Source organism: Triplophysa rosa, linkage group LG17 (genome assembly GCF_024868665.1).
Source record: "Triplophysa rosa linkage group LG17, Trosa_1v2, whole genome shotgun sequence".
Lineage (NCBI taxonomy): Eukaryota > Metazoa > Chordata > Actinopteri > Cypriniformes > Nemacheilidae > Triplophysa > Triplophysa rosa.
This window is the reverse complement of record NC_079906.1, coordinates 12758-67628: the sequence shown is the minus strand read 5'-3', so window position 1 is coordinate 67628 and position 54871 is coordinate 12758. Positions and strand designations below refer to the sequence as shown.

Genomic DNA, 54871 nt, shown 5'->3' with positions numbered 1-54871 from the left:
TTGATGATAGATAGATAGATAGATAGATAGATAGATAGATAGATAGATAGATAGATAGATAGATAGATAGATAGATAGATAGATAGATAGATAGATAGATAGATAGATAGATAGATAGATCATAGATCACACATTAATTACTTTAGATGGTTTTTCACGGTCAGGGTCACAAATACAAGAGCATTAATAGTGTTTGTCAAACATATGTACAAAATGTATAACTCGCTGCTCCTGGTGGTGTGGGCTCTGGATATTTGGCCTCCACGGTCAGATCAACCGAAGACCATGATGGTATGTACGGGTTGTCCATGGATGCCATGTACGGGTTGTCCATGGATGCCCTTCCTTCGGCTTCTTCAACGAGATCAGCCCATGATGTTATGGGCTGAAAATAGTTGAAGGCATCAAAAGCTTCAGCAGACTGAAGACAACTTGTGAATTCATCCCGAGATGGTAAACGGTCGAATCCAATCTGCTGACGGTAAACTGTGGCAGCTTTTCTAGATATTATATAGATAGGCCATATATAGATATTATAAACATGTACTCAACCTAGGAAAAGTAACTGGGCGCGTTCTCTTCAGGTCTTTCATTTTATTATTCTTCATAACCATTGTGGCTCTCAAGGCAAAACTATAAACAGGTGCTGAATTATTTATCACATTATCTGAGCAGCATTATAGTATGTGTAAAAATAACACAATATCAAATATCTAGTTTTTTTTTTCAATTTAATTTAGGCTATAACGTTTACAGTTTTAGTTACATGGTATTATTGCATTTTCCCCAATACTATGTACAATGATGAGACTTAACTGAAATAAATACTGTGTTGGATTGTCAACCAGAGGCTGTCCTTTGTTTAACTGCAGTATTTAAATATGCATATTAACACACTATCATGGTTTACTGGGTTATTAACAATATTATAATGTGCATATTCTTTATATGATAATTCCGGTTAATATAACAGTTAATGTTGTGGCAAAATCGATCGCCCAATGTAGAAAGAATTCATGAAGACCAGGGAGCCAGGTTTCAAAAGTTTCAATCTTTATTTGCTCGAGCTAGCAAAGTGAGACGCACAGAGTTCATCTGATGATGTCCCACGAATACACATCTGACTCTATCTTTGATACATTGTTCTCAAGTTGTTATCACCTTCTCCCAATTAGGTTTACATGACATCATTTATTTTTGTTAGTCCATCCTCTTTTGACCTTCCACAGTTAAATGACAAGCTCCTTATATCAGCAATTAACTGTGGCGAAACCTTTCTAAAGCTTTAAAAAGAAAGGCACATACATCCATCTTTAAAATGTAGATGTATGTCACATTGTCATTTATTACTCCTAGCTTAGTGTACTTCAAAGTGTAAACATCCACTTTAGACAAGATAATATTGAACACAATCAGTGCTCGTTTTTTCGTTTGTAACTTGAACCGACTAATGTCTCAAAGTGTGTGCTGTGTGTGTTTTCAAAGTGTCTGTGTGTTTGTTTGTTTGTGTTAAGCAGATGTCTAATGGTGCTGCTTGGTGCTCAACCTATGAGGCCTATAGCCTTTGTTAAGATCAGAGCGGTACATTAACTCTATAACTACCTTAAATGTATTCTTTTATATAAGAAAACACCACCATATTAGTGACAGTGGGTTATTTACAGTATTATGATCATCAAAGTATTAAAGTTTTTCTCGATTGCTTAAACATTTCTTGAAATTATGCCTCATTTTCTCAAAACTCTAATCACAAATCCATAACTTCTCACCCGATTCCCTCAACATTCTATTTTCAGCTCAAAATGAAGCTCTCCACTCAAAACCATTCAAACTTACTAAAAGCGCAAAACCTCTAAGATTGTTATTAAAACCTCTTATTGGGATTCAAGAATAATTTGACATACAACATAAAAAAGTGCAGATGCAGCAAAATGCAACAATGAGCTTTAGGATTTTGTTTTATTACACTACTGTAAAGTAATTTTAGATGAAGTAGACGATTTTCGAAGACAAGAAAAGTTCAAAAGACAATATGAACTGGTCATGCAACACAATACAGTATATAACTGCATAAATAACATTTAGGCATTTAGCAGATGCTTTTATCTAAAGCGACTTACTGAGAAGATGAAGGAAACAAAGCGATTTGCCAATAGGAGGCAATAAATACTGTAAATATGGCATCTTCTGCACATTTGGCCCAATTTCGTAAAAGTATACTGTAAAACTTCTGGTTCCTTTCGAACACTAAGTTTCTTTCTGTGTTTTGGATCACCATTAAAATCAAATCAGAAATAGGTTGGATGTTGTGAGAGAATTATTCTGCAGATCTGGGAGCACAAAAACAAGACACAGAGAGGGATCAAGCTTTTGAACTCATTTATTTTAGAAACTACATGTCTTTATATACGGTCAGACATCTGGAAGGTTTCATATGTCCAGGAGTTCTCAGAATGACCAAATAAGGTATAGCAGGTCAGACAAAGAATGTTTAGCTTAGAAGGAATCCCCTCCTCCATATAAATAGCCAGAAGGAATCCCTTCCTCCAACTATATAGCCAGCAATGTATTCAGTGAGTTTAACAACTTCACAATTAATTATTTTGCGGGCTTGTATTCATTTATGCGGAAATTAAATCTAACATATACTATTGCAGATTTTCTTTACGGTAAGTAATATAATAATAATAATATTATTATTATTATTATTATTATTAATAATAATAATAAAAACCTTTAATTCATATAGCGCCTTTCCCAAACTCAAGGACGCTTTACATTGACGGTGGCAAGAAACATATAGACAAATTACACAGGTGCTCAGCAACTACATGTGCAATTGCAATTGCATATCACATCAACAGTGCTAGCAGTCATTGCAGAGAACATGAATCAGTACATGTGTGATAACGGTTGTATATTGCAATAGCAGTGCTAACATAAAGTACAACCATAACAGTTTAAGAAAACAGATTGATTATAATGAAGTTTAGGTTAAACAGATGGGTTTTGAGGTTAGTCTTTAATTCATGCTGTGTGGAAATTGTTCTAAGAGTTAGGGGCAGTGAGTTCCAAAGTTTAGGAGCCATTACAGAGAAAGATCTGCCTCCCCAAGATGACAAGTGAAATCTTCGTACACATAGCAATTTACCTTCAGATGATTGAAGTGATCGGGAGGGGATATAGGGAGAGGGTAGGTCTGTGAGATAAATAGGAGCAAGATCATACAGTGATTTAAAGGTAAGCAGAAGGATTTTATAGATAATACAAGAGGACACAGGTAGCCAGTGCATATTAATGGAACAGGGGTGATATGGGCAGACCGTTTAGTGTAAGATAACATGCGTGCAGCAGAGTGTTGAATGTATTGCAAACGAGAGACTGAGTGCATCGGAAGTCCAGTTAAAAGGGCATTACAGTAATCGAGGCGAGATGTGATAAATGCATGTACTAATGTTTCCACATCTTTTTGGCTGATGAAGCGACAGAGTTTGGCAATACGGCGAAGTTGAAAAAATTCAGCATTAGAAACTTGGCTGATATAAGCATCCAAGTTTAATGAAGAATCAAGAATGACATCTTAGTTTTTAACAGTGGCTGATGGAATAATTGATGTAGCTTCAAGATCGAGTTTTGAAGAATTAGTTATGTTTTGGGGGACCAACAAGTAAGATTTCTGTTTGTCAAGTTCAAACTCAGAAAATTTGAGTTTAGCCAAGTCTTTAGCTCATCAATGCATGACAACAGAGTTGAAGTTTGGTGTATAGAGTCAGGTCGGCAGGAGGTATAAATCTGAATATTGTCCGCATAGCAGTGGTACTGAAAACCATGGCAGCGGATAATTTGACCAACTGGCATTATGTAAATAATAAAGAAGAGTGGCCCAAGAACTGAGTCCTGTGGAACACCCTGTTTGAGTAAGACCGTGGGAGATTTATAGTTATGCATGGTAATTTAATATTGTCTGTCTGCCAAATAGGAGTGGAACCAAAAAAACACTACTCCTGAGATACCAATCTCTGAGAGGCGCTTGAGTAATAGCTTGTGACAAACTGTGTCGACAGCTGAGCGGAGATCAAATAGCAGGAGTAAGGAAAGATTACCCGAGTCACCAAAAAGTAGAAGGTCATTAATAACCCTTACTAAAGCGGTTTCAGTAACCTGGAAACCTGACTGGAATACATCAAACTGATCATTGTGAGCTAGAAATGACTGCGGTTGAGTTGCCACCAATAATGTTTGAGACGATAGCATAACGATAGCATAATCGGTTGGTTTTTTTTAAGAATAGGGGTAACAGCAGCACTTTTGAGTGGAACTGGAACAGTGGCAGAGATAAGAATCATGTTCACAAGATGTGAAATGGGAGCAGAAATGACAGAGGTGCAGTGTTACAGAAGGAAAGTAGGTGCAGGATCTGCCCGACAGGAAGAAGAATTTGATTTCTGTATTTCACTAATTAAGGTGGGGTTGGTCAGAGTGAAGTTAGTGTACAATTGGGTTGACTGAGCTTGCTCACAATCCGAGTCGGTCAGTTCTGCACCCAGAGTCTCACTAAAAATAGTGCAAAAAAGAGAAGAATAAGTCATCAGATTCTTGCTGTCTGGCATCATGTGTGGGTGGCTGAGCTAGCCTATTTACTATGTTAAATAGTGTTTTGGGTTTGTTATTTGCATTAATAATCATTTTGGAAATGTAGGAAGAGTGAGCTGAATTAAAGGCGGCCTCGTATAACTTAACATGTTCTGCAAATGCTTGAAAGTGCACGGTTAAGCCTGTTTTTCTGTGAAGGCGTTCGAGTTGTCTATTTTTTACTTTCATAGCACGCAGCTCATCAATAAACCATGGAGAGGAGCGGGACCCTGGAATCGACCTAGTCCTAATTGGAGCAAGCTCATCCAGAATGAGCAATAGCAGAATGATACATTTAGCACTAATCTAACGATAAGAGATACATTGATACATTTCCGGCACATTTGGTTGGACAAGTTAGTGTAAAGTCTAATGTAATAAGCTTATGATCTGAGATAGTAGTCAGGCCACTAATGGAGATGTTTAAACCAGATGTACAGACTAAGTCCAGCGTATGACCATGGGTGTGAGTTGGGAAACTAACATTCTGATAAAAATGCCGAAACCGTCTAGAACAGACTTTAATTGAGTTTCATTGGAACAGGGTGTGTCGACATGGATGTTAAAGTCACCGAGCACGATGGCCTGGGTTGATGAGACACACTAGTGTTAGTAGTTCACTGAGTTCACTGAAAAAGTCGTTCTGCTGTTTGGGTGGTCTGTCGATCAGAATAATTATGAGGGAACGTGTTGAGCCAATTTTTTAAAGCCACATATTCAAAAGTCTTAGTAGTGTGAAAACCTAGTTGAGTGAGGGTTGTGGAGTTTCGATAGAAGATCACAAGGCCACCCCCTTTGCCAGATAAGCACGGCTTAGAGAGGTAATGATATCCAGTCGGTGTAAGCAGATTAAGGTGCATGAAGTCATTAGGCGTTTGCCAAGTCTCAGTAAGAAAAAACATATCCAACTTGTTATCGACAATGAGTTCTTTTAAATAGATGCCCTTATCCGAGATGGAATGACAGTTCAGTAGAGCAAAACGGTTATGCAGAACACCTGTATTTGTGGTCAAATTGTCATTTGAGCCTGACTTTTGTATATAGACAAGCGATGGCGGTGGACGACAGTCTCGTAATCGACGTTTCGGTTTGACGAGGGCTCTATTATAAGACCAAATGCATGGAATAACAGCAGGTGTTGGCTGCCGAATATTAAAAATCCTTCAGACTGAGCAATATACATAGCGCGGACTCCGGATAATCCTGAACGAGCAGCAGTGGTCATATGTCACAGAGTCAAGACACGGGTGCCCATTAAGTGCCCTGAGTTCACACGGCAGATATCTAACTTTCATGCCGGAAGGCAATCCGAAAGTAGTGAGAGAAACCAGAGACAGCGCTGTCAAAAGGATGAGAGAGAGGGGTGAGAGGAACCAAAAATTCCCCGAGGCAACAGAGTTCATCAAGCCGAATAGTTAAGTGTCCAGCATCCAACAGTACAGTCAATTGAGCCGACGGAGAGAGTAAATCCAGTTTTGTAAAGTCCGTCGAGCCAACGGGGAGAGTAAATCCAGTTTTGTAAAGTCCGTCGAGCCAACGGGGAGAGTAATTCCAGTTTTGTAAAGTCCGTCGAGCCAACGGGGAGAGTAATTCCAGTTTTGTAAAGTCCGTCGAGCCAACGGGGAGAGTAATTCCAGTTTTGTGTGGCGCAAAACAAAATCCAGTAGTTGTCTCTGAGTTCTGCAAAAAAAAGGATACAATCATAAATTTGAGTGTGTACACATCCTACAGTTTACTGGATACAGAATAGCGAAGAAAGTTTTCTCATATAAATTTCTCTTACGTTGTACTAATTATACTGTATGTTTACATTAATTAGTAAAAAAGGCCTGTATATGATTCTAGGATGCTATTTCATAGCACGATCTCTTGTGCTCCTATTTATTTTTTTATCCTGTGATTCTGTTTGATGTCATCAGTTTTGCTACTGAATGTTTTCTGATGGATAAATGTGTGCTATTTGAGTTTACATAGTGACACTTCAGTTCATTATATTATGTGTTTGTTTTCTGAATGAGAACATGGTTAAACCTTTGCAAAATAAGGACGCTTCTGTGTGGAGTTTTGCAGAAATCACTAAAGGAACTGATGTGTGAGAAATGAGAAAAGAGTAGTATAAGCATACACTGTGTGTCAAAATGTTGATTGATTTATCACTCCCCTGTCAAAGGTCTGTCAACCAGTCACTCAAATGGTTTTTGTTGACATTTATGTTTTATGACTGTTGGGCATCCTCTGGCCCCCCTTCCTACAGTGGGCTACCTACACACCACCATACACCCTAATCAAAAACTGTGTTTTCAGCCTGGCTGATTTTCTACTATAAGCTACATGGTGTGAAAGACTGTTGTGTTTGTAAATTAGAGAGAAAGTAAATGTTTATGTGGTGCATCTTCTAAAAGTGTGTTGTTTCCTTGTTTATGGCTTTTATCTGTCAAATGAGTGTTTGAGACTTGGTGTCTGCATTCTTATCTAAGTGTGATTTTCCCCCACTCTCCCAGGCAAGTCATGTCGAGCAGACAATCAAATTAGGCTGTTTTTTATGCCCTTCAGTCTTGTTGGCAGTTATGTTTTATGACTTTTGTTTGTTTACCCCCTGTTGCTGTCTATCAATCCCCCTGCAAAAAAGGTTTTTTCATCCTTATGGCCGGACATCCTGCTGTTCTCACATCATGGTGTGAAAATCCTGACAGGGTGTGTTAATAGTTTACTTAAATACTGGGTAGTTTTTGAAATGTTAAATCAGATACTTCATTCTGTCTTAACGCAATACAGTGGCTCTATCCAGTGCTGCGACTCATAAAAAAAACTATTGCATGCTCGTCTACTGACAGGTGGCTGGCGTTGGAAGACTTGACTTTTGCAGGAGAGGAGAGCGGAACGTATTCACATAAGTTTTATACATGAAAAAGAAGAGCTTGTAAAACGCAACTTTTCACTCGCTGGTAATCGTGTCGGGAGTTTCGAGTTCGACAAGGCGATGCGTGTCGTTGTACAGCACTGATCTGGGGATGGAGAGGACCGCCACTGACCCTTGTCTGTTTCTTCCAGTGCAAGACTGGTCATGTTTTACAACTATGTTTGGAGAGACCTAAACGAGTATCGCCAGGATCCTATGTTCGTCGTTTAATGGTGCGGTGTGATCCCCGTTGTGTGGTATCGTATGTACATATCTCTTTTTTTTTTTTTTTAACGGTTAACAATTGTTGTTGTTGTATTGCTGCTTCTCTTTTTATACTTGCAACTCAACTGTATGGTGTCCTTGAATGTTCTGAAAGGCGCCTTCAAATAAAATGTATTGTTGTTGTTATTATTATTATTATTATGCTATATTTGTTCTGCGAAAACGGAAGACAACGTCGGGCCTGTTTCTCTGGGTGATAGCGTTTGTTTTGATTTGAAATTTATGTTTCATTAGAGAGACGTTTGTGTGCTTGATGACATTTTTACAGACATTAACAAAATGTTTGAATGGTGTAAGCAGCGTGATCGGCACAACTCTGTGAGTTAAATTGTTTGAGCCGGAAATGGGGGATGTTGACAAACAACATCTGACACCACCCACATGCTACAACCATTAAAAAGTTGCCGTTCAAAAAAAATCCATCACCACAACAATCGACAACTCACCATGTCCCAGGAGTCTGCAGACAAATACTACACCAACGAACACTGAACACTGTCCCATGATGTGTGAGGACGGTGCTGTGGAAACAGGAGCCGCACAGCAGCATTCTATCACCACTTGGCTGAATCAATTCTGCGCTGAGTTGGGGTATCACACCTTACATTCATCACGACTCGTAGCCAAGACATCACCGAAGCCGTAGGATGTACCGGTGGTGATGCCGTGGATGGCTGCATAAAGGCCATCATTGCTGTTGTGCTGTCACACATTAACACAAAACTCAAGGACATGTGTCAGGGGTGTGCGATCCATCATCCAAGTCAGATACGGCACTTGTGTCTATTTGAACCCTCACCCTATTTATTTGAAGGATACTTTAAAGAACTAACGAGTAAGCTGTTCAAACATAGGCCGTAGCTGGTCAATGACAGCTGCCAAGACCTCACCCCCAGAGAATTCAAGGTGTTGTGGAAACTATTCTATGTGAACTACGGGGTGAACCTTTTATTGTGGGGAAACTTAACGAAATCACAGATAAACTTGTAGATAAGCAGTGAGAGATAGTCATCAACGACGCTGTGGATTTCTGGAAAAGTGCTGCTGACAATCTCAGAGTGTAACTGTTGTGGTGGGATGGGGAACACTTGCTTTACTGGACTTGTCAAACATGTGTTTAATATGTATAACAAACGTGAATTAGTTCAGCTTTTGTACTGTGTGATATATGATAATGTTGATATGTATGTGCCATCAGACTGTCTTGTATATGATGCCAGACGTGTAAACCGTTTAAAGAATGAAATGACTGTTGTGAGAAATTCGTCGGATTCGTGGGTTAACATGACACAGGCATGTATCATTGGTGACGACCAGCCACCGTGTTAAAAACATTGTGTGAAAATGATAATGTATTTGATGTTGCACATGTCATCGCCATGTCCGCATACACTGTTGATGTATGTCTAACCCTGATATCTGAGAAAAAAAGATCAGAATGATGTCTGTGAAATTGTTGGAATTGTGGTTGACTACGTAACTGATAAAGATATTCTCGCATGTATGCGTTTTCTTGTCTATCTAGACAATCTGTGATTGTATTTATCTTTTTATTGTTGTTGTTGTGTTTTCGAAAATAAAACCTGTTTGTTTTTTAAATCGATTGCATTATTTATTTGTGCCTGATGAAATGACAACATGTCTGATCTCATGAAAATGGGATGTTAACAAAGCCAATGAAGATGTGGCGTTTCAAAATCTTTACGGATCTAGGGGTGCGCAACATGTTAAACCGTTCTTTAAATACAAAATCGGCGATATTGTAAGAATATCTAAAGTGAGAGGTCCATTCGTCAAGGGTTATGAGAAAAATTATACAGAAGAGTATTTCACAATGAATACGTGTATACCACGTGACCCCACCGGTTACAAACTTTGTGATTATGACAGGGATATTATCGATGGAAGTTTTTACGAACCAGAGTTAAAAAAAAATATCTGTGAGCAAAAACTGTTTAAAGTAGAAAAAATCTTGGACAAGAAAAAACATGGTAAGAAAACCATGGTCTTGTTAAAATGGTACGGATGGCCATCTCAATTTAATAGCTATGGGTTCCCGAAAAAGAAGTGGTCGATGTACAGCTGCTTTAAAAGAGTGGGGCGTACAGAACTACGACATTCAAGAACAAGACAGAGATGGCTGAGGGAAGATTTTATGTCGTATTACCCTGCAATGCGTCATTGTCAGTGTAACCTGACGATACTATTTCTAATTATAGAACATGTCTAGCCAACCCGATACATATGAAAGGTAAATGGGAGGTTGGCATTGTTGAAATTGAATATCCTAGAATGTGGTACGCGTTTAATGCTGAAGTGGCCTTTTTTTAAATAAATATCGGACCCCCACCGTTCAACGGGGAGAAATTCAAGAAGAATCCACACGTTGCCGACGCCGTGAGGAATATTAAATTGTCTCCGCTACGTTACCCTATAAAATTGGGGTATTATGACAATATTGACTCTCTGGTTAGAGAGATAAATGATGCCATTATACCACATTCATCTTTCGGTTACGACCGTGTGGAAAAACTGTGCGTTTCTGAATGCGAAACCTAACATCTCTTTGACTTTTTACAGGAAATTAGCCAATATTTTAGGAGCAAAACCAGGGGTTCCTTTAGTTGGAAAAACGGATGTATCTGGAGATTTTAATAACGACAAGGACGTTGTGACGTATGCTCCGCATCAATCGGACATACACGGCGGCTTCTACACGTTGTATTTATACACAGACATTATCGATTACCAATCAGTTGGTGATGCATTCGTACCGCTCTTAGGAACCCACACATATAGCAGAAGAAAATAAACGTGTGTTTATACACACATATAGTGTGTTTGCGATACAATAAAGTGCACTAAGTTTCTATTAACAAAACCACCATCACAGACATTGCTATTGAAGTAAAGGACGATCAAAACACAGACGTGGAGTTTTCTTACGGCAAAGTGAGCGTTAAACTTTACTTTAGACCTGTGAAACAAATTGTATAATAATGGCCTTACTCAACAATTATAATCATTATCCTGAACACTATGTGGCTTACTATATGAATCAGGCTGGAGGAGGTCTTCCGGGGTACGTGGGGGACTCCGTCATGTACGGCGGTGGTATGGGGGGTTGCTTTAGAATGGCCATAACCGCTTCTAAAGCTGGGGTTCAACATAGCGAAACCACATCTTAAATCAGCTGCAAAAAACATACTTAGCGATGTTGTCAGTAACACAATGTCGAGCACTTTTAACAACAACAAACATCCACAAGACGGTTCAGGGCATGTAAACATCTGCTACGACCGCCAGGTGACAAGAGAAGTGGTCATTCTCTACAGAAAGCAAGACGATCAGCTAAGAACGNCAAGACGGTTCAGGGCATGTAAACATCTGCTACGACCGCCAGGTGACAAGAGAAGTGGTCATTCTCTACAGAAAGCAAGACGATCAGCTAAGAACGTCTCAGTTGTTAAACGCAAAACATCCGCAAAGAGAACTCCTAAAACCTTATTCTAGATCATGGCGTAACTATAAATCATGTCAGAAGAGTGTATTAAGTCAGAGAATGTGTTCACAGTAACCCAGATAGCACAATCCATCTGGTTTACGTCTATTTGACGTCTGCATTTACATCTGCAAGACATCTACAGTACATCGTTTGCTCATCTGCAATACGTCTCGGAGATGTCTGCTGTCAGACATCATATAGACATCTAGAAGATGTCTGTAAGATGTTTATGATTTAGAATGGATGTACAACAGCTCTTTCTAAGATGTTTAGCAGATGTGTTTATGCAGCAGATCTCCAGATCTTTAGCAGACGTATTACAGACGTTCAGACGTCCCTGAGACGTATTGCAGATGAGCAAACTATGTATTTAAGATGTCTTGCAGATGTAAATGCAGACGTCAAATAGACGTAAACCAGATGGATTGTGCTATCTGGGTATTGAAAAAAACGCCTATATAGAGATTCCTCCCTTACACAGCGCCCCTAGAGTTCTTTATAGCGGGGAATGGAGAGGATTATATCGATCTAAATAATACGCTGTTGTTTTTGCGTCTCAAAATCACAAATCCTGACGGGTCAGACATTGCAGATGGAACACCTGTTGGGCTGATTAACTACGCAGGTGCTACCATATTTTCACAGGTCGATGTATCGCTTGGCGACAGGCTAATCTCGCAGAGTCCAAATACCCTATTGAGCGTGTAATATTAAAAAAATCATTCGCTGTCAGCTGGTTCTTGCGTCGTGACCCAGGAAAATGTACTTATAGGCACCCTCCCCAAATCTCTAGTCATAGCAGTGGTTGATAACGATGCATTTATGGGGGTTTATAATGAAAACTTGTTTGCGTTTAAAAATGATGATTTAGAATTTTGCCGTCTATGTGGACGGGCAACAACACCCCGCCAAACCGCTACAGCCTGAATACGGATCCGGTTCTGCTATACGTGAGTATTACCAATTAGCCCTGTCTTCTGGAAGACATCTGAAAAACCAAGTGCTGTCTATTGACAGATGCCTTTTTGCATGGTTAACACTCTACGCATTAAACCTAAGTCCTGATGAGGAGTGTGGGCGTCACGTTTCACTCTGGAAATATCCGACTAGAAGCACGGTTTAGACAACCGCTCCCGCGTATGATAAACCTTGTAATCTATGCTATTTATGACTCTATTCTTAAAATTTCAAATCGCAGACATATCTTGATTGATTACTATAAACATGAAAACCATGCAGCCCACAAACGTGATGGATAAGATATCATGCAACACACATTTTCTAAGTGTACTACCGTGTGACTTTTCCAGAAAGCTTGTTATGTGACATACCCGGATAAGTTTAAGGGTTAGTTTGCTGATAACCTCAACTTTCGGTTCCAAAAACAGAGATATCTTTCAGGGTATGTAAGTAACCATAGCAACTTACTCTCTGAAGATAACCTGCTCAGAGGCAGGTTATGTTGCAGGGTTAGTTCATTTTAAGGAAACGTTACTAAGCTTCAGGGGTTGTCTGCACATGTGTGCCCTTTTGATGAGCGTCAAGTGTGCGTGAAACCACAGATTACGTATAATATATTATAATTTTACAGCAATATTACAATTACATTTCCAATCTCACCCATTCAGCATTAACAACTAATTTTATTATTAACTTTATTTTATTTAAAGATTATTTCATTTTATAATGTAAGCTTGTATTGTTAAACTAACTTAAGGCTTTATGCATTTTATATTGAATACTGTATGTATACTTTCAATTATGTTTATTAAAACATCTCCAAATATCACTGGATGAATATGCACACCTTACAATTTCCAACAGTTAAAGGATGTTAATAGTGAAGTATTTTAACTGCAGAGCAATTGCATATCATTACTCTTGTCCACTTATTAGGCAATATGTGATGCATTGGGTCAAAGATATTTGTGGCCTAATTGTTAGAGAGCCAGACTTAAAACTCAAAGGTTGCAAGTTTGATTCCCAGGACGGCAGGTTTTCAAAGCTTTATTAGGTGAGCCCCAATGGGATCACCTATGGCATACTGTTCACGTATTTAAATTCTTATAACTTTAAATCCATTTACATAAAACGTAGGTTTTTCATACTGACTGTATTCCTTAAAAATGCCTTTCTGATCCTCAGCCTCCTCCTACAGTTAAGTATTGAAAGGCCTTTCTCCAAATTACAATTAGCCTTTCAGGATAAGCCGTTTCCACCTCTGTAAACATATGTAAAGCCATGGCCTTTTAGCTAACAAAGTCCAACCGAAATACATTCATTTAAAAGGGATATATTACATAACATATTGGACATGTAACTGTGGGCCTAACGTTTCATTCTCTACCTCGGTCACAGCAGACCTTCAACCTCTAATACAAATGAATTAACATGGTTAGTGTGTACTGAAGTGTTAAACAAGATTTTTTTTATTATACAACTTTATATAAATTACATAACTGTAGCAGTTTCTACAATTAAAAGAGTCTCCATTAATATCAGCAACTGTTCAAAATAAAGCTGACACCTTGCAAAGTCAGTTTTCACAAAACCAAATAAAATATATTTTTAAGGAACAAAATAGAGGTTCAATATACAGCCTACACACTTTGCAATGTAATTAAATACATGTCAATGGTTTTCTTCCAGTGTATTTTACAGGGTAAAACGTACTCTGTTACTAACGTAACCTCGGTTCCCTGAGATAAGGGGAACGAGTACTGCGTAGCAGGGAACGAGTACTGCGTAGCAGGACGCTATGGGGAAAACTCATTTTTCTGCGATGACTGAAGCTTTACAATAATGCAGTGAATACTGCACGGCCATTGGTGCGTGTAAAGTAAAACTTTGAGCCAATGGCAGCGAAGCTGCACGGACCTATGGCGATGGCGCCCGCCAAAATGGGCAGGGCTTATGGCTATATAAGCAGACACATCGCCGTAGGGTCCTCAGGTTACTTCGACTGAAGCGACGACCATATGCAGCTTGTAAGGCCGGAACGTCCAGACTGTAGAATCTGGTAAATGGGGAAGGCGAAGCCCAGCAGGCCGCCGCACAAATATCTGCTATGGAGACTCCGCTAGACCATGCCCAGGAAGAGGCAACACCTCTAGTAGAATGGCATTGAAGTCCCAAGGAAGAATATGCCAGCGCGATAGTCTATGCTTCGTGTCCGGAGACCCTCTGGTGCGGTCGCCGAAGCAGACAAAAAGCTGTTCCGACCGCCTGAAGGGGGCGGAACGCTCAATGTAGATCTTAAGCGCTCTGACTGGACAGAGCAGATTCAGCTCCGGGTCCTGCTCGGAGGAGGGGAGCACAGAAAGTGTCACTACCTGTGCTCTAAATGAAGTAGAGAGCACCTTAGGTACGTAACCATGTCTAGGTTTGAGGACTACCTTAGAGTCGTCAGGCCCAAACTCAAGACAGGAGGGGCTCACAGAGAGTGCCTGTAGATCGCCCACACGTTTTACTGATGCTAATGCTAGCAGCAGAGCGGTTTTAAGCTTTAAGGGACGGAGGTCCGCAGACTGCAGAGGCTCGAAGGAAGGACCCTTCAGAGCTCTCAACACCGTGGGCAGATCCCATATGGGAACGGTGAGGGAGCGAGGAGGGCGTAGCCGCCTGGAACCCTTCAAGAAGCGAATGACCAAGTCGTTCTTTCCCACTCCTTGGCCTGCTATGGGGGCCTGAGAAGCTGTATTTGCTGCCACATAGACCTTGAGCATGGCAGGGGAGCGGCCCTTATCCAACAGCTCTTGCAGGAAGGACAGAATTAGTGATATGTCACAGGATTCTGGGTCTGCGCTGCGGGTTGTACACCAGGCGGCGAAGACAGACCACTTGAGGGTGTAGAGTCGTCTTGTAGATGGAGCTCTAGCCTGTGAAATCGTGTTCGTGACACTCTCGGGGAGGACCGTAGGCTCCCGTCGAGAGGCCAAAGGTGCAGAGCCCACAGCTCTGGCTGGGGGTGCCAAATCGTGTTGCCTGCTTTAGAGAGGAGGTCCCGTCTCAGGGGAATAGGCCACAGGGCTGCTACGAGCAGCTGAAACAGTTCCGCAACCCAAGGCTGGTTCTTCCAGATTGGGGCTACGAACAGCACCTTGTGTGCCTGTTCTCTGATCTTCCTGATCGTCTGTGGTATGAGAGCGATCGGGGGGAAGGCATAGAGAAGCCGGTTGGGCCAGTTGTGGGCTAAGGCTTCCCCTGTCCTTTGAAAAATAAGTTGGGCAATGAATGTTGTCTTTTGAGGCAAAAAGGTCGATTTCTGCCTTGCCGAAGACTTCCCAAATTTTCTGAACCGACCTGAGGTGGAGCGTCCATTCCTCTGAAAAAATAGCATATCTGCTCCCTGGTTAAGTCTGCCTGGCACATGAGAGTTGCCCTTAGTGAGCGCAGATTGCACTGAGCCCATTCCAAGAGGCTAAGTACCAGGGAAAAAATGCGTCTTGAGGAGAGGACTCCCTGGTGATTTATGTAGGACACCACTGTCCTATCGGACTAAGACGTGGCTGTCCCGGAAGACCGGCAGGAAGTGGCGAAGAGCCAGCCATACTGCCTACATTTCTAGGCAGTTGATGTGCAGGCCCTTTTCCTGAATCGACCAGTGGCCGAAGGCCGGTGTGCCATCGCACAGAGACCACCCCAACCAGGGGTACACCCTGCTCCAACCAAAGAGGATCCCTCCATGGGGCTAGAGCTGTTACACAGACCTGATCCTCCCAAACGCCAAGCGTGTGGCGGAACTCTCGGTTTCAGCCAGTACTGCAGCGGACGCATCCGAAGAACGCTCAATTGTCTCTGATGGGGGGGGGTTCTATATCTGGATGTGGAAGTACGCGTCTTTCAGATCCAGGGAGAAGAACCAGTCCCCTGGGCATATTTGCGAGAGGATCTGTTTCAGTGTAATCATTCTGAAACGGCGTTTCATAAGGGCGCGGTTCAGATGTCTGAGATCGAGGATGGGGCGGAGACGCCATCCTTTTTGGGTACGAGGAAGTAGTGGCTGTAGAAGCCCGACTCGGTTTGATCTGGAGGAACCGGTTCTATGGCTCCTTTGTCCAGTAAGTTCCTCAACTCCGTGCGCAGAACGTGTGAATTCGCGCTCTGCACTCGGGTGGTGATCACCCCACTGAACCGTGGGGGTCTGCGAGCTAACTGGAGTGAATATCCTCGAGATATTATCCGATAACCCGGGGATGGCCTGCCAGGCCTCGGCCCGTATGGCAAGGGGTTGAATGCATTGGGGAGGTATGCCGCCTTTCGGGGGTTTGACTCCCATGGAGAGTGGAAGAGGAAGGTTGCTCTTTTTCTGGCAATGTTTGTGTTTTATATAAGTGCCCGCTATAAGAGCGGTGGGTTGTGCGGGCATTAGAACAGACCCAGTATTCACATTGTGGAACAAAAACACATTTTCGCCTGCACCCGGAACAGAGCGGGGTGTTTGGGCGCACAAAAGAGCCTTCTTTGAAGGAGGTCCAGCCGCAGCGAGACACGGTCCCTTCCTCTTCCGCACCTCGGTCTCAGGATGGTGCCTGAGGCGCAGGGTCCAGCGTGATCTTTGGCCGGGGTCCCTGATGCTGAGGGAAACATCTCCCAGAGTGAGAGCGTTGACGCGTCTCAGCTCCTGTTGCCTTCTGAGCAGCGGGGGCGTGGCCTTCACCGGCTGCTGAGTCGGAGCTGGCTTGGGGCGAGCTGACGCAGGTCTGGATCCGGGTCTCTTGGGTAGGAAGTGCTTCATGGCCTGCGAAGATTTCTGCGCTGCCGTGAAACGTTCCGCAAAACCCTCCACCGCTGGTCCGAAGAGGCTGGCAGCGGAAATCGGAGCGTCGAGGAAGGGGACCTTGTCAGCTTCCTTGATCTCTGTGAGCGTCAGCCACAGATGGCGCTCAAGTACCATGCGACTGGCCATTGATCTGCCTATCGCCTGGGCCGTGGCGTGTAGAGCGAGATGCATCGCAGCTCTTTGAAGGGTGCGATGTCGGTACCGGACTCGTCCATGCCCTGGAGGAGTTTGGCCTGGTATACCTGAAGCACTGCCATGGAAAGTAGTGCTGAAGCCGCTTGGCCAGCAGACGAGAATGCACGCCCAGCTAGGGCCGAGGTGGTTTTGCACGGCTTGGAGGGATGACCGCTTTCGCCGTCCAACCGATGGCCGAGGGCAGACACAGATGTGCGGCCACCGACTCATCCAGGGGAGGCAGCTTCTCATATCCTTTTTCCTCAACCGAGGTGAGAGCGGAGGAAGAAGAGGGTCATAGATGGGCCGAGTAGGGGGCGCGCCATGACCTGGTGAGTTCATCGTGAAACTCCGGGAAGAACGGTGAAGTCCGCGCCCCGGCAGGAACCATTCGTCCAGGCGGCTGCGAGCGGGTTCCTCCGGAGAGGACCACTTTAAGCCCAGCTCCTCCACAGCCTTAGTGAGGACCCGAAAAAGCTCGGAATCCACACCCGGCGTGGGTTAGCTGTGCTCTACGGACGGCAGGGGGGCGGGGTCGAAAACCGAGCCCGACAGCTCCTCCCCGTCTGAAGCCGCTAACGACATGCTGTCGTCTTCCTCGAATTCATTTCCGCCAAACGAGACCATGTCACCGGCGGATGTCGGTGGACGCTGGTCAGCCTGGGAAAGATGAACCGTCGAAATTTCTCTCTGTGGAGAAGGCGAGGCACACCGTGGGGACATGAGCCTGCACTTCCTCGAGCACTTAGTTCCTCTACCCCGCTGCTTTGTCTCCACAGAGCCTGAAGCGGGAGGGATCGAGGAGTGGATTCGCTCTCTGAAAAGAAAGCTATCCGCGAGAAGAGAGACTCATTCTCTCGCAATGAGGGAATTCCGTCTCTCTGAGTGCGTCTTGAGCGTGGGAAGCTCCCAAGCATGAGACGGACTCGCCGTGACCCCACACGAGTGACAGGGATGGCGCGGCATTTGCAAACAACGCCGAAGGAAATTTGCTCAGGAAATTTGTTTTTTAGAGCTTTGCCGGATGGTGGCAGGGAAAAGGAACCAGCGCTGCTGAAGGCCAGTGAAATCGCTGAGCAGAGAGGTCCAGTCCGCTGCAGTGCTTTTCCGACATCGAGGCTATCAGTCCGAGTAGCGAGGTAGAAGTTGTCGCTGAAGGAGAAGAGATCTGAGGACCTACGGCGATGTGTCTGCTTATATAGCCATAAGCCCCGCCCATTTTGGCTGGCGCCGTAGCCGTAGGTCCGTGCAGCTTTGCTGCCATTGGCTCAAAGTTTTACTTTGCATGCACCAATGGCCGTGCAGTATTCACTGCGTTATTGTAAAGCTTCAGTCATTGGAGAAAAATGAGTTTTCCTCATAGCGTCCTGCTACGCAGTACGAGTGAAGTATCGATAGGGAACTGTATTCTTCTATCTTCATTTTGTTCTTTTTTTTATCACCCCTTAGATGTGGGTGGGTTTCTTCAAATATGCATCAGTTTGATTAAACAGCTGAGATAATTAACATTTTTTGGTCAAAGACTCCACCCAGATTAGACTCAGAACAATCATTAAAAACAGATAAAATATGTAAGTTCTAGGTTCAGAGATTCTGTACTTTTACCCAAAGGTGTGTAACAGCGCCACCTGCTGTACAACAGTACAAACACCGATTGCCGTAATAACTCGTCTTTGGCAGGGAACGGTTGATTTTTAAATGACGAGATAACTCGTCAATGGCGGGGAAAGAGTTAATTGGGGCTCTATGAATTCATCACTCATTTAAACCAGTGTTTGTTTTCAGTTTCAATCAAGTGGGTAATTGAATGTCTTACACCAATATGATGTAAATGGTTTTACAATTATGAACACATTTAGAGCTAGAATAAAACATCCGATGAAGTAGACATTCATTAAAAAACAGCCTTTTTTAAATCAAGTTAAGCTCTTTATTGTATATGCAGATAAAAAATTTTCACAAGTTCATAAAATGATAAAAATCAAGATATACTGTAAATGAAAAAAATCATCAGCATAAGATAAAACCCCTCCAAAAACACTACTTACACCGTGTCTACACTGGACGCAACAGGCGCAGCGCGACACAACAAATGGCTTGTTCTCAATGGGTTTGCCGTGTTGCGTCGCATCCAGTGTGGACAAAATGTTTTATTATAATGGGTTCTTTTGTCGTGTTGCATCGCGCCTTACCGCGTCTGGTGTAGACCACATGGTGTCAAAGTTTGAAACTTAACATTTAGGTTTCTATGGTATTTGTTTATGATTGTCCAATTAAACAAAAAATAACAAAACATAGTAATAACTGATACAAAATTAAAGTGGTTAAAATCTGACATTCGATTTTAACATGTTAATCTTAGAAAAAACTAATCCAATCAAATCAAAATTTATTTATAAAGCACAATAAAAACAATAGTAGTTGACCACTGTGCTGTACAATACCATACTAAAATAAGCATAAAAAGTAAATGTATACATTTAAAAATATATATGTGACCCTGGATCACAAAACCAGTCTTAAGTAGCACGGGAACATTTTTAGTAAAAGACAAAAATACATTGTGTGGGTCAAAATTATCGATTTTTCTTTTATGCCAAAAATCATTAGGATATTAAGTAAAGATCATGTTCCATGAAGATATTTTGTAAATTTCCTACCTTAAATATATAAAAACTTTATTTTTGTGAGTGGATGGTCTGCCACAGTGCCCCTGATTAACACCTTCAAAGGCAATTTTCTCAATATTTTGATTTTTTTGCGCTCTCAGATTCCAGAGTTTTAAACGGTTGTATCTCAGCCAGATATTGTCCTATTCTAACAACTCATATATCTATAGAAAGTTTATTTATTCAGCTTTCAGATTATGTAAAAAATCTCAATTTCGAAAAATTGACCCATAAGACTGGTTTTGTTGTCCAATGAGATTTGTGCAATGAGAATAAAGGAATAAATCAAACATCAATAAATGATGGGGCCTCAAAACCTCCAGGAACAGTAATATGCCTGGTTCAAAATATATGTTTTTAACCTAGATTTAAATTCAGATTCTACAGAAATTAGTCTGAGGGAACCCGGAAGATTATTCCACAGCTTTGGCCCCTCAACTTTAACCTAGATTTCGGGACCATCAATGTTCAGAAGACCTCAGATCTAACAGATGTATTTGGATTTAAGAGTTCACAGAGATATTAAGCAGCTAATCCAGTCAAAGCTTTAAAAACTGCTAAACTAGTGAAACTGCTAACTAGTAAAATTGCTGGATAAACGTTTACAGAAGAAGAGGGGCAGTCGTGGTCTAATGGTTAGAGAGTCGGACTCGTGACCAGAAGGTTGCCGGTTCGATTCCCAGGGCCGGCGGGCAACGACTGAGGTGCCCTTGAGCAAGGCACCTTACCCCTACTTGCTCCCCGGGCGCTGCAGTGATAGCTGCCCACTGCTCCGGGTGTACGTGTGTTCACGACTTGCTGTGCGTGTGTTCACTACTCTCTGGATGGGTTAAATGCAGAGTCACATTTCGGGTATGGGTCACCATACTTGACAAATAATTGAATTATATTATATGTTATAAAAGCTTTTTGTAATTTGGATACTATCAGCAACATAGCTGGATGCATTTAAAAAAAGTAGAAGCCCAGAGCGTCAATGTGTGCTCCACTTCTTCCCGTAATGCCATAACAGTTTCCTGTCTTCACATCAAGACTCACAGGCTGACCAAGCAGCTCACCCTTGGCAAAGTAGTGTTTTCTTTCACCATTTCCTTTTGCAACCATAAATTCCAAACCTGCAGTTCTGGTATACTTATCATTTGGCCACACTGTTGCACTGAGGATTTTATCATCTTTTTCAAAGACAAATTCTGCTTGGCAATTTCCTATTTCTTTACCAAAATTTATCATCTTTCCATCTTCAAAAGTCAGTTTCATTTTCATGAAGGGATCATACTGGGGAACACAGAAAAAAGTATTATATGTATGATATAAAACACAATGTGCTTAGTAGTTGGATGACCACAAATGATGAAATAAATCTTTTAATACATTTTAATAAACATTTTAATAAAATAGAATCTTCAAAGACCTTGTCATAAGAAATGCTGATCTTCTGAATGGTGGAATTAAAGATAGTGGAGAACGCACAACCTCCCGTCCCGCCCACAATCACAGGTGGAGCTGAGGAAGTAAACAGAAAAAACACAATGGGGAATTTAAAAATATAAACACATTTTTTTTAGATAATTAACTTTTTTAATATAATTTTGTACACTGTCAAAAAATGGTCCCAAGCTGTCACTGGAATGGTACCCTTTCAAAATGTACACATTTGCAATTAAAGATGCATTAAAAGTACCTCAAATTAACATACCGGTACCAAATGTATGCATATTTGTACCTAAATGGTACACATTGGGACCTGTTTAAATTGTACTGTCCCAGTCACAGTTTAGGCCCCTTTTTTGGCCTTTTTCTAAAAGTGTACCAAATGTGCAGAAAACATTTACCTAAAGAAACAGAGACAGCATCACAGGCTTCACTCATTCCCATTTTACTGTACTGTCCTGTAACGGATCAAGTACTCCTTTCCAAACTTTAGTCTAGTCAGTGTAACGTGTTCATCAGATGTGTTGATGAAAATCCACTCTTCCTTCTCTGTTTTTTCCTCCTTGTACTCCACTCTGTACTGCACTGTTTCTCCAGTTGGGGACTTTTGCAGTATCAGGGACACTGAGTTTTCATTGATGCTCTTCACTATGGGTTTGGGCAGCTTGGACACCGGAGGCTTAAAGTGTCTGTTTGTCAGCGTACCTTGTTCATACAGATAGATGGAGGAGCCTGGACTGGAGGAATCAGAGATGGCAGAAACTACGAAGCACATTTTCTTATCATCTTTACTGGCATCTGCGAAGCTTTTGAAGAGAGATAAGTTCACTCTTATGTTTTTAATGGCCTCTGGATCTTTGAACCACTCTATAATACGTCTTGGGGTTATAGAATGCAACGTTGGTTTTCCATCAACCTCCATAAACTCATCATATTGCAGGAACTCATACAGAGATGAAAGATATGGGTCTTCATACTTTAGAGATGTTAAGGTCAAGCACACCACTACATCAATATCAGGATTGCAGAGGATGGTGGTCAGACCATTTGCGTCTACAGCTGCGATTCCCTTCAGAGATCGGGTGTAAGAGGTCACGAGGACAAGTTCAGACTTTGTATTATCTAAATACGTGTTAAGCTTGCTAGCATTAAAAGGGGACCTGGTGTGAATTTTCAGGATGTTTTCCAGAGACTGCTCCTTCTCTCCTCCTCCTCGAATAGCAGGCAAGACTCTTCTAAGTGCTTTCTGGAAAACCAGCTTGTAAATGTTGAATGAACTCTGAAATGAGGTCAGCCTCTCTTTAATGTCACTGGAAAGATTTACCTGTGTCCTGCTGAACAGGTCATTACATCTCCTCTCCACCTTTTCCAGATTTTCCATTACAGCTTCAGTGTTGAACAACAGACTTGTGCTGATTTCTGTCATCAGCCGAGCTGCTTGCGTGTTTAACATATGAAGAGGATAAAGCCAGACTTTTATTGGAACCACATTCTCTGGATTATCCTTCAGCAGTTTGGGGAGCTCCTTGTACACCTGCAGGGCTTCCATGTATGTGGTGGGATTCTGCGCAAGAAGGAAATCGCCATAAAATGTGCAGCTGATATTCTCGGCTATCTTCTTCTCACCAACTGTCAATTCTAAAGATCCTTTTCCTTCAATGGAAAATGTAGGGATCTTCTTGACCATGACATTCAGTTCTCCCTCAATCGTTTGCTTGTTTTCATCTTCTGAAAATGTCTGATCAAACACCATGAAGGCCTGAGCTCCGTACAGTACAGCTGTGACCACATGAGTTGCAGTTTTCTTTTCAAATACCTCAGGGTAGGTGATGTCGCTCAGTTGGGTCATAGTGAGCTGGTCAAATCTTGTGGTTTGAGTGTAATTCATTGTCACTCTGGACTGTTGGTTTGAGGATTTGGTGTCATGCAGATACTTGGCAGATCCCCCCACCTCCACCAGTCCACCCATGAAGCTGGCCTTCAGAGAAGCACTTATATCCATGAGACTGCTCTTACTAGAGAGAGTGTCAGAGCTACTAAACTTTAAATCCGTTCGAGGCCTTATGTGAGTGTCCAAATCTTTATACAATGATGCTTTATCCCACAGAGTAACTCCTGAAATGAGAAGTGGCTTTAATTGTAACTGTCACTGTTAATGAAGTAATGCACTTTTTAAGTTAACGTGCATGTCTGAACATGTATAACACTTTTTAGGTAAAGGATAAGATATAGCCAACCAACTGGATCCTGCTCATTACATAGCTACTTGCCCCATTAATAGATCATTTGAGATTAAATATTTATATAAAATGCTTTATTAGCTCATTTGTAACAAACACAAACTTTTTGCGAGGGAAAAACATGTCCTATCATTTTAAGGCCAGACACAGAGGTGTAGTCTACGTGATACGCAGGTATACGCCGTATGCCCACTAAAAACTATCAAGGATTTTCGTATACCCACTTAAAAAAGCATGAGGATACATAACAAAATTATTTTGTGTCAGAAAAGTGCCACACACTGACTTTTGAACCATTGGTGAAACCGGCAGATCATTCATGAAAGGCAAGCATTTAAACTACACTATTTGAGTGTTTTCGTAAGCCTGCCCCTGAAGCTACTGCCTCTTCGGGCGACGCTGCAGCAGGTGTTACAGAAAATGAGCCAGAGGAGGCTCATGCTACACTGTACGCGAGGTCCCCCTCCGTCGCGACAGCGTCCCGGGGTCTTAATCGCATTTCTCTGTTCGCCGGTGTCCACTTTTAAAACCACTGCGTATTCTTTAATAAAATGTGCATATTTGCTATCATTAATATACAGTAACTGTATGGGGATTGTTTGCATATTAAATTGTATCTAACTAGCCAACTTCACAAAAGTTAGTTTGTGTGGTGAATCAATAAATGAGGGAGAAAGGGCGAGATAACTTATACTGCAATGTTCATAATTGTTTTAGATGACAAGAGATGAGAACTCCTGGCCAGCCTTGTGAAAGTCAGTCTAGAGACACTGCCAGCAATCTATAAGTGCAACGGGTGCTTGATAAAACTGCACACATGTTCATTGTTGATTATTATAGTTTACTATCAATGTCAATAATAGACGCAACTTGCACTCATGAGTGTGACCCAAGGGCTGTTCCATAAAACAAGATTAGGAAATAAGCCAGGCTTATTGTCGGTCGATTCGGTTTCATAAAGCAAATTTAAAATAGTTTGAACTGAGTTACTATGGCAACTTATGCTGGGAAACTAGCCTGGTCCGGGGCAGGCTAACTGTCAGGCTAAGCCATAGTTGTTGCTTAACTAGAGGTCAGTTAACCAGTTGACCCACCGTAATGTGATGATATAACCACTGATTCTCTGTCATGATGCAATATTATATCGCTTTAATGAACATTATATATACAAATAGAAATAAATCAATTAAATAAATTATAGACCACAATAGTAAATGAATATACTGTCTGTAGTCATACATCTGTGTTAGATTATATCGATTTGATATAAATGTTTAAACTAATGTCAATAAAGTTTGAATTTAATCATTCCCCATTACATTGATAATAGCTATAAACAGAACAATTTCAAACAATTATACTGGCCAAAAAGATCTAGTATCTATATCCAAATAATTTACAGTGACCTACAGTTTTCAAAAATGGCAAGTTAAAATGGGATGCCTTGTGTGTGTTGTATATTGTCTGCCTGAGGAGACAAGGACTGATGATTGTAGGGAAGGGCTGACGGGGCAATAAGCTGATTTTTGTAGCTTTGATTTTTCACCTTTCCTTCAGTTTAATAAAATTATTTTATTGTAGACTAAAGCTGCTTGCTGGCAGAGAAATCATACTATAAAAACGTGTTGAAACAACAGGTCATGTGTCACTGTCTTATGACATTTTTTCTTGCATCTTTTTCCAGATGTTGGATTTTCAGTTTTAACTTTCATCTTTATTATTTATATCGCATGTCTATGTTCAGCGCATCCCTTTTGAGGAGGCAGAGCTTGTACACAGTCTTAGTCTTCTTTGCATTATTCTGTAGGAAAGGAATAATTATTTGATGGGGTGCTCTTGGCATTTTGTTGTAATGACTCAATATTCCCTTTGTCACATGTGGTCCCAGTCTAAGAGGGGATAGTCAGTGTCCTGCAGACAATAATTTTGCAAACTACACAATGTGAGCACCTCACCACACAAGTGGGCCTTCAAATATCTAATGTGCAAACAGTGATTACTGTACCTTAGTACCATTACTGTACCATCTCCGTGGACATAGACACATTATTCTGAATTTTAGATTGGTTATCTGAAACCAAATTTCAAACTCTGTTCATTGACAATAAATCAGTGCTTTAAACTATCCTATTATATTTTGTTGCGAGCATTCCAATGGCAAATCAGCGTTGCCAAGGAAACGGCGCAATCAAGCCGCCGCACCTGCTCCCCCTCAAGCTTACCGCATCTAAGCGGAAGTAGAAGGAAGGGTGAGCTTGTTCTCCGCTATAGTTGCTGATGACTAACGTGTTGATATTTCTCCCTTTTCAGAGACCAGCGGCTAACGATCGGCAGGTACTCTTCACCACTCACCAAGCGCACTTCTACTCACGCCCCCGGAGGATTCACGACAAAGATTCACCACCTGAACGGACAGAGCAAATTCCCCACGATTCTCTCACTGTTCACTCTGCAAAGCCTTGTATTAAATCACCCTCCGGGGCCTTATATAGAAGTTCTGTGCCTGTCTCGTTTCTCTGCCCGTCACAATATATATAGTTATGTATGCACATTATACCATTGCTGAAATCAGATGTAGTACAAGTAAAAAATATAATGTAAAAATAAGTTATGTACATTTAACATTTTTGTACAATATATTTTAATAACCCCTTTTCTTGCTAACTGTTTGAATAAATTGTAGTAAAGATTAATGATTTAGTATTATTTACTTTATTTGTATTAAAATAGACTATATGAATACATTTGAACACTTTATACTTACTGCATGCATTATGTCATTTAGGAATTTCTTGTCTGTCTTTCCCTCTGGTATCGTTATATGCAAGAGGTATTACTTTTGATAGTTTTGTACCTTTGACGTTTCAATTCTTCACACTTTTTGCAGAAGGTAGCGGTATTGCACCAATACCCTGGATGTCAACAACCGGTAAACACATAAGAAAAAGAAAAACACCAATCGCAGAAAAAGAAATCTCTTTGACTTGAAGGTATACAGCTACTTCCACTGGGCATGCGCACTTCATTACCGCATAATTTTTGTCACACTGAAAACAGTTTATTAATGTATTTTTATTATTGTAAGTGTAAGGCATGGGAATTTAGATGGCCGAGGATTCCGGTACACAATCACACCTTTGGCTTTCCAATAATCATGAGAACTGGTATCAACAGCTATTAACTTTTATTAGGGTCCAGAGTGTTAGCCCGGAGCAGAAGATAACTGCGCTGCTCCCTCACTTTTTATTTCCCCTCTCCGAGAGAGAAGAAAAACACCAAAAAAAAGGCTGTTAATGGAATACAAAATAATGAATTACAAAATAAAATACAAACACAAATATTAGAATGTTTATCTAACAAAATCTGCTTCACATAAGGTTAGGTTTAGGGTTGGGGAAGGTGTAGGCGTTAACTAATGTAATTTATTGTAATTATATGGTGAGATTTTACACCACTTCCAGCCGTAGCTGTATCTCTTCTAGCAACAACCATGCTTGACTTGTAGGGCTGCGGGGGTTCCGGCCAAGATGGCGTACTAGATAGCAGCACAGTTTAACTACTACCAAAGTCTCAGTTTTTTTCGTGTTTTTAGACTTTTCCCTAACTGTTGTTTAACAAATTAGCTGCTTCATCATCTAAGGATTGCGGGTAGAGGAAGAAAGGTTGAAGAAAAGGTCATGTTCAGTAACAGAAATGATCATGATGCTGACCTATGTATGCGTTGAAGATACCAAGCATCTCTTAGAGGATTGTAGTGCTGAGAATCTATCTACCTGTTACCCCTACTAAGCTGCACATTTAAAAAGAAAGTGCATCCTGATTATGAGGAAGACATTTCTAATGTGGATATCCTCGAGGCAATTTACAAAAGGAAAGAAGATGTAGGATAGGAAAGTTGGATCGCTACAAAAGACAGTGGAATTTACGCATCAAAGGTCTGCCAGAGAAACAGAAAGTGGATATTAGAGAGGAGGTGATTTCCTTGCTTTCCAAGATGGCTCCTGTGTTTGTTCGGGAAATGGAAGAAGCGGTTGACACGGTCCATCGAATTGGCAGAAAAGAAAGAAATCGTACGCGCTATCATGCAGTTTTCTAAGAAAATCTACAGAGACCAGATTTGGGCTCTGTCCAAAGTAGCACAAGGAAACAGGCTGTCATTTCACAGAGGACTTAAACAAAGAGGACAGAGAGGTGAGGCAAGTGCTTTGACCACGCAATTAAACAAGCTCAAGTGAAAAGTTTCGAGGTATTTTTGCTTTCATTGAAGAAAAAAACATTTTCAGGATGATGAAAATTCAGAAAAAGGCGAGTGTTGGTTTTTGAGAGACTCTTTTTGTGTTGCAATTTAATTCTTCAGATCTCATTACTGACAGTTCATTGATATTTTCTGTTTGTTTATTGTGAGATCCAGTGAAGTATGTTTTCACTTAAATCTTGGTTTTCTTTTTGTTCATTAAATGCAAGGGGTCTAAAGGACAAAGTAAAACCCAAAGGAATATTTTTGTTTTGCAAGGGGCAGAAGTCACATTTAGTTTTTCTACAAGAGACTCACTCAACTGAAGAAGATGCAGCTTTTTGGAAAATGCAGTGGGGAGAAAATAGTTTTCAGTCATGGCTCCAGTCGATCAGCAGGTATATGCCTTAACAATTGCCCTGGGAAGGTTGTGACCTTTCAGTCTGACGCTCATGGACATTGGCTTACTGCCATGGTTAACCGTGAAGGTATTTTTGTTATTTTAGTTCATATTTATGGGTATAACAGTAGTGGGCAAAACAATATTTTATTGTCTAATAAAGTTGTTGTTACACAGTTAAAATCAAAGTTTCCTTCTAATGTGGTACTAATTGGAGGTGATTTTAATTTGATACCTGAAGTGTGGCTGGACAGATCGCCTTCTAGTTCAATAAAAGTATTCAGGAGTTTTGCCTTTTAAATCCCCTTACTGATATATGGAGGGTCAAGCATAGTGCTAGTCAGTTCTCTTGGGTCAAACCTAATGGATCCTCTAAGTCACGGATAGACTTTTGGCTCATCACTGAGGACTATTCTGAGCTTGTTATTGATGTTGCAATTTCTGCTGCACCACTGACAGATCATTGACTGAGTTCACTAATTCTGACACCCGCATGAAACAGACCGTTGGAAAAGATAATTGGAAGTTTAATGCAGAACCTTTAAAGGATAAAGATTATTGTAGTCAAATAAGAAATTTGATTAGTGAGGTTAAAAATTACTTTTCTACCAACGGGATTAAATGAAAGTATTTTACATTTAAAACAAGGGAAATGTCAATTCGGTTTGGTAAACAAAAAAGCAGAGAACTAAAGCAACGGGAGTTGAGGTTAATTCAAGAAATCAATGCCTTTTGTAATACGCAATAAATGACTCAAGATGTTGAAAAGTTACTCTCTCTTCAAGCTAAATTAGATGGTATGTATCTGATGAAAACAAAATGAGCTTTTGTAAGGTCTTGTGCAAAATGGATGGAAGAAGGAGAGAAGAATACGGCTTATTTTTGTCGGTTAGAAAAGAGGAGACAGGAAAGTAATGCATTTCATACTTTTATTATTAATGATGAGGTAATCACAGACCCAAACTTAATATCCGAGAAATATATCCATTTTATAGTAATATTTACTCTTCATCATACTCTGAAAATAATGGTAAGGAATTTCTTGAAAAGGTTAAAGATTTTATCCCACAGATTGATCGTTCCGTATACGGGACAGCTGATTTACTTCAAGATTTGGCATGTGAATTCTTATCTTATCGTGACAAACCTCATATTGTTGGAAAGGTTGAAGTCTCTAGAAAACATATTTCATCAAAGTTTTATATAATAATGTATGTAGGAAGAGTAATTGTTTCTTTTTTAAAAAGAGCATGTTTCCATTTTTTATGTCCTTTCAATTGTCACAGTCCCGTATATGGGACACCCATATTTGCCTCCATATTTTTGTGGGACTTCTGATCTAATCATGACAAACTATATCGTTGGAAAGTTCTGAGACTAGAATATTTTATAAAATAAAGTATGGAGGAAGTGTAATTGATTCATAAATAACAAGAGTGTGTATCAAAAATAAGTACTGTATACTGAACGCATACATTTACTTCAAGACTTTGCATGTGATTTCTTATCTTATCATGACAAACATTATATCATTGGAAAGGTCTAAGACTCTAGAAAACACATTTGATCAGTGTTTTATAGAATAATTTATGTAGGAAGAGTAATTGATTCATAAATGATAATTAATTTTTAAATAAATTCATATAGTGTGCTCTCATTTGTGCGCCCATGGGTGTGCTGGTCTAAAAAATAGATATTTTCAGGTGCATTGTTGGAGCGTTGGTATTTTGAGGAACTGAAAATAGACTGCGCCATAGACCAACTCAAACCTGGTCTAATGTCTAAAGTCAACGAGGCAATTTTTTTTTGTTATTTGAAGGGGTCATATGATATGGCTAAAACGAATATTATGGTTTGTTTTAGATGTAATGCAATGTGTTTACACCATTTAAGGTTCAAAAACGCTGTATTTTCCACATACCGTGCATGTTTGTATCTCCTCTTTGCCCCGCCTCTCTTAAACGTGCAGATTTTTAACAAAGCTCATTGCTCTGAAAAGCGAGGTGTGCTGTGATTGGCCAGTTAACCAGTGCGTAGTGATTGGTCGAATACTGCAAGCGTGTGACTGAAATGTAACGCCTCTTACCATATTTGGAAAATCAGGTTACAAAGCAATTGTGCTGACAGGTACCGCCCACCTTACTTGAGTATACATTTGGGCGGTCTTGGACAACTCATACCACGAACTGACGTGGATTTGTGGGGGTGTGGTTACACGAGGCGTTTCAGGCAGGTCTGGGTGAGCATTCGCTTTTAGATAGAATGCATCTTTTGTTCCGACACTTTCATTTTTGCAATTTTTACGTGTCTAATACATGCATGGGCAACTTATAACACACCAAAGACACAGAAAAACACGTGTTTGCGCCATATCACCCCTTTAAAGAGCGTGTTAGTAGAAAATGCGCCTCTGGGCGGGTCCACAACGCGCTTTCACTTATTTACTTATTACACAGAGGGAACTGCAGCAGCACACAAACATGCCAAATATAAAAAATAAATGGAGTACAATGTGAAAGACTATTATTGTGTACATAAAGATAAAAATCCGCCATAGCGCGAATGCAACTGTCTCTTAAAGGTAATGAGAGATGAGACTCTGATTGGTTTACTGCACGTTACGCCCAATAAACACCCATTACTCATTAAGAGAATTGGGCGACCCGTTTAGACCATGCGCCTGGGCGGCTAGCAAAAGTGGATTCGGACACGCCCTGAGTGCACCTGCGCAAGCCCCCAAGTGGATTTTAGTAGTAGATCTGCTAAAAAAACTCACAGATATGTCAAAATTTGGTGTATCAAGACCAAACTTGACAACACTTGGTGACCCTTGAGACTTTGACTTATGAAATTTTGGGGCTGATACGTGATCCGTTTTTTGGGGCTGATCCGTGATCCGTTTTTTATGTATTTTTTTTATAAAATAAATACTTAAACCTTTTAGAGTTTTTTATTACAATAAATATGACAAAATAATTAAAGAGATATGTGATAGAGACCTGATTTTGGAGGAACTTCATTCTGCTATTAAGAAAATGCCTTGTGGTAAATCTCCTGGTCAGGATGGTTGACTACTAATTTTTTTAAGTTCTTTTGGGAGGATATAAAATATTTGTTATTTAAAGCTTTAGGCCCGGTTTCTCAGACAAGGCTTAAGACTAGTCCCAGACTAAAATGAATGTGTGACCTGTCTTAACTGAATATAACTTGCCCTGAAATATCTTAAAATATATCAGTGCCATTGTTTTGTCTTGAGATGCAAAGCAGTAATGTATACAAAACTTTAAGTGTTAAGTGTTTTGAATCTAATTCTTTACTTCCAACTATGTAACAGGGATTAATTATTTTCATTCCAAAGTCAAACAAAGACAAAATAATTATTGACATTCTGAGACCGATTACCCTACTTAATGTTGATTATGAAATTCTTACATCTGCAAAATTTCTCACAGGTTAAAATTTAGGTTGAGTCAAGTTATAAGTGAAACTCAATCTGGTTCTACTAAAGGAAGGTTAACACACAACAATATTAGACTTGTCTTAGATTTATTTGATCATGGACATTTAATTAAGGATGATGGGTTTCTTTTGTTTCATGATTTCTATAAGGCATTCGATACAGTAGAACATAAATTAATTTTACATGCATTTAAGTTTTTTGTTTTTGGCCATAAATTTGTTAAATTAATAGAGATGGCCCTCCTCACTGGACACAATTTCTCTCTTCCCTAGCTGAGCACTGGATACATCACGTAACTGTTGGATTACGTCACTTCCTGTTTGCTGAGAGCGCGTGGTTTGAGCCGGAGCTCTTTCAAACTTATTCTTAATACATCGTTTATTCGTGTTATATCTTAAGACTTGTGTTTTAAATTGTTATTCACCTAGGGTAAAACTTATCTTTAAATATATCCCTTACCAAAATCGTCCTTAAACGCACTGATAAATTACTTTTATCAGATCATTCGCTGTTAGCATTACCAGCCTGCTTACTGCTTAACACACTGTTCTCATTATCATGTCACTAATGGCTAATGTTTTAGACGTGTTTGTACCTCTGAGTGCAGATGAGGAAACGTTCACACTTCTGTCGGAATTGGAGGCTGTGGAGAAGCAGATCCAGGATTTACTTGAGAAGCAGACACGGCTGCGAGAACGTAAAACGGCGCTGGAAACATCCTGAGCTGACGCTCGCAAATCTGCTGTAAGTTTTCATCGCGATTTTAATACTCTTACCACTTCTACTCCGCGTGTTTCTCTGCACAGAGCCCAGGCTTCGAGAACACGATCAGCCCAAATGAAATTCACTCCGGCACACCCACGGCGAAAGGCGCGAGCCAGGACTGGAGCGATGACCCAACCGCCGCCACCGGTCTTCGAGATCCCGACCAGGAACCGTTTTGCCGCCCTCTGCGAGACGGAATGCAACGCTGTGAGCATCGGAGACTCAATCGTCCGGAACGTACGCGCTTCCTCCACTAAATGTAAGGTGCGCACTCATTGTTTTTTCCTGGCGCCCGTGTTCTTGATGTCTCTGCGCAGGTACCTGCGATCCTGCAGGACAACGCTAACGTCGGAGCTGTCGTGCTGCACGCGGGGATGAATGACGTTGTAAGGTCGGAGCCAAGATGTCCCGACCAGAGACTATTCTTCTCCTGAGAAACAAAGAATGGTTCTAAGCACAGTGGGGAACCTAGGCCAAAAGGGTGCCCCTTCCTGAAAGAACAACACACCTATTCCTGATCAAAAGATAATCATCTCAGGAAAAGGACAGAGAGCATCTCTCAATACAGTGAGAAACCTGAACCAAAAGGATACCTTCCTTTGAGAAACAACGGACTCCCTCCAGTACAACAAACTTCCTACTGAGCTAACACCTACATCTCAAACGATGCATACAAGTGAATCACAGATGCAGATCTCACCCTGCACCCCCAACTGTTCCTTTCCTCCCCTCTCACTCAACGCAGGACACCCAAAAGCTCTGAGGACCATACACAAGAAAAGAACACGACACATACACAAAAAACATACACATGTTTGGTAACATCCAAAAGGTCTCAGTGCAACTGGTACAATGGTCTCACTCCCATAACAACAATGTAATGACAAAGTTTTGTAAGAACTTAACAAACTTCCCTCAGTGCTGGAACATTTCTCACACATTTGGTGACTTTCACCAATCACCTACTGTATGCAGATTAAGTACAGCCCCAAGGATCACAAGACCCAATCACAGCCAAATTCCTAACTCTAAAGAATATTTCCATAATGCTTTGTTCTGGTTTGGTATTTAAGGGAAGTTGACAAAAATATCAGGGAATCTGTAGCCAGATCTCCCGCACAAATTCCTGTGTGTCGTCTCTTGCCAGGTATGCAACATTGAACTTCTCTTTGCTTTATTTCTTATGATTTTCTATTATTTGTTATTGAATTATATTGATTGCCATTGATTATTGAATTGAACCTTGAATTGGATTTTGAATTATGCTTACCTGGCTAATAAATTGTTATGTTTGAATTCATTCTGTATTGTTCTGAGTTTATAAACTTTAGTAGATCACGCTATATCCTTTGTTACCGCAAATCTACGTTCAGGTTAGTGACGGACTAGAATCCTGTATTAGGTGGAGCATTGGGCACGCCAGCTGAGATTTTAGAGCTCCGGCTAACTGCTTGGCATTAGTTTAAGTGTAATTAGACCGTAGGGGCTATCGTTTCCGTTTAGAACAGCACATAGGTTGTCTGACCAATCTAAATAGGGCAAGTCACCAAAACCTCTGGTTATTGTAATATTATTCTAACTAAGTGTACATAGGAAACTATGGCATGATTATATAAAGCTACCGTCAGAGGAAGTAAGATTGGTCTATTTATCTCTATGGAGTGGTCATGACCTCTGGTTGGAAATAATCATTACTTTAATTAAGTTGTCATAGTCTAAGGGGACTAGATCAAATAATGTTTCAGGAAGTGCTGGTTGGAGACGGCCATCTGAGCATTACTAGTCATAGAAACCTCTGGCAGTGACCAAGACTGGCGAGTTTGTGAAGTGAGATCCGCGTATAACGGCCGGCGCGAGACTCTAAGCGACATTGAGAATCGGATAAGGAGTGTAATTTAGAATAAAACAGAGGAACGTTTTTATTTTTTTACAGGGTCTTTAGTATTATTTTTATATAAAGATTAGATACAACACCTGGAATGAATGAATCCTTGCAGCAGTTGTAAAGCATACCAGGATACAGAGGTCTTCCTAGCGCTGCCATTTCAATTGGCTCTGATTCCATGACTCTAGAAAAAGAAAACATAATTAGTAATGAGCATAAGAGTAATGCTAAAAATTTGTAGTCAGCGATCTAAGAATCACACTGAAGACTTTTTTTGCCACGAGAAGCACCTTTTTTATTGTGTTCTATTGGCAGTGAGTGTATTGCACGCTGTTTATGGATGACAGGCACCTCGCGTTTTTGCCTGAGAGTTTGGAGGGCCTGAAGTTGATAAAAAATCAATGGAAACCTACATTGTCTAATCGAATGAAGAGCGGGCCTTCCGCTGTGGTGACGGAACTTTGCAGTTGCTTGAAATGTTCCGAGACTGCAAATGATGAAAGAGAATCTTGGGTAACACTTTACAATAAGGTTCTACAAGTTAATGCTTTCGCTAACATGAACTAACAATGAACAAAACTTGTACAGTATTTTTTAATCTTAGTAAATGCTGAAATTACAGTAACATTACAGGAACTATTTCACTGTAAAAATGATTCTGTGCCTTGTTAGATTTAATAAAAAGAAAGTAGTAAAATATACTGAACTAAAAAAAAACAGAAACACAATTATATTAAGCTAAAATAACGTAAAAATCAAAGGAAAAAATAATCTAATTTCTGTTAAGATTTTTATAATTTTTCTTGAGTAATTTTAAATGAACAAATTAGGGTTAGTTGGATTGAATTCAACTCTTGTCACATGCTGGTGCTGACAAACACTCGAGAGACGATGATAATCCAATAATATTTTTTATTAACAATCCAAGCTCATGAAGAAATCAGAAATCACACCACAAGCAACATATAACAAAACAATACCTGACACGGTGACTGAAATGAGTGTGAGCAGGTTGAAAAGGTCTGTTATTACTTCATTTGGAAAAGTCATGAATATTAATGTTGAGCTCTGCTCTGATTGGCTGTTTCACTGCGCTGGCTCATGCCACTAGCTCACACAACAAACAGATTGCTACTGTCAGGCGTAGGGCTGGGTATCGTTCCAAAATTTTCGATTTCGATTCCGATACCGAAACCTTGACTTCGATACAGATTCCTAAACGATACCTTTTTCGATACCAATTTTTCTTTTTGTTTAAAAAGAAAAAAGGAACAAAGTGTAACCAACGCAATACATTAGTGTTAATGGTTTTAATAAAGTTTAAACGGTTTTTAGTTGGAAATTATCAGTTTGTCGTCAGTATGTGAGGCTCACAGCTGCATAAAATCTTTAAATCACTCAGCAAGTCTGCTTTTCAGGGAGACAAGCAAGAGTGCTCCTGACTGATAATGTCCCCAGCAGTAGAAAATGTACTCTCTGAGGGAGTGGATGGTGCTGGCACATCAGACAGCATCCCAGGTTACTGGACTCATGAAGACAGCATAGATGGAATCATTTGTAGTGTTTTATGTGTCTGACTCTTCTCTGTAGTGTTACTGGCAGTCATCTCTGTCCTCCACAGCAAACAGATCTTTAAGGAAGCTTTGGCCTCCTCTGTGAACAAATAAAGAAAAAATATAAAACACTGTTGAGGTAAATGCAAACAAGTTAATTTTGTTTTGAAAATGAAATGGAAAAATAAGATGTCTTTAATTTGTCCTAATCAGTTACGGTCAGCCTTAAAGGGATAGTTCCCCCAAAATGAAAATTCTGTCATCATTTACTCACCCTCAGGTTGTTTGAAACCTATATTAATTTCTTTGATCCGATGAACACAGAGAAAGATACTTGGAAGAATGTTAGCAATTTTCTGTTCTGGGACATCATCCACTACCATAGTAGGCAAACATATTCATTTTTTTGTTCTGTTGAACAAAATTTCATATTTTTAAGATTTCAGGAAATCAAACTGTTCTGGGGCACCTTTGACTACCAATTAATTTTTCCTCCTATGGTAGTCAATGATGTCCTGTGACTGAAAATTACTAAAATTCCTCCAACTATCTTTCTCTGTGTTCATCAGAACAAAGTAATTTATACAGGTATGAAATTACATAAGGGTGAGTAAATGACACGACAGAATTTTCATTTTGGGGTGAACTGTCCCTTTAAAGCTTTTGGCACTCATTTTGCTAGCTACCTATAGTCATACATCCAAACAAAATACAACTCTACGTAGGTCCCATTAAATAGGACTAACTTTAACCGCGCACAGAAACAATAACTTAACTTATACACATGCACGGACCAATACGAGTCAGTCGATTGTGTTTGTTTTATTGTTTGCAAAACGCTACATTACCCGTAAGAGCCCCAGTCAAAGCTCCACTATTTTTAGCATTTTAGCATCGAACCCGCTAACTGTTTATAGCCATACATTCAAACAATTACGCAGGTACCAGTTCACATGACTACATCGCTGCACACAGAAACATGAACTTAATTAGTACAAATGCATGGACCAATACAAAAATATGTTTGTGTTTTGTTTGTTAAAAGTTAACCTCACCTGTCAGAATCCCACTCATAGCGCCGCTGCCTTCAGTGTGTGGTGGGCGTTGAAGGACACTCTGTGGCGGCAGGAGCCTCCAGGTGTGGCAGAGAAAGAGGATGACGGCCCGGCTCGGTCTTCTTGCAGGCACCGCTTCATTAGATTTGTCGTGTTGCTAATTTTGGCAGCAATTATCTTGCCGCAAATTTTGTATGGGCGCTATTGGTATTGAAATGTGGTATCGAACGACAAGACGTTTTGTGATACTCGATGGTATCGAGGCAACTCGGTCGGTGACTAAAAAAGTATCGCCCTCGATACCCAGCCTTAGTCAGGCGTCAAACGGATGAAGTGGATAAGATCACAGATCACTGCTTGCGGCAGGGATTCTAACGGCAATATAGTCGGAATTGCCCCCTTCTTAAATCAGTATCAAAACGCTGAGCGAAGCCTGCTTGATATTTTCTCCCAGGTTCGAAAAACTGTCCATTTCACTTTCATCACGTGACTCTCGCCGCTATGCGCTTCAAACTGCACTGTAAACAAATATAAACAAGGCTTAAGGGGCACATTAACTTGCACGATACAGATCAGACGCGTCAGACTTTATAAATGTGCAGCTCGTGCTTTTAAAAGAAGACGCTCTGCTTGCGCAGACCCGCCTGACTTTTTAACTGTATAAAGAAGACGCATGTCTGCACAGCTTGCGATGTATAAAGACGCGCATGAGTTTATAACTGAGAAGCTCGCATTGTACAGATGACACACGCCTGACTTGATAACTGTCCAGCTCGCGCTGTATAAAGACGTGTCGTACAGCTCGCGCCTAGACACGCCTCACTTCATAATGTCACAGCTTGTTTAAAGAAGACAACGATGTCAACGTCCATCGAGAGGTTTCACAGTAGACATCGCCCAACCCTACTCACAATACTGCCCTACCAGAGGTGGACGAAGTACACAACTTCCTTACTTGAGTGAAAGTACAGATACTATTGGTCAAATATTACTCCACTACAAGTAAAAGTTGTAAAGACAGATTCTTACTTAAGTAAAAGTACAGAAGTACGTGCTTTTAAAAGTACTCAAGTATTAAAAGTAAATTTCCTTTATGTCAGTTGTGCATTGTTTTATTGTCGTATACCTTATGCCTCTGAAGCAACCTACTGAATACACTGAGTAGCTCACAGTATCAGTTGTATTAAAGGAGTAGTTCACTTCAAAATTTGCCCCCATTGACTTTCCATAGTAGTTTTTATTCCTACTATGGAAAGTCAATGGGGGCAAATTTTGCAGTGAGCAACTCCTTTAAGAGCTTTATATGTTTAGCACATATATGTTTAGTTTAGATATAATCCTGTATGATCATTTAGCCTAATTATCCTCATTAGCCCCCTAGGCCTATATGTATTTATGAGCAGTGTTCTTTTATTTTGTATATTCCCTTTACCAGTTTTAGCAGCAATTTACCAGTAAGTAGTAAGGTTCTTGTAAATAGTAAAGTGTAGAAGCCATGTGTTTGTTGGATTTATTACCATTTGTATTACCATAATTTAACTACAAACATAAACTATAGCTAGTATAATGAAACTATGGTATGTTTAGTTGCTGTGGTTTTACTAAAGATTATTAATTGGAGTATGGTTCCTATATATAGAAAATGGTAAATATGTGGATACTGTGGTTTTACTGCAAATACCATCCCTGCTGAAAAAAACAATGAATTTTTGAATTAGAATGAGATTTTTAAATTAAATTCCTCTTTGTAGTGTGTTTTGGGTTTTATTCCAATAGGATTTACCATCCCACCAATAGAATCCATCACATACAAGTAGACAACAAGTATCCATAGTACAATTCCCATTATAACCATTAAATCCATTACATTTTATGTTGTATTTTGGGCAGGGTTCTATTGTTTTTATTTCAACAGGAATACTTCAACTATAGTTACTTCAGTAAAAACATCATTCATTTTCCAAATCGCTTTAAATGATATAGCAGCAGATCAGAAGTTAACACGCACGTGTAGCTCAAGGTGTATGTGATGCTTATTTACCGTTTAGCCGTTATGCCGATCATTTTCATGACAATGTTTCTATGATCTTTGACTGATCGTAACCCACAGATGATTACACCACACTTTAACATGTGCCCTTTTCGTCTTTTATTGTTCTATTTGCCTTTTTAGAGCGCTATCAACGGTGTAGCAGCGCCTACGTTTACATTAGTTTAGCGGGGAAGATCCCAGAGTTGCCAGATTTCCGTTAAAAAACTGCCAAATGGCCATTCAAAGCTTGCCGGAAAACGGCGAGCATAGAAAAACTGAAATACTTGGTAACAGTAAAAGGTCCTGGCAGATCGCAAGCCAGATAAATTGCGCACACAGGAAAACCCGCTGCATAGAAACCATTTTCTACTTTTGGACCTTTTTATAAATGTAGTGGAGCAAAAAGTATGATATTTGTCTTTCAAATGTAGTGAAGTTAAAGTACAAGTACTCAGAAAAAATAATACTCAAGTAAAGTACAGATACTCAAAAAGTGTACTTAAGTACAGTACTCAGGCAAATTTACTTCGTTACTGTCCACCACTGTGCCCTACAAAGGCAAAAGACCTTAGGCTTGTTCGACTTGATGCGGCGCCGCAAGATCCGACAGGCTGATGACATCAAAGTACCGCGAGAGCGATTTGAAAGCAAACTTTTTATTGTTTTTCGAATCGCTCTCGCGGTACTCTGATGTCATCCGCCTGTCGGATCTTCGGCGCCGCATCAAGTCGAACAAGCCTCTTAACTCACTAGAGTGTGAAACTGAGAAAAATGACTTCAAAGTTTTTTATTTGTGTAACCCTTTCGCCATCGGCTCGTAATGAATAAATGCCTCGAACAACGATTCGAGCATTAAGCACTTAAATGAACTCTTTTGCCAATGTGGCGAAGGGAACATCTCAACGTAAAATTAATCAGTCTAGGGTATGGCTATGATTCAACTTTGTCACTTTTTATGAGAGCTAAGGGATATTCAACTCTGACCCATTAAATTAGTACAGCAATTAAGTTATGCTAACTCACACAGATTCAGAGCAATGTAGGCAAAGTAAACATACACACCAGGCACGTGCAGCTTGAGCACCTGCCTCTTTGGCCCGTAATGCCGAAAGTGCCCTTTTGTCAAGGCAAAAAAATATATATTTTTATAATTAAAGGCCATTTTGTGAAGCCCCGCTCAATCTAACTATTAGTAAAATTAATGAATAATAATTTAACCCTAAATAAATCACTCACCTGATGACCTCATCTGGGAGGACTCCTCACGTTCAGACGCCTTCAATAGATTAGCGCACTTCCAGGATCTACATACTGTTCGCGGCTGCCAGGTAAGTGGTGTTTACAGGGGAGCGGTGTGCTTGTTTACTTATTAGTGTATTTATTATTATTATTATAAGTAGTAGTATTTCACAAGAACTCCGTGAAGAGAGCATGCACGGCTGTTGTGTGTGTAGCCTGCTCTGAACTGACGTGACGTTAGCTGCAGCTAATGTTACTTCTACACACAGCAAAAAATAAAGGTGCTTGTTCACTTCTTGAATCGATGTTTGCGGAGAAAAGTTTCACGGGCGTCGAGGGTTCTGGTCTTTTTATATTATTTGACTAAAACTATTAACACTTTGAAGTATTATTATTATTTACAACATCACTGTAACACTGGTAAAACAGGCTTAGGCCATGTTCAGACATTACTTCTTTTTTTAAAAGAAAAAGTTGACAAAGGCGCTTTTTTAGTAAAAAAAAATACAAATATCAGCAGAACGCCATGACTTCGGAGGCACTAAGGCAGCCCAGAGAAACAGATAGAGCATAACAGAAGTCTATTTGAATTAGAAACAGAGTTCATGCAATCAAATGCAATCAAAAGTTGCTGAAAGTGAAAATTAAACTTACATTTATACAAAACTATCCTCCAATGGGCATTTCGGCCGCCATTTTGTTTTTTAGAGCTTGAGCCTTCTCGACCAATCACGTTCCTCGCATGTTGTTATGGAAACGACAGGTCTCTATCATTGGTTTGCTGTGAAAAGGGAGCTTGACGTAGGGCGAAGAAAAAGACGCCGGCGCTGGCGTTTAAAAACGCGCTCAGCACTTTTTTGAAAACAAGGTTTATTACATAGGATTATAATGTAAAACAGACGCTAGCAGCTTCGAAAAAGAAGTCAAGTCTGAACATTGCCTTATTCTGATTTTCTCATCCTCCGAATTATACTTATCAACGCTTTTTTATTATCACTATCATTTAAAAAATGCAGAAGAGGGTTAGAACAGAATTATATTTTAATATGACAAAACTATTTTTTCTACAACAGCAAAGACAGCAACATCCCCAGCAGCCCCCTCAACATCAGCTAAGATATTTGGAAGAATGTCAGTAACTAGACAGATCTCAACCCCCATTGACTCCCATAGTATTTATTTTCCCTATACCATGGCAGTAAATGGGGGATGAGATCTGTTTGGTTACTGACATTCTTCCAAATATCTTTTGTTGTGTTCAATAGAACACATTTACACAGGTTTGGAATAATCTGAGGGCGAGTAAATGATGACAGAATTTTTTGGGTGAACTATCCCTTAAAGTTTTTTGGACAACTTTATTCACTTAAGTTTATAATCCCAGCATCATGGAATTTGCTGCTTTATCAATTACAGAAGCATCCGTATTGATACTGATGAGTATATTTCAATGAGTTACACTTTTTAACATACTTGTATGCTTATGAATACGTTTTGCATTACACTGCGTTCCAAATTATTATGCAAATTGGATTTAAGTGTCGTAAACATTTAATTTTATATTGTTCAATTAAACTTATGGATGGTATTGTGTCTCAGTGCTCTTTGGATCACTGAAATCAATCTCAGACACCTGTGATAAGTAGTTTGCCAGGTGAGCCCAATTAAAGGAAAACTACTTAAGAAGGACGTTCCACATTATTAAGCAGGCCACAGGTTTCAAGCAATATGGGAAAGAAAAAGGATCTGTCTGCTGCCGAAAAGCGTCAAATAGTGCAATGTCTTGGACAAGGTATGAAAACATTAGATATTTCACGAAAACTTAAGCGAGATCATCGTACTGTGAAGAGATTTGTGGCTGATTCAGAGCACAGAAGGGTTCGTGCAGATAAAGGCAGAATGAGGAAGGTTTCTTCCAGACAAATTCATCGGATTAAGAGAGCAGCTGCAAAAATGCCATTGCAAAGCAGCAAACAGGTATTTGAAGCTGCTGGTGCCTCGGGAGTCCCGAAAACCTCAAGGTGTAGGATCCTCCAGATGCTTGCAGTTGTGCATAAACCTACTATTCGGCCACCCCTAACCAATGCTCACAAGCAGAAACGGTTGCAGTGGGCCCACACATACATGAAGACTAATTTTCAAACAGTCTTGTTTACTGATGAGTGCCGTGCAACCCTGGATGGTCCAGATGGATGGAGTAGTGGATGGTTGGTGGATGGCCACCATGTCCCAACAAGGCTGCGACGTCAGCAAGGAGGTGGCGGAGTCATGTTTTGGGCTGGAATCATGGGGAGACAGCTGGTGGGCCCCTTTAGGGTCCCTGAAGGTGTGAAAATGAACTCTGCAAGGTATGTAGAGTTTCTGACTGAGCACTTTCTTCCATGGTACAAAAAGAAGAACCATGCCTTCCGTAGCAAAATCATCTTCATGCATGACAATGCACCATCTCATGCTGCAAAGAATACCTCTGTGTCATTGGCTGCTATGGGCATAAAAGGAGAGAAACTCATGGTGTGGCCACCATCCTCCCCTGACCTCAACCCTATTGAGAACCTTTGGAGCATCCTCAAGCGAAAGATCTATGATGGTGGGAGGCAGTTAGCATCAAAACAGCAGCTCTGGGAGGCTATTCTGACATCCTGCAAAGAAATTCAATCAGAAACTATCCAAAAACTCACAAGTTCAATGGATGCAAGAATTGTGAAGGTGATATCAAAGAAGGGGTCCTATGTTAACATGTAACTTGCCCTGTTAGGATGTTTTTGATTGAAATAGCTTTTGATTTCAGTAAATATGACCTCCTAATGCTGCAAATTCAACAAATGACCATTTTCAGTTTTTTACAACCTATGAAATGTTTTCAAACTCTGTTGTGCATAATAATTTGGAACAGTGCATTTTGAGTTTTTCATTTTTTAAATAAATACTGTTGTCAGTGGGAGGTTTGTTCAATAAAATTCCAAATGTACCCTAACTGTTGATTACTTGAAAATTATACTGACTGTCATTTGCATCGACAAATTAGGAAAACCAGAGAAAGATATCATTTGCATAATAATTTGGAACGCAGTGTATTAGGTGCGGCATCAAGTGAAAACATGATTAATAATAAGGGAAAACATTGATATAAATAACCAAGGGAATTAAGTTAGTATAATGGGGTTTGTGTTTATGATAATCACGTATGGAACAAGTGTGGGCATTACGCCCTTGTCTTGTTGAGTTTATGTGTGTGTGCAGAGAAGAGGAAACATGCAAAGGAGGAACTAAAGCAACAAGAACTAGGTGGGGGTGCAACTGAAACCGCAGCTGGCTTATCAGAAGAACACGCCTAAACTGAAGATGTTTTTGTCCGTGTATAAATATACTGGGTGTAGGGAAAGGCAAGCAGTTCAGAGTGCCTGAGCATTAGACTTGCATAGTATTGTGTAATCAGGGCCAGCTGAACCCAGAGCTCTGTATGCTTTCTTCATATGACTTAATAAATCAACAATTAATCCTATCTACTCTCCTGACTTATTGAACACGCGGACTCTGCTAGAAAGAGAAAAGAGTCCAACATACATGTATCAGCAAGGAATGCGTCGCGACATACAGTATTGCTGTATTGATGTTTTGAGCACAGCCATATTTAAAGCCTTGTTCCATGTGCCCCTTTTATATTTTGAGCACCTGCTATGGAGCGAAAATTGTGCCTAAACTTAACAAACAAATCCAGCGTTTTGCAAACAAACGCAACCTTTTTTGCAAAAAGAAACTAAACTCTGAAACAAACAGAAAGCGTTTTACAAATATATAATGCAATTCAAGAGAAAATGCAAAGGTGTAACATATAAATGTACTGTGTTTAAGTCTCACCTTTTTATGAGATTCTCTCAGCTTGATTTTCTCACAAATGTGACCGTACAGATTTTCTCAGTTATGCAACTTCTCCCAAAACAGCAGATAGTTCAATTGTTTGACTTAGATTTATATTACTGTTTTTTTGTGCTGGTTTATTTTATTTCAAAAATTGCCCAAATAGCTTGAAATAGCCAAAAAAAATAGTAGCATTCATTTTAAACCTAAATAGGCTAATGGCAACCAAAGCCGACGACTGACTGAAACAACTGCCACGACGATTTATTTGCTTTTCCATCTTTTATAGCCTAGAAAGCTCTCTACTTTAATGCCATAGTGTTTAGACATAATGTTAAATATTTTTTATCTATGAGTTATGTATAAAAGTCAAACATGTGTATCAGTGCAACTTTCATGCAGAAAAATCACTAAAAACCGAGTCGCATCTCAGAAAGAGCGCAAAATACTATACTGAAATCTTACAAAAAATTGACATATAAAAATATAAATAAATATAAATCAGGCCCGGTTCCTGCCAGGTGCAGAAGTGTGGACTAGCAGATATCCTGGGTGGGCATATACCCCAACCACACAGACAGAATAGCTGCAGACAAAATTAAGAGTCCATTTAAAAAGTATTTTCCTCTTTTTCTGATAAGAATGTGATTTGGTAAAATTATCATTTTTGTTTATTTCTGTTAACTTTTGACAACATTTCTCCCAAATTTCATATAATTTATTTTTATTTATTTGGAGAAAACGAACTGGTGAAAACAGAAAAGACGATCTGCATTTTTAAAACAGAAACACAGCAAAAACAAGTTCATATTTAGTTTTAAGCAACACAAAACTAAGAAAACGTTAGAAAACGTAAAAAATGTTTTATGAAATAACCCAGATTTTTTTTTATTAGTTTGTTATTGTGCTCAGTCACTCTTGAGGTTTGCTTTTGTTGGAATTCAACAAACACTGCAGTATATGACTGCAATACATGCAGTATTATTTTTATATAAATATAAAAAACAGACAACATTTCATTGATGTTTTACACCTTAAATAAAGCGGTTATGTAAACTGGACATAAATAGAAGCCTACAAAATAAAGTGGGCTAAGAACATTCCCCATTCACTGAACCATCGCTGATTTCTGTTTAATTTCTTTTAATGAATTGAATGAATTAATCTGATTACACTGCACAATGAACTTTACATCGTGTCTGCTGTTTTTTATGTGGTATCGTGAGCACGCATCACGCCTAAACTGAACTATTTTGCACATTTTTTCGCTACCACCTGCAGCGTGAATTGGGGTGTTTGAGATGGAGAGAAACAGATTTATTTCTGAAGCGGGAGCTTCGTAAGATGGAGCTTTCAGTCATTACTGAAAGTCAATAGGTTAAAATCTAGCCTATATATTGCAAGCAAATAATAGCTGTTTGTTAACAGCACAAAATAAGACCGCAAAAACGAAGAAATGAATCTGATTTTACTGCACAATTAATTTGACATGCTTAATTTTACATATGTGCAGTGCGTCTAAAATTCCTTTGCACAGTATTTTGCTTCCACCTGTAGCATGTAGCATGCTTCTCTGTTACAAACTAAAGCCAGAGCAGTGAAGTGAAGAGTGACGTTGCTTTCAGCCAATAGAAAATACAACAATTTTTGGTGTTATTTTTTATTCTCATTGGGTGGGCAAACAGATGTTTAGGGGGATTCAGCCCACCCCTGCCCATGCCTAGAGCGCCCTGATATAAACACAAAATATGTCAAAATTCCCTTATAAGAAAGTATCCTTGAAAAAGTAGTTTGTTTTGTGAACGTAAACGTTGGGAAACAAGAACGAGAGAATGAGATGGGGTGACAACATTGCAAATGCATCAGTTTGTTGTATGTTATTTGTATATTAAAACCAATGCATAATTCATTATTTATTATTAAGAACAGCAACTGATTATTATTAACAGTTTCAATAAATTTCATGAGACTAACTGAATGAAACTTGATGAATGAAATTAATTCCAGTTTCTGGCACTGGCAAGGGTGGCACTCAAGGTAATGTTCATGGCTTCTTCCTATAGAAACTAATTCCCAATAGCACCACCTGCTGTTGCACATGCATTTGTGAGAAAATCTGCACGATCACATTTGTGAGAAAATCTGACGATCACATTTGTGAGAAAATCAAGCTGAGAGAATCTCATAAAAAGGTGAGACTTAAACACAGTACATTTATATGTTACACCTTTGCATTTTCTCTCAATTGCATTATGTATTTGTAAAACGCTTTCTGTTTGTTTCAGAGTTTAGTTTCTTTTGCAAAAAAGGTTGCGTTTGTTTGCAAAAAACGCTGGATTTGTTTGTTAAGTTTAGGCACAATTTTTGCTCCATAACTGCTTAAAGGTCTGTGCTAACTATGGAGGACTAAACCTGCAAAAATTATAAATAAATGAATGTATAAATAAATAAATATATAAACGAATAAATGTAATAATATGAAAATAAATACAGGAATGAATGGTTTGATAAAACAAAATAATTCGTTTTAGCTATTATTGATCTTAGCTTTAACTTTTCTTTTCATTTTTTAAATTTATTTATTATTTTTTGTGTCAATTTTTAATTATTTTTAATTATTATTATTTTTTATTTTTAGATTATTTTATTTATCATTTCCTTTTATTTTTACATTTATTTATTTATACGTTTATTTATTTTTAATTTATTTATTATCGCATGTATTTATTTCCACTTTTATTTATTTATTCTTGTATTTATTCTTAATTTCTTACTTTCTGTGTCTTGTATGATAATTAGATGGGTTGGTCTTGCCTACTATTGGTTCAGCGAGATTGAAGCGTTTGATCGATTACTCTTGACTTGTTTTGGACTAACGTCACGTCACTCACTGATCGTTTGCTTCGTGTATAACGTTGTACTTGGCGTGCGCACAATTAGCTAGAGAGTTACAGCATTTAGCCAATGAAGTCGATAACCATGCATCAAATGACTATGTGTCATTCAGATTAGATGCATTTATTGAGGATTTATTACAGATTGACGGAGAGATAAATGACAAAGTTCTTCAAAATCTGTGCGAGTCAGGGGGTGCTAAGGTGGTGACCAAGTTCCGGTTACAGGTCCTCTGCCAAAGAGGTGCATGAACGACCTCAGCAGATTCGTCGATTCTGAAAGCACAAGACGACTTGATATTAAGATGTCTAATAAACACAGACTTTCTTGTTACATGATTTTGACATTCTTGTTAAGATTGCAAATTATTGGTATGATCGCCCGTAACGGCTGAAGCGAGGTGAAAAAATAAATAAAGCGATTTGACACGGGATTCGTACCCATACAATAAAGTGAGGCAGCGTGTCACTACGGTAACAATCACACTAAGCTATTTCGCAATGCTAGCTGCTGCGGATCTTTGCAATAATATCAAGATGTCACACAACAATATGCAGCTGGATGAATCAAGGGAATATGCCCGTTTTAACTTGTGACCTCTGTGTTATTTATCTCTTATGGAATGTAGTTTACGAGTACCGTTTAGTAACCACGTCTTTTTAGAAGGAATGGTTTCCATTTGATGGCCCCTGTAGTGAAAGAACGATGCTCATTACTACCGTGTTAACTTGTGACTTAAGTTCACTATGTCTCAATTCATTTACATTATGTTACATCATGTTACATTAAATCTTTACGCTTTTTCTAACCGAAAGGCTGCTTATAACTATCACTTTGACAAAGCGTTAGCTTGCGACTTCGGTTTACAAGCTCATCTGTGTAGTTAAACCTTATTACATTTTGTGCTTTATGATTTTCACCAGTTGAACTGTAACGCCACCATACCATAGCACCCTCTGACTCGCACAGACTTTGAATGTGCTGCAAAGAGGCTAACAACCGAGGGAGAACTTTGTCATTTATCTCGCCGTCAATCTGTAATAAATCATCAATAAATGCATCTAATCTGAATGACACATAGTCATTTGATGCATGGTTATCGACTTCATTGGCTAAATGCTGTAACTCTCTAGCTAATTGTGCGCCCGCCATAGTTACTTAACGTTATACACGAAGCAAACGATCAGTGAGTGACGTGACGTTAGTCCAAAACAAGTCAAGAGTAATCGATCAAACGCTTCAATCTACGCTGAACCAATAGTAGGCAAGACCAACCCATCTAATTATCATACAAGACACAGAAAAGTAAGAATAAATACAAGAATAAATAAATAAAAGTGGAAATAAATACATGCGATAATAAATAAATATAAAAATAAATAAACGTATAAATAAATAAATGTAAAAATAAAAGGAAAGGATAAATAAAATAATCTAAAAATAAAAAATAATAATAATTAAAAATAATTAAAAATGGACACAAAAAATAATAAATCAATTTAAAAAATGAAAAGAAAAGTTAAAGCTAAAATCAATAATAGCTAAAACGAATTATTTTGTTTTATCAAACCATTCATTCCTGTATTTATTTTCATATTATTACATTTATTCGTTAATATATTTATTTATTTATACATTCATTTATTTATCATTTTTGCAGGTTTAGTCCTCCATAAGCCAGGACTGGTGTTGTGCGTCACCTTTCGGTTCTATCATGTTTGCCTCTGTTCTGCACACCCAACCTCCACATACAAAAGTGAAAACAAACCTATAATTACCATTTCATCTAGTTCTAATAACTTGGCTTTGCATAAATTGTATAATTATAGAACACAGTGACGATAAACATTAGTTGTTTTTAGGAAAAGTAAAAACACAAGTTGTACACAATAGAAAAACAAACCCCTTCACCCCAAGGGGGTAAGACACTAGGAATACCTATCGTTGTAATTTCACGGTCTCCTTAATAAACACACCGCTTGCAAGTTCTATAAACCGTTGGCCGGCAATGATTTGTTGGAGCTCCATATATCACTCAATACTCTATTCCGAAGAGCGCGAGTAAAACACAATCCTACACTTCTACGTAGTTCCACGATGTCGTCAGGACTCGGCCCGTGTCCGATGATATTTGTCTCCCAGCAAAACCAGCGCCCTCGCCGTAGTAGCCAAGGCTTTGTGTGTGTGCGTTTGGCCTCCGTCACGAGCTACAGCTAACTCATGTCTAAGACATGAGCTATTACAGGCGCAAAGGTCACAGAACAAGTGTCAAAAGTTCTGCCTTGATTTACCTTACTCATACCTGTAAAATATCCTTCCGTCGGCCAAGCCAAACATCACTGTCCATAAAAGAGATAGGTCCTATAGACGCGAGTTAAACTCTCTTTGAGTGAAATATCCACGGCAGCGTCTCGCGGGAGAAGGGGGAGTCTGCAGACATGGAGCACGCAGTTTTACGCCCCAAGCAGTTTTGCGCCCCAGGCAGTTTTAAGCCCCTGATGTTCCTTATTTGTCCAGTAGGGGTTCGCTGTACATTTTGAACCACCAGAACAGACCGAATAACATAACTTCATCGTCTATCGCGAGTTAGAGGTATGGTAAATAATCGTTTTTGTTATCAAGCAATGGTCCAACATGCATAGTTTTTGAACAATTAATTGATATTGGTATGAATTAATTTAAACATCTTATATAAATGTGTAATTTATACTCAAAGACAATACAATTATTACTTATTGGCAACCAGGTCGATGTTCTGTCTGGATCAACCTTAGCTAACCACGTGTATGCTAACTCGATATCTCTTACACATGTTCATATTTACTTTCTTTCTAATTTTATTTTAATTTAATTTCGTCTCTATAGCCTATGCGAGATGGCCTTTTCTGGTAAGATATTCTTCTGACCCTGTTTACTTGCATTAAAACACACTACAGTAATACAGTGTAAGTTTTACAAATAATTTACATTAAAGTTGTTCTGTCTACTGCTATCTTAATCTGAAACATCAAGCTGATTACATGAAGTTAAAATGTGAGTAAAGTGTGATTGAATTTCTTTTTTCAGATTATACAATACACCGATGTGGTTTAGGCTGTCAGACAAAATTACGTTACCATTGTGTATATTGTTCTTTAATTGTATTCCGACGTGACAACTTTGTGGACCACCTTACAAGATGTAAGATCAGCAATGGACCATTGACCAAACCATTGTTTCATCCACCATTTATGATGTTACGTTTGGAATATTTGTTTAATTTGTAATTATTTATTTTATTTAAAGCTTACGAAATTGAGTATATATATTTTTTGTCTACATTTACCGTAGACTCATTATGTGTTTTAACCAAGGACTTTTATTTTGATAAGGCTGTTTATGGAATGGCTATGAAGCGTGTGTGTCTCATAGCGCTTCAAGAGCAAGTGGAGTTGCGTCAAGCTCAAACGCACACCGTTAGCTTGCGCTAAGCGGTAATAGCGTATTAAAGGTTTTCTAGCTCCTGGTTTTGAATGGAGACCAAGGTAAATATTATTTATTTATTTTATATTTTTGTTTATGTGTTGGGTATTATGGGTTTATTTGTATTTGATGATTTTTTTATTTTTTATTGCTCATTCATTGTTATGTTTGTTTTTCTGTTTTTGTCGACACATGTCAGTTCTTACGGTGGATTTCACACTTCATAACGATTTTAATCGCATTGTGATGAAGACGGGTGTATGAATAAAGGCGTGTGAACCATCAGTAGAAGAATCTATCTTTCTTTCGAATCAGAGAGCTACAGTAAGAACTTGCCCTTCGGTTTGCTGAGTGGCTACAAAGGTATTCTGATTTCAACGCTTATCGTCAATGATGGTGTCGAATTCTTAAGGACTGTCATAGTGTACTTCTTGGATGAAAACCTTTACAACAAACCTACGCATGATGCATGACCTCATGGATTTACGAGCAGCAGTTGATCAGATTGGACTTGATGCTTACGTGTAACAGTGAGTACGGTAAATGAAGGCATGTTTTAAATTATTCTTCACCGCCTCTAAAGCCTCGGCTAAAATAGCTAAATGAGTCTCTGAAATATCTGTTTTAAGTTGCTCACGTATACTACGAGCTTCCATTTTCCACTGGTTATAAACAAACCTTTTCTCCTTTTTCTGTAACTCTTCTTCCTGATAAGCTAACATTTTTTGAGTCGGAACAAGCGCCCGTTTTGAACTGCGAAGACTTTCTTCTTGAGTTTCTACTAAAGTACTACACTCATCCTGCGCTTCCGCACCGGGTTCTGACATTGACATTTTACACACAATTATACACACACTTTACTATTAACTAAATCAATTGGCATACACTGTTTAGTTCATTTGTAAGTATATACATGTGCATCAGTGTCTTGCCTTATGCCATATTTGCAACAGCTTCGCAACAAGAAAGATCGTCCCNTTTTTTTTGTAAAATCATGTGTGGTTTATACTTGGTGCCATGGAATGTGCACTCATGATTTTGGTGGTAATGTTACGTTTGGAATATTTGTTTAATTTGTAATTATTTATTTTATTTAAAGCTTACGAAATTGAGTATATATTTTTTTGTTTACATTTACCGTTGAGTCATTATGTGTGTTAACCAAGGACTTTTATTTTGATAAGGCTGTTTATGGAATGGATATGAAGCGTGTGTGTCTCATAGCGCTTCAAGAGCAAGTGGAGTTGCGTCAAGCTCAAACGCACACCGTTAGCTTGCGCTAAGGCTAATAGCGTATTAAAGGTTTTCTAGCTCCTGGTTTTGAATGGAGACCAAGGTAAATGTTATTTATTTATTGTATATTTTTGTTTATGTGTTGGGTATTATGGGTTTATTTGTATTTGATTTTTTTTTTTTATTGCTCATTCATTGTTATGTTTGTGTTTCTGTTTTTGTCGACACATGTCAGTTCTTACGGTGGATTTCACACTTCATAACGATTTTAATCGCGTTGTGATGAAGACGGGTGTATGAATAAAGGCGTGTGAACCATCAGTAGAAGAATCTATCTTTCTTTCGAATCAGAGAGCTACAGTAAGAACTTGCCCTTCGGTTTGCTGAATGGCTACAAAGGTATTCTGATTTGTAGCTATTTTAGCCGTCATTCAACCGTATCAAGTCTAGAAGTCAAACGTGTGAATGCCGCAGCAGAGGTGGCAGCCAAGCAAGTTGAATATGAAGCTCTTATAGAAGAGACAAGGCAAAAGAAAAGGATACAGCAATTAGAAGAACAGCATAAAATGATTCTTGAAACTGAATTAAAGGAGCTGGAACGTATTAAAGCACAAAAGAACTTAAAAGCGGCCCAAGCTAAGCTGGATGTGTACAATCAGGAGGTTGCTAAAGATAAATCTAGTGTATCGGAAGTATGTGGTGGTGTAAAGGAAGAGTTGGATAGCCATCAACTCCATCCAAAAAAGGACCCAAACTTGTCTCAAGCGTGCAATGACATTAAGAGTACAACCCATTCATCTGCAGCAATGGATATACCTTTACTAGTTCAAGCTTTCCAGGATAATATGTCCATAAGTAAATTACCAGCCCCAGAACCTCCTGTATTCACGGGTGATCCTATTCATTTCTTTGAGTTTAAACAATCCTTTACAGCTCTCATTGATAAGAAGGGTGTTTCTGTCGCTGATAAATTATTCTACCTGAAGAAATATGTCAGTGGCCCTGCAAAAAAATGTGTTGGAAGGCATTTTCTTTAGAACAGACAGTGCAGCTTATCAGGATGCTTGGAATAAATTAAGCAATCGTTATGGTCAACCGTTTACAGTGCAAAAGGCATTTAGAGAAAGACTGGCAGAGTGGCCCAAAATCCATCCAAAGGACGCCATGGGACTTCAAGCATTTTCTGATTTCTTAAGCGCATGTCAAGGAGCCATACCACATGTTGAAGGTCTCGAAATTTTAAATGACTACCAAGAAAACCAGAAGCTTGTGCGAAAGTTGCCTGATTGGGCAGCTAGTAGATGGAATTGGCAAGTCACTCAGTCTCTTACTGATAAGCATCAATACCCAACCTTTGAAAAATTTGCTAAGTTTGTGTTAACGGAGGCAGAAATCGCCTGTAACCCAATCACGTCTTTTAGTGCTCTTCATGTTTCAGAGACTGCCATTGAAAAAACAAACCTGAAAGAGACTAAGAGAAGCAGAGTCAGAGTTCTAAGCACTCGAGTAAATGTAGACAATCAGAAATCAATTAAATATGCTAACAAAACTTACTGCCTAAGCTGCCGGAAGGACAATCATGTACTTAATAGTTGTTTCATGTTTCTCAGCAAATCATTAGAGGAGCGTCGGAGATTTGTACAGGAAAACAGACTTTGCTATGGATGCTTAAAACCAGGACATAATGCAAAGGAATGCCGTTATCGTTTAACCTGTAAGAATTGTGAAAGGAAACATCCATCTAGTTTGCATGATGATCATTTTGCAAAAGGGGCAAAGATTTCGCCTTCCTCAATATCTTCCCCTCAGCATCAACCTGATTCTAATGATTCGATGAGGGCAGTAACTCTGAGTGTAGTAGGGCAAGAACAAAGCACGTGTACTTCAATGATTGTACCCGTTTGGGTATCTACTAAGCAAAATCCTATGTGTGAAAGGTTGGTATATGCGCTGCTTGATTCCCAGAGTGATACCACGTTTGTTGACAAGGGAGTGAGTGAAAGCTTGCATGCCGAAATGTTTCCAGTAAAGTTGAAGCTTACCACTATGCTTGGGAAAGACACGATTGTGCAGAGTGAAAGAGTGTCAGGACTTCAAGTGAGAGCTTATAAATCTGATGATTACATCGAGTTACATAGTGCCTATACCCAAGATTGCATTCCAGTCAATCGCAGTCACATTCCCACTTGTGAAGTTGCCAGGAACTGGAACCATCTTGCAATTATTGCTGATAGGATACCTCCATTACAGAATTGTGACGTTGGTTTACTAATAGGGTACAATTGTTCAAGGTCTATGGCCCCCAGAGAGGTAATAACTGGAAAGGATGACGAACCCTATGCCATTCGTACGGATCTTGGATGGATTATAGTAGGCTGCGCTTCGCCGCATTCTGATGCGTTTAAAGTGAGTAGATTGTGTCACCGTGTTGCAGTCAAAGAGTTTCCCTATGTTACGCCGAGTGATGCAATACGTGTTCTTGAGTATGATTTTAAGGTGATTGAAGAAGAGAACACAAAGGTGTCCCAGAATGACATTCTCTTTCTTAAGAAGTTGAAGGAAGGCATTGAAAGAAATGATAAGGGCCATTATCAAATGCCCTTACCTTTTAAATCAAGGCCTACTTTACCAAACAACAAGCAATGCGCTATCGTTAGACTTAATCATCTTAAGAGAAAGTTTGTAAAGGATGAGTCTTATAAGTAGTTTTATGATGATTTCATGAGTGAAATTTTGCGAAGAGGGGATGCTGAAAAGGTAACTAATAACGGCAGTGAAGGGGAAATATGGTATCTACCTCACCATGGTGTTTTTCATCCGAAGAAAATAGATAAATTGTGAGTTGTTTTTGATTGCTCTGCTAGGTATGAATGTCATTCTTTAAACGATCATCTGCTCCAAGGCCCTGATTTGATAAATAGCTTGAACGGTGTTTTAATTCGATTCCGACAATACCCAATCGCAATCATGTGCGATATAGAGAAGATGTACCATCAGTTTCATGTTGCTGAATCTGACAGAGATTTTCTACGCTTTCTTTGGTGGAGCGGTGGAGATCTTAAACAACCACCTAATGAGTTTCGCATGAAGGTTCACCTTTTTGGCGCAGCTTCATCCTCAGGATGCGCAAATTATGGTCTAAAACATCTTGCAATTGAAAATAGCGAGTTATATCCATCAGGG

At 39.5% G+C, this 54871-nt stretch overlaps 1 pseudogene; it reads right to left on the bottom strand.

The window, feature by feature from the left end:
• Positions 1 to 19190: 19190 nt before the first annotated feature.
• On the bottom strand, positions 19191 to 40082 carry LOC130568400 (stonustoxin subunit alpha-like; annotated as a pseudogene).
• Positions 40083 to 54871: the final 14789 nt, after the last annotated feature.